Source organism: Chaetodon auriga, chromosome 18, assembly GCF_051107435.1.
Source record: "Chaetodon auriga isolate fChaAug3 chromosome 18, fChaAug3.hap1, whole genome shotgun sequence".
Classification (NCBI taxonomy): Eukaryota; Metazoa; Chordata; class Actinopteri; order Chaetodontiformes; family Chaetodontidae; genus Chaetodon; species Chaetodon auriga.
In genome coordinates this window covers 10,958,848-11,019,795 of record NC_135091.1, presented here as the reverse complement: position 1 = coordinate 11,019,795, position 60,948 = coordinate 10,958,848, and the positions used below count along the sequence as shown (strand labels likewise).

Here is a 60,948-nt window from a genome sequence, read left to right as displayed (position 1 = left end):
AAAAGGAAGATTTCAGGTCACCTTGCCGGTACTGTGTTTCTTTTTAATTGTCTAATTTAATGATGTTGAGGCTTTATGAACCTCTCGCAGACCTCCCTCGTCAGGCCCCTCAGACCTCTCTATTCAGGCCCTTCAGACCTCCCTCCTCAGAACCCTCAGACCTCCCTCTTCAGGCCCCTCAGACCTCTCTATTCAGGACCCTCAGACCTCCCTCTTCAGGCCCCTCAGACCTCTCTCCTCAGGCCCCTAAGACCTCCCTCTTCAGGCCCCTCAGACTTCCGTCCTCTCATGCAGGTATTATCACCCCCACTGGTCAGAGGATGACTGTGTTAACTGGTAACTTTTGGCTGAATGGTTGCTTGAAGTTATAGCAGCTTGTTGAAAGCCTTTAGTTTTACTGTAATTGGTTTTAAATACATACTCATATGGGTTTGATATCCTGACAAAACATTGCCAAAAGTTAAATTGTGCTCAGCAAGACTCCTTCACCTCATGTAATGTTCTTATAATGTAGGAAAACAAACTGTGGCCAAAGTTTTTTTACACCCTTATCCTCAATCAGAATTTGGCCCATATTCAAAGGATCCGCCTGTATGAAAGTGTTGAATTCTGCAGACTGCTCTGCTTCGCAGCATTTAGCACGTAGACATGAGCGCATGATCAGTCTTCTCATCTTCATCGCTGCAAATACACAGAACAACAAATGAGAGTGCAAAAAGAAGTGAAAAACATTGTTGGATAGTCAAAAAACTTTAACATCAAGGTTAAATATAAACTTACATGCAGCATGTAGAGATATGAAGAGAGAGACTGTACACACACACACACACTGGGGGATGAATAGCTATGATGCCCACCTTGCTCTACGTGCACCCCCCCTCCCACTCCCCTGCTCTCCATCACTATGGTTACAATGATGCAGGTTACCGTGGCAGCCAAGTCAACCCCGCACTCACACAAAGGCGCACGTGCATGTGCCGTACCTCACACACAGGCATACGCAAGCTGTGACGCTGAGGAGTTGAGTTTCTTTAGCTATTTCTGGAGGGAGACGGGGATGTTGCGCTGGCGTCATTTCTGCATTCAACCTCCTGCCTCCATTCTCTCTTATCCGTCTCGTCATGAGCAGATGCTCCCGCTTTCCATTGAATTTGAATTTAAAATAAAACATGGAGCGAAATGATTAATGGCACCGTTATCAGAGATCTGTACATATGAATGGTGCACCAGGAAGCATCTTATCTGCTGCTGCCAGTCCTGTGCATGTGGCTCAGGCTCTAATCATCTCTTGTTCTTGTGTTGACTCTTCATCGGTTGGTGGATGAAGATGTTCCTGAGCGTGTGAGACTCTGCTGCCACCTAATGTTCACATTAAGAACTGCCGGTGGAATCACGTTTTGATGTTTGGTTGCAGATTTCTCAGAATATGTGTATTTTTCTTCAAAATGCACATAATGATCATGTTTAATTGTGTGATGAATGATGAATTGTTTTGCCTGTTAAATACTGGAGAACAGTGAACAATGCAGATTACAATTCCAGAGAGCCCAAGATGACATATTAAAAAAAGAAGAAAGGATGGTAGAAAGAACGGAAGCAACAAAGGAAAGAGGAAAAGGAACAATGAGTAGAAGGAAGGCAAGAAGGGAGTAAAACAAAGAGAAAGGGAAGAGAGAGAGTAAAATAAAAGAAGTGATACAATATGGCTCTACTGTGCTCAAATATAAATTTGTGTCTGGAGGGCTTCCTGAACTACTTGGTCTCAAAACCCACTTCCTTCTTCTGGGTTTATGTGTATGTGTGAACACCTACACCAGAGTATGTTCACCTTTATCCCTTTTAGGATTTCCTTAGACTTCTTAGTAATAATCCCATTTCTTCTAATCCGACCCCACCCGTCCTCCTCCTCCACCCCTGACATGCTCTCTCTCACACAAGTATCCACACATGTAGCCTAGATTCTCTCATTTAGACCTGCAGCCATTCATGTTGTTGGACTACTGCTGTCGTTGTTGTGGATTCACACTCATAAAACGCCATGGACCCTTCTCCCTCAAGACTACGCCCAGTGACACCTGGGTAAGGACACCGTGATGTGTGCTAGAGTAGAGAGTTATGAGGCAGCAGAGCCTCGGTGCACAGGGAGGTGTTAATCAGTGAGTGTGATGGAGCTAATTGGTGCAAGTGTTTTCATGAATTAGACTTCTATTCCATGTGTTAGGAAGTGATTACTTTTATTGTGATTTTAGTACATCAGAAAACTTATTCCATTTGTGCCAAATTGACTCTTGTTTTAATCATGCCATCCTCATTACAGTCATAATTAACATTTAACTGAAGATTTATGAGGTTTTCACAACCAAATCTCAGCAGGCTTGAGTGTTGAATTTAAAGCTGGTTTCTAGAACAGTTTAGTTCAGTCTGGCCCTGAGGCGACAAACAAACCAGGAGCTAGCCAAGGTGTTTAGCTGTCTCTGAGAGTATTAGCATAAGCTCAGCCACGCCCACACCCTCATGGCAGTGTGACCAGGGCTGGACTAGACTGCACGTGGTTTAGGTGGGCTGCAGCGAAACGAAACGGGGGTCTTGATTGAATTAGTTTTGAAAATGCACAGTGTCTATTTACGACCTCATGATTCAGCTGCAGTTAAGTTAAAATGATTCATCAAGACCTCGCTAGCAGCTCAGTGATGCTTTGAGCTAAAAGCTAACGTCAACGTGCTAACATTCCTGCAGTGGATATGTTAACATGTAGGTGTGTTCGTCATATAAATGTAGCATGTTTACTGTGCTAACCTCTGCTAATTAGCACCGAAATTAAATTAAATTTTGGGCTTTCTTTAGTTTTTCATTTATTCAGAGGTGTTTTTCATCCTCTGGGCGCCGTGAATGTCTGTCCAAAAACGTATGATAATCCATTCAATAGTTCAGTTTCGACCAACGTGAGCTGATCAACAAACTGACAAAGCAACATTTCCATCCACTTTCTCTGCTTTACTCTGATGGGCATATTTTTGATCATTTTTACGCTTTACAGACTGAAGAATTCATCAGTTATTTAAAAATAGACATTCGTTGTTAAAGACACCCTTATAGTCACTATATATATATATGACAATCAACACATAACTGTTTTACTCCAGTCCAACCATCTGTGGCTTTGAACAGATGGTGTAGTGAAAGTTGTTACTCATCTTATCTGTGGTCTGTATCAGAGCAGACGCTTGACTTGTAACAGCAGGGAAAGCACAGGAATAAGTAATGAGGTTAACAATGGCTCGATTCCATTAAGGTGTGTGAGGAAGTCAGCGAGCTAACATGCAGGGCCCTGGCACCGGCACACCTGACTGGAATGTGGCCCATTATTAATGTAATTAGTTACCCCTCTGTTTGACAAGCTGAAATGTCAGCTGAGAGAAGAGGTCTTTTATGTCTCCTCCGAGGGTGTCGTGTAACCCATTTCCTGTACGGGCTGCAGTTAATCACCTATGAAAAGAGACGTTAGCGAGCAAGCAACGGCCGTCTGCTGCTCGCTGCTGTCAGGAGTTTTCTGGGTCATGAAGCAAAGGGGGAAATGGAGGAGAGGAACAGGGGGTTTCTGTTAGCTGCTGGATGCACACAAGGCATCAAATAATGATGAGGTCTTGCCGGTAAATATCTCCACATGTAGTTTTCCAGTCAGATTAGAATCACTGACATAAAGGTTTATGTTTCTCTCGGTATTTATAGTCTTGTTTTCGCAGTTATGGCCTTGTTTACTCGAAGCAAACATCCGCAAATGGTCGATGGGAGACGTTTCCAAAGCTAAAAGGCTCAGAATTCCATCCACTCATTGATTAATGACTCATGTATGTAATTGATTTTGGTGTTTAGCCTCATCCAGGGTTGTAATTTCAGCTTTTCTCTGTAGTCAAATGAAGGAAAAAGGAAATAACTATGTAAACACTTTGGCAGGAAGATATATTATACACAGCAGCAGGATGTAGGTCAAGCATAATTCAGTATCAGCAAAATTACAGGATGGACACTGTCTGCTCGGAAAGAAACCCTCACACCCGCTGAGCATCATTCCTCAGCAGGTGACTGTTTGGTCCTCTCCACAGGTCGTCTTGCAGAATCTGTTGATGTGCATGGTGTGCTTCTACTCTCTCTACTACATCGCGGTCAGTCTCTGCATCGGGCTGCTCAGGTACACACACAGACACTGAGACCTACTGCAGGAACACAGAGAGAAGGAGGACAAGTCTATTGTTTATCATCCTCTGGTGTTTCTCTAGGGTTCACGAGATCAACAGCTTGTTGACTCCGTTTGACTACACGACACAACCGTCATGGCAGAACCCCAAATACCTGGGTGAGTAGTACTGATGGAACATAAACAAGCACATTTACTCAAGTGCTGTACGTGTTTTACATGTTCTTTACGTGAATTTTTAAGCTTTATGCTGAAGTTTTTCTTCACCACATTAATTTGACAGTTTATGTATTAGTTCCTTTGCAGATTTGGGTTTTACATAAAATGTAACACGTGATCAGCTGATGAACTATGAAGCACTCTTGTAGATTAAACTGAAGTAATAGTAGCTTCAAGTGCAGCAGCAACAACAACAGGAAAAAGCTGCTTACACATTAATCCATAGGTAATATATCCAATTATGTCACGTGGATTATCATATATTATTACTGAGGGCCATTCTGCTGCATCATGACTACTTCTACATTTGATCACTTCAGTCCATTCTTCTAATGTGGACGTCCTTTTACTTAAGTGCACTTTTTAATGCACTATTTTCTGTCTTTGTCTTCTATAGGCCCATAGCACGAGGTGTAAATAATAAATGAATTTGATTCAGCTGCTTCAGTTTCAGGGTGCTGACTCAATTTCACACTGTCTGGGACCCTTAAATCGAAAGAAGCCATCATTGATAATAATATAGTGAAAAACTAGTTTCACAAACACATAAACACAGCAATGAAATACACAGCAGTGTATGGATAAACAGGCTGCCATAAGGGATAAAGGAGGAATGAAACTTAAACAATGGATGATTAAAACCATAAGTAAAACACCAAGGGTAAAATGTCACTTTTAGAAAAAGATGAGGCGGAGTATCACGTGCGGTTTTCTCTCTTCCTCCCTCCAGTTGGCGTCATTTCCACAGAAGTGACCTATGTTTTGGGCGGGCTGGTGTTCGCCTGGATCGTGGAGGAGTGGGTTTGGGATTATGCCATAACTGTCACGCTGCTGCATGTCGCGATGACTGTAGCAGGTAAACACACACACACACACACACACACACACACACACACACACAAAGCGGATCAATAGAGCGGAACAGCTGATAGGATTGGAGGCCTGGTTATGTAACTGGAAACAGTGGCTGTAGTTCAAAGATGGATAGGCACACACACACACACACACACACCACACACACACCACACATCTCTCCATCCTTCACTTGTGGGTGAATATGTGCAGTATGTTTTCTGTGCAGGTAGTTCTCACATTTCACACACAGTCTCCATGTTTCTGCAGTGATGTCAGACTTCCCCTCAGCTGAGCACTGGTGGATAGCTCTGGGTAAGACTTCCACTTCCTCTCTCTGTGTATTCTTACCTGTCTCCAATCCCATTTGCAGAGCATAAAAACTCTCCTTAGATACACTTTTTCCTGTTCCCACACTCACTCTAACTCTCTTCCTACAGTGCATCCCTTCAGACTCAGCTGCTGGCCTTCAAACCTCCCTCTGATTGAACTCCTTTTCTCATTTATTGAATTTCTCTCCCTGCAGGTTCAGGCCTGGTAATGATGATATTCGGAGGACAGCTCCTGGCCTATAAACTCTTCAGAAGCAACTTTGTCTATCCAGCTGAACTACAGAACTTCTAATGAACACAGCGAGGAAAGCTTTTAACTGGCTTACTGGTTAATCTCAGGTCCGGATACATCCTCAGCGGGTTCACTTTTCAGAGACATACTGCTAGGTTCAAGGTAACACTGGTATGAGGAACTACAGTATATCTATGAAGAATATACTGTAGCTTTGTTGATTAGCTAATAGTCAGATCCCTCCTTGTACAAATGGCCCAATTTTGTGTATTTAACAGCAGTTTTTTTTAAACACATTCTGTACAGTATAAATATTGTTTTGTATTGTTTCTTTACAAACTCCTCACTATAAGATAAAGGTACCAGAAAACTCGTAGCTGCTAAAAGTTAAAAGAAATCTACTGACTGATATTTCTGCACTGCTGGGTTAAGTCAATAACATTTCAGTTGTAATGTTAGCATTGTATTTGTGTCATATTAGAGTGTGCAGTGTAGTAGCCCGATAGAGAGAATGATGACCTGTTCAGACAGCAAGGAGGAATCAAATCATCTGTCAGCATGTGCAGACAAAGCTTCATGATGAGATGGACACCGCAAATACATAATGATTTTAGTGGTTGTATATACTGGTTTAAACTGGATTTACATTAAATTCTTGCAGCAAAATGATTTTTTGTGTCTGCATGCACGTGTTTGTCAGTGTGTTGACTTCCTGATTGAAACAAAGTGTCCTCTGTAACCCCAAGTCAGTGACACCTGTTAAGCCCTCACTAGAACAAATAAATAATAACATAATGAAAAAAAAATAAACAAATAAACAAAATCTCAGGGCTGACACTGCTGTTAAGGCCCTCCAGTAGAGCTCCCTCTGCTGTTTGGGCCTGGACTGACAGCCCACTGGCCTCTCTCCAGGGAAGCCTCATGTCATACTGCATACCTATATCATAAGGTAAGCTGACGGTGATCATAGTAATAATGGTAATTTACTGTCACAACTCGTGTTTCTCTTCTTATATTTGTCTCATTTAAATAAAATCAAATAAAGAAAAACCACACATAATAGATCAAACCAACCATTTAGATATTTCTCAAAGTCACAGATGTGTGAGAATTTAGGGCCAGAACAGCTGCCGTGCATCCTTGTTATTGTTTTGAGGCATGTTATACTTTATTTAAATTGGTTAATTTGTGTGCTGCTGGACAAAGAATAGAAGAATTTGGGTTGAATCCTGCATCCTTGTGACTGATGATGATGATGATGATGATGATTGCAGGAACAGCAGGACCTCTGGGCTGACCGCAGTTCAGCCTCAGCTGGTCAAGGTCACGTGACTGTCAATCGCGCGACTCGAACCTGAGCGCTAAAACAAAGCTAAAAGCGTTTATTGCACATTAAGCTAGTTAACTAGTACGAGTTTAACCACGGTAAATATAAGTTAAGATAAACAGCCCACCAGCTAAATGTCAGGAAACGGGTTAGTTCCCGGTCTCTGGAGGTTAATGAGCGGTGAGGAGCGGCAGAGGACTCCGGTAAGTTTACAAGTTGAAGGGGCTTATTTTGGCTAACGTTAACTAACTGGCTAAGTGCTAATTAGCTAAGCGCTAATTTGCTCAGGTGACATTTCATGCTAAAAAGGTGGTGACCCTTGCACTGGGTGGGATAGAGAGTTGTGACAGGGACGTTTAAAACTCACATCACCTCAGTTGAGTTGATTAGTGTTAAGTTAAACAAGCATCAGTCTTGTCTAAAGCTCATAAATGAGCCTTATCGTCAACCGCAAATTCAGCTTTTCACCATTTATTTAACTAAAAGTTAACAAAATGCCTTAAACATACAGAAGCATAATAATAACAGTAAGCATATAAGCGCAGTCTGCTCCAGTGTACAATATCACATGTGTACCAAATAAACATTGGAAAGTGAAAATTCTGTTGTAAACTAAATAACCCAAGTTGCACAGGGGCGTCAAGCCGAGATACAAAGAAAACCAGAATCTATAAAAGGAGCTGACAAAAGAATTAATAGCTCCAGTTTCCCCTTTGTAATGCTCATGAGCAATTTTTAGGATTGCATTCTTGCAGTTTTTTCATCAGCACTTGATTCATCTTTGTGTCAGAGCCTTTCAGTAGAATGAAAGTACGCTGTTTTGAATGTGAAACTAACTTTCCTCTGCACATATAGTTGGATAGATATGCTTCGATAGTAACAAAAGGTAACACCAGAAATACTCTAATAACTAATGTGCTGACTAATGTTTCAGATTGAATCGAAAATAGTGTGGAGTTATTGCAAACCTTTTCTCGTCATTGTAGAGTCCGTTTGAACATCTGCGCCGGCAGATGAACGATGTCTTGGGAGATGGAGGGATCCTGAAAGAGGTGGTCCAACCTGGAGAGGGCCCTCCTGTACCCAAGAACGCTACAGTACTGAGTATTTACAAATGCAGTTTTGTTGTAAAACCTCCTGACACAGCTGTTATTTGCCAGATGATTTGTTCTGCCATCACCTCTCTTGGTTTTTATGTTATGGTATTTATAGATCTGGCTGTGATACTGCAGGTTAACTGTAGTTTGATTGTGCGTGTGTCCTGCTGCTGTGTCTCCAATCCCTAAGATGAATTTCTCCTAAGGGAGGTAATAAAGGCTAATCAAATCTAATCTACTCTGTTTCCTCCACAGTCCATTACGCTGGTTTTCTGGAATACTCTGACAAGCCTTTTGAAACTACAACAAAATTCAAATACCCCAAGATGATGAAGTTAGGGAGAGGTCAGTCGTCAGCAGTGATTTACTTGTTAACCCTCTGAATCCCACAGCCTCTCAGCGGGTTTGACAGCCATGTTTTCTTCAAAGAAAATGTCAAAATGACACCATTTACCAGAGCCAGAAACTGTCAAAACAGATATTAATGCTGGATTTTCACATTTCTGACTATTCAAATTTCTGAGGGTTAAGCTGAAAAAATTGTGGCCTGCAGCAGAACTCCCTGATGGAAATATCCCATTTTTGAAATTGTTGTTCAAACAGATTTGACACTGGCCGGACTGGAGCTGGGTGTTTTGACCATGAAGAAAGGAGAGTTCTCTCGTTTCCTCTTCCAGCCCAAGTATGCTTACGGGGACATGGGTTGTCCTCCCTTTATTCCTGCTGCTGCTGTGGTTCTGTATGAGGTTGAGATGCTCGACTTCCTTGACACAGAACAAGTGGACAACTTTATGGCACTGTGTCCGGTAGGGAGGCTTTGGGCGCACTGTCGTCATTCTGACAAAAAAAATGATGTTGGGCATTGTTCTTGACATCAAATGCATGTCAGTGTTATACGACTAACAGGACATTTATTTATGTTTTCATCCATGTACGCATGCATGTGCATTTGTGCAGTTATGGAGAACTAAGTAATTGTGCTATTTTTGCTTATTTAAGCCAATAATACATGATTGTGCACGTAAAATTATAACCTATTGCCCTTTTTATAATACTACATCCCTGTCAGGATTAGTAACAGGCAATTGCAAGAAAATTTGTACAGTTTGCAAAAATCCCGTTATTACATCCTCTGACATTCTATATCATCATACTCAGAGTAATTCACACAGAGCATCTGGTGTTTGTGTGAATCATCTCATCCCCATAGATGGATGGAAAATTCATAGACAGACTATAACAGCGAATGTATTACAAATACCCGATTGCCAAAATAAGGCAGAAGGAAGTAGAAAAATTGCCTTTGGGGGATTTCTGTTTGTGTTGTTGGCTAATGAGCATTTCTTTTTACCTCCTCTGTCTTCAGGAAGAGCAGATGTCATCTCCTCTGTCCACACTCCTCGAAGTTGTCAACACATTACGCACCTCTGGCAACCGTTCCTTCAAACTGAGCCGTTATGAAAAGGCCAGAGGTCACTATAAGCAGGTAAATCTTAAAGAGTGTTGAATATAGAGAAACCGTGCTCTTTTTTTTAGATACTTATTGTGTTTGTTGTTGTAAACTTGTAAAGGTGAAATTGACTAGTATTTTGTGATGGGGTCTATTTTTGGCCAACAGGCAGTGATGCTGCTGAAGAACAGGGAGATGAAGTGCAATGCAGGGAACGAGAGGATCAAGGCAGCACAGCTTCCTCTCTACCTGAACCTTTCTCTCACTGAGCTCCGTCTGAACAGCCCGCGCAATGCCCTGAAATACGGCAAGAAAGCCTTAGAGATGGACTCCGCCAACACTAAGGCTCTTTTCCGCTGCGCACAGGTTTGGCTGCAGACAGGTTATAAAGTTTTCAATGTTGAATGAAGACTGTTTAATGTTTTGTGCCTGTGATAGACCGATCCAGTCATTTCAATTGATTGGTTAGCCTACCTGCCTGTCTGCCTGCCTGTTTGCATGCACTCATTGCACATGGCTGCAGAGTTCCACAAGGCAAGGCAGGTGTGCTGCTAAAGCCGGAGCGAGTTAGTTGCACAAAAATGCCAGAGAATGTGCAGCCAGATTTTCTGAATGCTAACATGCTAGCTCGACAGCTGTAAGTGCTAACAGTGGCCATGTTCATTGTTTACATTAATTATGATAATGTTGGGTGTTTCCTTACGTCTGAATGAGACATGAGGTAGTTCCACTCGTAGCTGAGCTCACACCCTATATTGCTACTTGCTTACACACTGATGACACTTAGTCTAACATTTTGACTGATGTCATTCCTGTCAGGCGTATCTGGAGCTACATGAGTACGAGAGCGCTCACGGTTGCCTCATAACTGCTCAGTCAAAGAAGCCCTTTGACAGCGACATCAACAACCTTCTGAGCAGAGTGGCAACGTAAGATGAACCTTTGTTTAAAGTGTGTGTCGTTGTTTTGTGGCATATTTGTTTAAGTTAAAAATGAGAGAGCTGCCAAAGGCCACGAATCACTCTGAAGACGTTCATGAAGTTGTTTTCATGTTTCAGATGCTACAAAGAAAGCTTGGACAAACAGAAAGACATGTACTCCAAAATGTTCAGAGATGTGAGGGGCAAGTAAAGATGTAAAAATGAGTAAAAAGGTAAGAAATGCTGCCCCCCATTTTAATGTTCTCATGTCCTGTGATTTGATCTCATTAATGTGTGTGTTGCAGAGTAAAGAGCACATTTTCTCACAAGTGTGAATTTTCTTCAGTGTCAGCTGACATCACGAGGGCCTTAAGGTTGCTCCTGGTTTATTACCTGATCTTAGGACCCTGTCTTGAGGATCCCTGTGATCAAGTTCCAAGTCCTTCATGTTTTTGTTTTGTTTTTTTCACAATTTGTGTGTATAAGTTGCATGCTCCTGTATAATTTCCTTTTGTCAACTATGATAAGTAGGTCGTTTAATGAGTGACCTGGAAATAAAGTTATTTTTTCCATTACTACTTTTCTCAGACATCTTGTGACAATGCTTCTTGAATCAGTTGAGGTAATTCTGTCAAATTTCATAAATATTTATAGCCAGCATCCATTAAATCCACAGATAAAGTGCAGGATGTTTAGCTCTGGGTAAAGTAGCTTGGATTTGGAGAGAGTGCAACTGACTATATAACAACGGGACTGAGATCTGATTTTCTAAGGGGGTCACAAAGCGAAATTATGGAGCACAAGTTTAGAGAAGCTTCATGAAGCTTTGGCAACCCATAGTGGGGACGAGACCCCCAAGTTGGCAACCAGTGGCTAACTACACACCTCATGCACCAGAACATGCTGCCATATTGTGTGAGGAGGCATTGTTTTAACAGCAAGCGGACAGATGGAAAGGATTGGCGGTGGGTGGTGGGAGGAAGGAAGGTGGGGAGGGGCAGATGGAGGAGTAGCAAAATCTGATTGACCTGCTAATCGTCTTGTCAGTGTGTGAGTGTTTCCTCTCCAGCGCATGGCAGGCAGATCATGCTCCGCTGAGGACTGTCTGACTGGACGCAGACAGACACAATGGTGTCCCGACTCGTTGACTACCTTCATCTCAGGTGAGGAACGAGAGAGCGAGACAGACCGTGTGTCTGCTGTCTACTCGTTTGATTGGATGTGTGTGTGTTTGAGTGTGTGTTCAGATTTGTACAAAAAAAGCATTTGTTTTACATTCAATACTTGAGCATTTTTATCAAGTTTACTCTGCAGAGCTTTGAAGAAGAGGTGCTTCTAAGGACAAAATATATGCAAGCATGTAGACAAGATTTTTGCAGTACTTGTACTCTGATTAGCTGCAGCTAATAGATACTAAGCAACATTGTAGCTGCAAGATACATGATTAACTCAAAATACTATGCATGCAACAGACGAAGGTTAGAGCAAACATCATCTGGAGCATCTATAAAGTATGACCTCCATGCATCTTTGTGCTATACTGAGCACTCAAGTAGTCCTTGAATAGCACTTGAGTAATACTGGAAATATTATGCTAAATTGGCACAACTTCTTACAAACTTTAAGTACTGAAGTCCACCAGTGTACATCAGATTCGTAAGCATTTTAAAACACACCTGCAGTACAGCTGTATTGTATCACCAGTGTGCTGGACATAAACTAAAGATGAAGTTAGATTAAAGCACACTTTGAATAATAAGTATGAAAATAGTGAGTTATACTTTTCATAAGTAGACTTTATTACTATTAGTATTTGGAATTTAGTAAACTTTAAAAGTACACATAAGTACAATTTATAATACACTTTATTAGTACTTTGAAATACCACTATGTATTGCAGAATTTGTTTTGAGAACATTTAAATAGAACTTAAAGATGTCTGTTAAGTACACTTTTTAAAAGTATATGTCAAACAAAAAACAGTAAAAGTGTATTTTTAATGACTTTTCTATAATTACATTATATTTCCAATACACTAAAGTATACTACTTTTTGGCCTGAGTCTCTTGCATGTTATAGTATTGCTACTTTGAAAGGCTGATATTTGGAGTCGAGTAGAAGAAAAAGGGGACAGGGGTCATCTCACATCGTGTGATATCATGTGAATTTATCCCATCGTGTTTGATGGCAAGCCGCCTTCACTTCCTGCTTGTTTTTGGAGGCTTCAGTCTGACCTTCAGCGAGTGAGATGCATGCTCGCTTGGACAGTCAGGGTCACGCTTTGTTTGGCCTTAAAAATCGGTTTGTTTTGGCTGCATGTTCACGATGACTGTCCAAAAAGTGAAGGATGTTTAAACAGATCTGTGAGTCCTTCACTGCTCACCTAATGAGCGTATGGGCAGCTTGTGTGTCTCTGTCCAAACACAGCACAGACCACAATGTGTGCAGCAGAAAGAGATGCAGCACGTTCAGGGTTACACTCCTGAGGCTCCTCTGGATCACGGCAGCAGGAGGTCAGTCAGTCAGTACACTCCAGGAGCAGCAGGGGGCGCCACCACATATGAAACTTTGCCCTGTGATTCCGGCCAATCCCCGCGCTGTGTTGTATCTGTAATCCAGCCCCTGTCCTGCAACGCCTGAACACACACACACACACGCACGCACGCACAAGTGGAGAAAGACGAGAAGAAGAGGGAGAGGAGGAGAGTTTGATGTCAGAATGAGTCGGCGACAGCACCGCGCTGCGATGGAAACATAGACGGATCGACACGGAGGTGGACAGACAGACCGCCTGTGTGTTAGAGAGTGGATGTCCGCTGAGTGTGTGTGTGTGAGAGTGTGTGTGAGGCAGGAGAAGAAAGAAGAACAGCAGAAACATGAGTCGGCAGCAGCAGCAGCCACAGGGAGTGGTTTTAACGGGTTACCACAGCAACGCGGAACTGTTGCCGAAAACTGGACCGTTGGCTCCGTCAGTCCAGGATCCAGAATCCACCGCGGCCAGGTGGGACATGTGAGTGTGTGTGGCTGCCATATGACACTTTAAGATGAGTCCTGGAGTGGCTGAAGGTGTGTGTGTGTGAGAGAGAGAGAGCGGGCAAAGGTCACAGTGGTGGTGTGACTGTCCTCGTTTTTCAGCTGCTGGACAGCTGAGACAGACTCCAGCCTGGTGAGCTGCACCCAGGCTCACTGCTGATTTAAAAGCTCCATCATGGAGCCAGCTCCACCTTCAGACTGTGTGTTTTTCCCTTCAGCACATTCCCCAATCAGCTGGTTAACCTTGACTGAGTTGCAGTGGCTCAGATTGCTGCAGGTCGCCTCTCTGACTCCTCTACACCACTGCAGGCCTAAGATGGACTTTTTTTTAACAGAATGTGCAGCATTAAAATCACTGCTCTCAATCAGTGTTTGCAGTGTAAAACAGCCATTTAGTTGCTGCTGTTGTCTGTGTTTGATGAGTCAATCAACAAAAAATGTATCAGCATCTATCAATCAAGTCATTCCTCGGACAGGGATGCCAAACATTTAAAGCCTAAACATGAGGATTTGCTGCATTTCTCTCCTCTGACTCATTGTGAGCCGGATGTTTGGGGGTTTCAGGCTGTTAGTCGGATAAAAGAAGACATGTTGCCTTTTTCCACCGCTGTCTGACGTTTTAATGACCAGTTATGAATTGAATGAGAAACTAATGAACAGCAGAATCAGAAAATGATCGTTGTTGCAGCCCTATACTTTCCTCTAACAACTCATCTTTATTTCCAGTTTGAATAGTCGGCCACTCTGTAAGCAGCAGCGTGCATCTATAAACCTGATAGTCATGTGTATTTCCTGGCATGATGGCCCTCCTTGTCAGCTTCTTACATTAAGGAAAAGTCTCATTTTGAGGTGCTGTCACAGAGGAAACACTGAACGGGAGCTGAGCTCAGGTGGAAACACCTGCACAGCTAACGGTCCTTTATTTATAACAGAGCGCCCTTGTTTATTCGTCCACGCCAAGCCGGCTGTGTGTGTCCAGTACATGTTTAGATCAGCAAACAACTGCTGTCAACAGCCGTGGTGTGTGAGAGTAAACAACTCACAGTCCAGCTGCCTCTGTGTGTACGTGTGTTTGTGTTTGTGTGTGTGTGTGTGTGTGTACAGTATATGTGTGTGTTCCAGATGGCTTGTCCAGCTAGCTAGAAAAAAACAGCATCACATTACAGCCTGCCTTTGTCTCACCTCCCACAGCAGTGTGTGTGTGAGTGAGTGAGTGTGTGTGTGTGTCATGTCTTGGTTGACGTGAAGGCTTAGTTTAGTAGTCATTGTTTCCCCTGGTCAGGAAATGAGAGACACAGACAGACAGACAGACAGACAGACAGACAGAAAGCTTCTGGCTCTTTACCAGCAGTGGACATCCGACCTAAGGAGCCTTAAGTTACGTGTCCTCTGGGAGTCCTCCACATGGATGTCTTTTTTGTCTTTCAAATTAAAAGAGAAGGACAAGTTCGGCTCTTAGCTAAAGAGCAGCAGGCTTCTGTTGTGTTTTCCGTTTGTCGTGCAGGAACCAGAGCTTCCTCTAAGCATCTGTGTGTAAAAAAGCAGTCAGTGGACACACATGGTTTCGATTAATCCGCTGTGTGATGCAACAGGCAGCTTAACCCCACAGCAGAAATACAACGCTGCAGGGGAAATGACATCTGCAGGAAGGGAAGACGAGCTGTGAAAGGCTACAAGAAGTCAGGCGAGCCTGGGCCCTGCAGTGAGTGCCACTCACATTCAATACGGCTCATTTCCAGATGAGCAGGACTCACAGCGCTGCCATAGCAAAACAGAGGAGTACCCAGACACGCTCGGAAAAAGGACACAATCCAGAGAAACGGCGAGAATGGCGAGAGACACAGGCAGCCCCGAAAATAGCAGGAATATGGTGCCACGCAGGGATGGAGACAGAAAGACAGACAAAGACGGACAGATTCAGACCTCCGTCAGCAACGGAGGAGCTGATGATGTCGTGTAGATTCATCAGAAGCAAAGGCAGATGATTTATTCAGCCAGCGTGTCATCGCTGAGAGAGAGGGGGGGAACAGAGGCAGCCTCTGTTTTCCACTGAGGGCAGCTGGCACCTGTTGGTCTGAATGGGAATACCACACACACACACACACACACACACACACACACACACTCAGTCCCCTTCACATGTTGGCTGCAGAACATCCTCAGCAGTCCATTGTTCACTTTTTGAAGCCGGCGAGTCATAAAAATACATCTGATCTTCTACACGTCCGCCTCCAGCGGTGAACGAAGAGCTCAGATCCTTTTTAGAGATTATTTTTAACATTTTGAGAAATTCGCTGTAATGCCGAGAGTTAGCTGAGAAGATTGATGCCACTAAGCTAACTGGCTGCTGGATGTAGCTTCATATCTACCACACAGGAGTGAGAGAAGTGTCAATCTCCTCGTCTAACTCTCACCGAGAAAGCATATAAGTGCATCTCGTAAAGTGCTGAAGCTTGAATTTGAGTAGAAGTAGGAGTACCACACTACAAAAACACTCACTACTTATTAACTCACTACTCACTACAATTAATGCATTCATAATGCGACTAAAATGAATAAGTATTATCAGTAAAATACACCTGTAGTCAGGCCTCCAGCAGAGAGTGAAGTTATGAAATAGTGTGTTATTACATATGTTATATTGCATCATTAGAGCATTATTAATTCATTAACATACAGTAAAAGCAGCATTTTGATGTTGTAGCTGGTCAAAATGCAACTAATGCTTTGCATGTAATATGTCAGCATCTGAGCTGTCTTGCTAATATAATGCAGTAAAAAGTACAATGTCTTCCTCAACCACATGAAATGGAAATGGAGAACTGCCTCTGTTAAGCTGGGACTTTGTCACCGAGTGGTTCTCTATAAACACCTTCAGGTCATGTGGGCTCAAATAGGGTTCAGTGTCTGAGGTTCACTTCCTCAGACCTTGACTCACATTCAGCTCGTCAGTGCTGAGCTTGCTCTTCGCTGGCTGATACCGCTTCCTTCCATTCCTACTGTTACAGGCCGTGTTCTCTCCACACACGACCGCACACGCTCCGCCTTTGTCGGCAGCTCTGAGCAGGTGATAAAAGGTGTGTGGATAAAAGTACAAAGAGGAGAACAATTGCACATGCTGCTGCAGCTCTGTTTTCCCTCACAGGTCATTATGAAAGTGTGCGAGAATGTGTTTGTTTCGCTCACAAGGGCAGCCCGCCTGACCTCTGCGAGTGTGTGCGTGAGAGAGAGCGAAGTCATGTGTTCTGTTGTTTGTAAGGCTTTGAATAATTTGTTTGCACTACTGTGGGTGTTTTCCTGCGCTCGTACCGCTCATGAACTGGGATAGGCTCGCTCCGAAGACGCGCAAAAAAAACCCCTCTGTTGACTGATTCTGATTCGATGAGCGCTCAGCGACAGTTACATGGAAGCTGCAAAGCTTAATTTTTAACATGGTTGTAAATATGTTTTCTCAAGCCGCAGGATCAGAGTTAAATGGAAAACTAGGCATGTGTGTCTTAGCCAACATCACGGTCTGCTATGTCCAATCAGTAGCTTCACTTTTTTCTTGTCAGTTTTTGATCTTTGTGATGTTTCAGATTTGGAAACATGCCAATATATTTACAAAAATACCTGCAAACTGCTACTAAACTACAGTATGTAGACACAGTGCTGCTTTGAGCTAAACGCTAACACTAGCATGGCGACATGCTCACAGTGATATTGCAAACATGCTGACATTTAGGTTAATCTTTACCGTGATCGCTGTATTAGTTTACCTCATTGGCGTGCTGACGACTGCTAGCTAATTAGCACTAAACACAACATGCAGCTGAGGCTGATGGGAATGTTCTTAGTTTAGCAAAACAAAGCCTGATGATGGCGCTAGAGGAAAAGTTAGGCTGATCATTATGATTCATCCTCTGGGGACCCTGAGCGTCTGTACCAAACTTCATGACTATCCAGCCAATAGTTGAGATATCTCAGCCTGGACCAATCAACAGACTGACACTGCCGTACCTATAGAGCCTCGCCACGAGCATGGCTAAAAATAGTACATCTGTGAGATCAGTGTGAACACAATCACACCAAAGTATCACACTTTGCACCTAAGCTGCCACACACATGTAGATATATTACAGCCGAATGAATGAATCACTGTCTAATATCTCCAATAATCTGAACTCCCAGCGCTGTCAAGCCAACATGTGTGTTACTATATTTGTGTGTTTCTATGTTTGTGTGTGTGTGTGTGTTTGCTAATCTCTGATTTATGGTTCAGTCAAGCGTTCTTCACACTGCAGCTCAGGATGAAGGTGAATGATTAACTCGTCCTGTGAGTTCATGCGCTTGTCTGCCTGTTTTGAATCTGCCTCCGAGGTAAACACGTCTTCTCAGATACATCAGAAAACAAGCACATTCCTCACAAATGAAGACATTTCAGCCGGTGAGGCTTTAGTAAGGCGGTGAGCATACGTCTCAGGGAATGACCCGCGAAGTCCGCTTTTTATCAAGACAAAGAGGGACAGACGGCATGTTGCTGCATGTGTTATCACTTAGACTCAAGCTGAGAGGAGGGCAGACAGGAGAGGAGAGGAGAGGAGAGGAGAGGAGAGGAGATGGCACCACGAGGAGATAAATACAGTGTACAGAATAACAGGGAAGAAAGCAGGGGTGGAATATAAAGCACCAAGTAGACAGGAAGAGGACACAAGTCCCAGGCGAGGTGTAGGAGGAGAGGTAGCAGAAGACAGGAGGAGGAGGAGGAGTGAAGAAGAGTGGGAAAGAAAAGAGCTCACGGGAAGGAAGGAGTGGAGGAGGCCAACTGCTGAAACACTTGATGTTCTTTGTTCAAACCAGATCAAAGTGTGTGTGTCTATATTTACCTGTGTGTGTGTGTGTGTGTGTGTGTGTGTGTGTGTGGCAGGAAGTCTGCTGCGGTATGTGGCCTTGGCTCAGCATGAGCCCTCACAGCAATAATCCCAAATTAATTAAAATAAAACATAAACTCGATGCTGTTCGCTCTCTCGGGGTCATTTATGTCCTTTACTTCCTTCAGTTCCCAAATTTAGAGGCTGAATATTTGAAGTGACTGGACAGTCTACAGCTATTAAGTACATTCACTCCAGTGCTGTACTTAAGTACAATTATGATGTACTTTCTGCAGTATATCCATTTTATGTTACGTTTCAGAGAGAAATATTGTACTTTTACTTCACTGACAGTTATTTTGATTTTAGATCTTATCGAACACGATGCTGTTTTTCAGTTCAGATTAAAGGCCTCACACATCCTCACAGGCGTTTTCAGTCGCGTTGTTGACTCAGGTTGGAGTTGTGTGAAGCCGTGCTGGGGTTTCCGTGAGCTTCTGAAATCCCGAAAACATTTCCAAAAAAAAAAAATGTTATCTGGCTGCACACAATGATAACTTGTGTGCACAAGATAAAAGAATTTATCCTCTTTCTGGACCTTGAAGGCTCTGGAATGTGACGCTCTGGAAGGGGACGTTTTGCATTCATTGTTTGTGCCGCTTTTTTGCAGCTGATATCTGTTTACGTACTTAGTTTGTCTTAATCTCTGCAGCACTTTAGTCTCTTCAGTGTGCTGGATGAATAAACTTGAGTTTCAGTGTGATATGATCAAATCAGCTTGCAGAGACTTGCTGTGCTCTCACGTAACAGCTGACATCCAGTTTCAGTTATTTCTTTGGTGGAGCTCAAATTTTTAACAGCCTGACAAAACGTACGTATGGACGGCGACAGTGTTGACAGCTGCCTTCCAGCATGATCGACACTGGACACAGAAACCACATCGACACCATCAGTCGGTGTACGAGAACTGCAGCTGCTCCCTCCATGACAACTCCAGAGCTCGAAGTGGGACACACAGAGAGGGAATGTGCTGCGTTAGATAGTGTAACTTCCTGTTGCAACAAAGGGGACATTCAGCCAGAAATCAGCCAAGCCACAAAAAATAGACCCCTATTAAAACACACAGATACAGATACTGAGAATTAATGTGCCAGTTTCCGTCGTGCCATATCAGCTTTTTTTGTTTTTGGGTTCCCATTATTTCCACTGTAAACGGCACATTACATCATTACAATTTGTACTGATTGTGGCTGCCTCACATCTGTGTGTGTGTGTGTGTGTGTGTGTGTGTGTGTGTGTGTGTGTGTGTAATGAAAATGACCATACACAATTACAATGATTGCAGTGAGATAACCTGTATGAGGTCAGCCTGACTGTAATTAGCTCTCTCTCTTAGCGAGGCTACGCTCAGCTGCACAGACAGCGCTGGTATACTGTACGCTGAGGAGAGCTGCTATTCTTAGTCCCTGCCGATGTCCTCGTTGGATGACTGGCTGGGAATTCAACACACTGCTGGTTTGTCTTTAGTTAGAACTTCCGTCTGTGTGACTCACTGACTGCCTCGTGTCAGAAGCCATCTCTGTCTTGTCATGCCGTTAAAGGCGCACCGGCGTCTCCTGCAAGATGAAGGAAAATCAAAGCAAAGACAAAACCTGCCTTTTGAAACATGGCCGCATTCACACCTGTCTGCAGAGCAGGACAGACACGATCAGCTGTCAGACAATGCAGCATTTATAACCCAGGGATGTTTTTATGGGAGCTGCTGGTATGAGGCATCTGTCATAACGTCACTGGTATGCAAGGTGCAAAGTGCACAGCTGTAAGTGAGAGCGTCTCGCTTTGGCCCTTGTGAGCAGCACAGTCTTGTACGTGAAGATAAATGTCTCTTTTGGGGCAAGTCTGGACGTGTGTTAGCAAAGGTTTACACCACCTCCATATTTTATATCTTCCTCCCAGTCTGCATACCTGTCTGTGTCTGTCTCTCTTGTAGCCGCAGAACAGGCCACTACACTGTCCAGCAGAACCAGAACATGCATCATGGAGACCGATACGGGCCTTCTGCTACCACCAGCAGCACAAAACCCACCAGCACTGACCCATCGTCACTACCCAACCCAGGCATTGCCGCTTGCCCCACGACTCAGCCCTCTTCCAGCCCCAAGCTAGGCTCCAGCCCCAGAAACAGTCCCAACTCCAGAGCCAGACCGCGGCCCGCGTGCCAGCGCTGCAACTCTCAGGTAGGCGTCAACCATGTGATACAGTGTGGGATTCCCATCACACATGCAGGCATGCAAGGCACTTTGCTCAGCGGAGGCAGCACCTTGTTAAATCACAAGATAATAAATTGTGGTGAGATGTCCCAGCAAGACATAAACAGCAGCTAATGGAGCTAGTTAATGGAAACTATGAAAAAAAAAGTCCCCCCAAAAAGTGTGATTCTCAGGCAACAAGCTTCTCTCCTGTGGTATTTACTCTGGATGAGAACGTCTGCTATAAACGTCTGAATTATAACAGTTAAAAGTTTACAGGGGGTTTGGTTGGCAGGTACACAAGTGTTGTCCCACATGTGTTTTAAGTAAGCTCTCAGCGAGGGAGTATTTCTGCTTTGCGCTGGCTCAACACCAGTCTGGAGGCTCAGTAATAAACCGACAAATTAATCCAAGTTAAATGCCTTTTTTGGAAAAGCAGAGAGAACTGAAGAAACGTGCTCTGAGGTCTGTTTAAATTTGGGTTGTTTTATGAGAAATGTGTGTGTTTTTGGTGTGTGTGTGTGTGTATCTGAGAGAAGCTGAAACTTGCGCTGTGCTGTTTGTATTTTTTCCTCGTAACTGCATGTAGGAGGGACTTTTTTTAAGTTGCTCAGCAAAAAAAAATGCCGTTCAGGACGGAAACAAGATATGAAACACGAATGGGAACTTGAAACTTAATAATGAAATCCTCGTGTGTGCATACTCTGTGTGTCTGTGTGCCTTCACCTCCACAGGACTCTCTGGACGAGCTGGAGATGGACGACTATTGGAAGGAGGTGGAGAATATCACCCGCTCAGGAGGAGGAGCAGCGAGGGGAGAAGGTGGAGGAGAAGGGGACGTGCAAGAGGAGGAGCAGCAGAAGGTTCCTGAGGGTATGACCCGCTGACCTGGAGGAGTTCTCCTTTCCTTCCATCTGCTGCTGTCCTCTGACACTAATTTCACAGTGTGTGTCTTTAGTCTTGATTCGGAGCGTTCTACTTAGAGAAGAGATCATGTGGAGTTTGATCATAGGCTTGTTTGGACATGTCTGAAAAGGCTGAAAAAAGGAGCTGAAATAGGAAGATTTGACAAACAGCATAATCTGTTTCTACATAACTTACATTGTAAAGTGCTTTGGCGTCACATGTTTGAGGCAGAATGATGAGGAGAGGCTGTGCAGACCAGCTCTGCTTGGCTTCACGTAAGAGCTCTGCAACTCTTGAGTGTTTTCCTGTGAGTTTTATTTAGCCTGTTTATGAAGACTATTGTTTTGTGGAGCAAACACACACTTCCTGTATTGTATGCGTGTCCAGCTCTGTCTGTGGTCACACCTTCCCCTTTCCTGCACCTGTAGAACCATTGAGTGTCTCTCACGTGGTGATAAACATACCAGTCTCCCTCATTTTGAGTCACGAGGTTATGGCAGTGGTGCACCCTCTCATCAAGCAAATGAAAAAATAAAAAGACCTTTATCTTCCTTTTTTTAATTTCTGCTGCTCATTTTCTCTTTCAGAAGGGGAGCAGGAGGAGGCATGGCTGACAGAGGCGGGACTGGCACGGCTGTTTGACAATTCTCTGGCAGCAGACCAGGATCAGGTGCCAATAGTCAAACCTTTAAATAGACCTGAGTTTAGTTTGAGTCGTAGTTTATCAGTTTCATATTTGCAGTTCACGTCTTTCAGTGAGCATACGTTGCACTGTTTACTCAAGCCATGCTTACATTCATAAAAATGTGTTTGACAAGAAAGACTGAAGACGGCATTAGATCGATGGACAGATGTCCTGTGTTGACATTGTGTTACTCACTCACTCACTGACTGACTGACAGGAAGAAGACAGCGAGGTGTTCCTGTCCACGCTGACCAGAACTCAGGCGGCAGCAGTAGAACGTCGAGTGGCATCGCTACATCAGACTTTACTACGGCGACGCAACCGGCAACACGTTCCTGATGTTAGGGACATATTCAGACCTCCTGCAAAGGTTAGAAGATGCACACACACACACACACACACACACACACACACAAGTAGTAATTATATTCTGTCAGCATGAAGGAGTGTGTGAGAGTGTAAACTTGACATGTCAGAGAAATTACACGCACAGGTGTTCAGCTGTTTTGCCTGCATAGAGTTTATTTGTCAAAATCTGTTTAAGCAAACATTTGACTCGGCGTAACTCAAGATTTAAGACGAGGAAGAGGTTTATATTTATGTGAAATTTCCTTTTGCTGAGAGTTAGTCGAGGAGATTGAGACTCTGCATGCATACACAAATATAGTGTAAAGCAGTGATGTGGGTTCTGTGGCTAACAATTACTTGGCTTGTTTTCACCGTTAGCGACCAACTTTGGAGACTCCAAACGGCTAACTCAGCTAGCCTAGCCACTTCTCTCTGCTTATCTTATTCTTTTCAGAGTTCTTTAAATTGTAGTCTTTCACACTATAACTGACAATGAGGCACATGAATTCACGTTGGATGAGCGTCATGATTCATTGTGTCCTTCCTCTCTGTCAGCATGAATTGAACGTCTCACCACAACACACAGATTAGACATTTCCTTTTTTCTGACCACATCAGAATCAGTCACAACTTTGCTAGTTTTGCGTTTGTTGTTACTTCCAACTGCTCAGTGTTCGAAGCGTAACTGGTAACCAGTCTGTATTTCACCACTGAATCCCACCGCACTGCAAAATCGCAGCCCTTCAGTACACCTTACTGACTGGATTCACATTCAGTATATGGAAAATATGACATTGATTTGAGTGGAATTAAAGTATTACGACTAGACTGGGACACTACTTAGACACACAGTTTGTCAATTAATTAACAGACGAGATAATATGTAACAGGAAAAGAGTAACAGTTGTGGGGGGGGACTTGTTGAACATGGTGTGCTGTGGAGTTATGTGTCTGTGTCGTACTGTCTGCTGCAGGGTGAGGAGCTGGATAAACCAAAAGGGGGAAGTGAGAATGGACAAAAAGATGTCACTTCAGGGGGTATGTGCATCATACTGCTGCAGACACACACACACACACACACACACACACACACACACACACACACACACACACACACTCACACACTGAGTCAGCGTGGAGAACGGCAACCTGAGGCCCAAATAAACTTCTGCATAGCAACTCACACTCACATCTTGGAAAAAATGGAACAGAGAAGATTGAAACAGGATATAATGTAACACAATAGAAAACTTTACAACACCGCAGCACTTTCTGATTTATTCTGAACTTTTTTATATTGTATATCACTGTAAAATGGGTTGAAAAGTCAGATAAAGCCAAAAAAATGTGGGTTCATTCACCAGTCAAGGAGTTTTAGGTACATAAAAGGCAGCAGCCCTCTCTTTCTGCAGCAGTGAGGCATTAACTCCAGAAAGAACCCATTTAATTGTCTGTCTGTGTATATAAAGCTGCACTTTACCTACATAAACACATTTGCGCTTCAGTACTTGTGCGGTCCTACCTTTTATTCTCTCTTTTATGTGTGTCTCGGCAGAAACAGAGACAGAGTTGAATGTCGAAGTGGCGTTTTCAGAGCAGGCGCTCACTTACAGGGACAATAATCAAAGGTTAAAGGTCACCAACAGCCCTAACTCACCTGACGACAAACTACCGGTGAGTCACATACCTGCACACGCAGGTGCATGCAGCACAAAAAGGCTCTATGCACCTTCACATCCTCGGCTGTGTGTTGATTTACTGATACGCCGAGCGCATGTATGCTTGTGATGTAATGAATAACCTGCGTGTGTCATGATTTAATAAAACACATGCAAAGCAAACTTTGAATTGCGCCCTTGTTGTCAGCAATATTGAGTGCAGGGTCACTTCATCTTTGATGCACCGGGATGTGAAATGATCACATTAATTATGAATGAAGTACTTTATGACCACAAGTTTTACATTGTGCTCTATAGTGGATATCACCATCGCTACAGCTTCTGTTGGAAAATGTATTTAGAGTGTCATATCGTGTTGTTTCAACAGTCTGCCCTTGTAACGTAATAGAAACACGATATAGAGTGTCACATATTGTATGTGTAATTAGTTATAGTTTAACAGTACAGTTAGACTTTGGTTGAGTGTGTGTTACAGATTATGTTGCATATCAGCAGAAAGGTGTGTGTGTGTGAGGGAGCAGTTTGAGTGCCGGTCTGTAGCGCTCTCTGGTGGCTGAAGGTGGTACAACAGATACTTTCCACTGTTTCACACTGTCCACATTCAGCAGACAGTGTTAAAGTAAATACAAATGAATTCGCCGCATCGCTTGCTTTGAATGTTTTCATGGACGCCCCTCTGTCTCCCTCTCTCTCTTATTGTTTTTTTTCTCCAGAACTTCAAGCTGCTCCGAGATAAAACAGGCCAGACGAGAATAGGAGATCTGTCTCCTCTGGATATGAAAAAGGTAAGGTGCTCTCTGATATGTGGAGGCTCCACGTCTCTGTTTGTGCATGCCGTGTTCGTTTAATGGTAAGCCTTTGTCAAACAAATTACCCCAGAAGGGTCAAGTTAGTTGAGTTGTTTCTAAATAGAGCTGCTATTTACAACCTTTGTCTTCTGTATGTGTTTATCAGGTGTGTAGACTGGTGCTTGTGGAGTCGACTGCTCTGTTTGACACTGCTGGGATAGACCTCAAGGCTCATAAAGCTGTCAAAGTCAAGACTAAAGGTACACACACACACACACACACACACACACACACACACACACACACACACGCACAGCTGGGAAAGCCCTGGTGGCTAAACAAGACTGGACGCAAACACTCAGACATGCACAGAGACACAAACTAAGATGGAGATATTTCTGTTTTACTAAATATTTGCATGTGTGTGTGTGCGTGCGCAGAAAGTGGTCTGTTTGGTGTTCCCCTCACCACTTTACTGGATCAGGACCAGAAGCGGGTTCCAGGGACCAAAGTGCCATTGATACTGCAGAGGGTGAGCCACATTTCAACATCACAGCACTGCCAAGAAAACAACTGAACGGTTACCTTTGGAGCCATAGACTGAACCCAAAGCCTTTGGAGCTGTGACGTGATTATTATTCCCAGTTTGTCCAACTTAAACTGCAGCTTTGTCACTCTCTGCTGGTGATGTTTTACCTTGATCTCTCTCTCTTATTCCCAGCTTATTTGTCATACTGAGGAGGAGGGATTAGACACAGAGGGGCTGCTACGGATCCCTGGAGCGGCCACTCGAGTCAAGGTTGGTCGAAGCCTTTGACAGCTGCCACCACAGGAAGAAAACCTTCTACCAACATCATCCCACCGCCTGCCTGTCATGGCGGTTTTTAGCATAAAAAGTAGTGAAACAAGCATGCCTGTGTGTCTGTCCCAAATCCAGTCACTGTGCCAGGAGCTCGAGTCCTCTTTCTATGACGGGATGTTTCAATGGCGACAGCTTAAACAGCACGACGCCGCAAGCCTTTTGAAGCTGTTCATCAGGGAGCTGCCCCATCCATTACTGACTGTGGAGTACCTCAATGCATTCATTGCTGTTAACAGTATGTTTATCTGTTCATGAAGGATTCTGCACACTTAAAAGAGCTTTATCACCACATTACAGCCGCTGTCACACATGCAGTCTATCCCTGAAAAGTTCGTGAACATTTCCTGAAAACATCTCTCATTATGTTAAAACACAATAACAGACGTCTCCTGCTGCGTACGCCTACATCCAGCCTTGCCGTCTCTTCTTCTTCTGCCAAATTTTATGGCAGTTGGCATCCATTAAGTGTTGCGTTAGCGCCTTCTGCTGGACTGGCCTTTGCCCCGTCTTTTCAATTACAATTACAATTTGTCATTTGTCATTTCAAAGAGCTTGGTCCTTAGTCTTTTTCTAAAGATCGAGAGGGACTCTGCAGAACAAATGGAGTTTAGTAACTTGAGCCGCTGGGAGCCCTGCCAGTAAAGAATTATAATAGTCAATACAATAGTTTTCCTGACTGTGGCCTGCATGTGTGAACAGGGAAGATCATGAGCGTTCACCAGGAGCTATGTGTGAAAGAGGCGTATGAGACAAATGTACCTGGAAAACTTGCATTAAGTTCTGCATGTGTGTGTCCACAGAGCTCCCCACAAAGAAGCAACAGCTGCAGGCTTTGAACCTGCTGGTCCTTTTGTTACCTGAGGCCAATCGGGACACTCTGAAGGTAGACGCACCCTCGCTTCAACACGAATGAGAAAATCTCGACCGTTTCCATCATTAACTTGGTTTCCTCTTGATTTGCTTCCCCAGGCGCTAGTGGAGTTTTTCCAACGTGTGATCGACCATCAGGCCAAGAATAAAATGACCCTCAACAATGTCTCTGTTGTCATGGCGCCCAACATCTTCATGTTCAAGGGCTTTCGCTCCAAGGTTACAGAACAGCAGGAGTTCTCCATGGCAACCAGCACAGCCAACATCGTCCGGCTGCTGATCAGATACCAGAATCTTCTGTGGACCGTAAGGATCGAAAAGAGCCCTTGAGTCTGATATATTCTGCCTGCCATTCAAACTGCCACTATAAACAAACTGTAATCAGCATCCAAGTCAACACTTATAATTGAAATCAATGGAGAGCACTGTTATTCACTGCATCCTGGAGTACGGTGGATGGTACAGTGTGTGCTGACGGTATCGAATCTCCCTTTTGTGTGTGTCTCTACTCCAGATCCCAAAGTTCATTTTGACCCAGGTCAGACAGCAAAACATGGAAAGTCAGCGGAAACAAAACAAAGAGAGAGCTGTAAGAAAGCTGCTGAAGAAGATTACCACCGACAAACCCGCCGATAAAGCTGTCCCAGAGGTAGGAGTGCTCATTTCATGCTTACGTAGCAGTGCACATGTATGAGACATCAGTGTTAAGAATGCTTTATTTCACAGTAGGTTTTAATCATTTGATGCCAGTCGATCACCCTGTGGTGGTCATAATGTGATAATAGTGACATCTAGTGGAGATGTGTTGGAATGTTTCTATGTGGGTATCATTTTCCTAAGGCAAACAACAATCAAGGTCTTTAACAAACAGGCTGCACTATGATACAGCGAGCACAGTTCAGCAGCATCTTGCAGAGTGCTGTTGCTCTTGACAGTATAGTGGAGCCACACTTTACCCTGCGCGCTCAGCTACGTGCTGTGAGTCCAGACTGTTTGGTTTTGTTAAACAGAAGAGCACATTGATCCACATTCTTGTTGTCTGGAGTCTCCGTCTCCTGTGAGTGCTTTGACCTCGTTATTGTGAAGTGTTTACGGTTGTATGATTGACAGTATGGTTCCTCCCTCTCTGTTTGTGTTCGCAACCAGGAGAGTTCGCAGGGATTCATTCGAGTCCAAGCACCACAGTTCAATAAAGTGTCAATGGCAGTCCAGCTGACTGAGGAGCTGCAGGCTGCTGATGTGTTAACACGCTTCCTCAGCCAGGACAGGTAACGTGTATAACATGCAGCAGTGCATACAAGTACACAAACAGTGTTTGTTTTGGCTATAAAGACCCATCCTCATCTTTCTCTCTCACCCTCTGTCTCTCTGCCTTTCTCTGTTTATCCTCCAGTTCACTGGCAGTGAAACGAGAAGAGCTGTGTCTCTATGAGATTGGTGGAAACATCAGTAAGTCCTGCTCCTACTAAAAGAAAGAAAAATCAATGTTTAAGAGTTTGTGTTCTCTGCTGATAACACAGTTTGCAATCCAACAGCTTAAAAGGTGTAAACTGCATCTCATGTCTCTCTTAATGTTTTCCCTCCCTCTCATCTTCATCTGTCGTCTATCAGAGGAGAGATGTCTGGACGAGGAAACGTATATGAAAGACCTCATCCAGCTGAACCCTGCAGCAGAATGGGTCATTAAAGCTGCACAGAGATAAACCTGCTGCATGCTGGACCGTCTCCAAATTATCACCACTGTGTCTTACTGAGAGGAGACGTCGCCCGGGTCTCTGTGGTTTCTGCTGCTCCTGGACCGACTTCAGTTCACTTTGTAGCAAAGACATTTCTGGACAAGGGTGGTTGCGTGGGTTCACATGATTTGTTGGCCCTGAAAATTGCCAAAAAATACAAGTAGTCCAATGGCAGTTTTAAAACATATGGAATTCCTTTTGGTGAAATCTGTGTGGAAATACTTGCATTTTTTTCTCCATTTAACTGAAGAGCCAGATTATGAGACTTTTCCATTTTCCCCCACCCTGCCTTATGCTTCATATTGGGATTTTGGGCCTCAGGGACCACTAATCTAAAGTATCAGTTTGTGCGGGTGAAAGAAAACCACTTTTTTTATCAGACTTTGTCATCTCTGGTGTCCTGGCAGACCACTGCTGCACTGTGGTGGAAACGCACCACTTCTCCCAGTTTGTCACAGCACTTGAGCCACACTGTTGTGATTCTTAATATTATGCAATACTTTTAAGTATTACAGTTGTATACTGTGATTTCTTGCCACTAATCACTTTGTTGCGTCATGAGTAATAAGCTGAAATGATAAAGGTCAATACGATGTCAAAATTCAATTAAGTAATGAATCAGTTACATAAGGTCTATTTTCAGTGTAACATTTTTTGAGAATATTGGCTTTTATTTATTTGTATTTTTATTAAAAGCCCTAAAAAGTGAATAAATGATCACAATTTTGAATGTTTATATATCGAAGCACTTCACTGTAACTAGGAGGGAATGAACATCAGAGTGAATGGGCACAGCAAAGGGGGTCCAAAGCGGGATGGGGTTACATTATATGTGAGGGAGGGGCCCCTCATGTGCCACATCTCAACAGTGACTCCAAAACTTTTCACAGTAATGTCACTGACCAGGGCACACAGTGACGACATCACTGTTTTTATGGCACATTGCTGTTTAAAATGTTGAGGTTTGAGTGTGTTCAGGTGTGAATCATCGAGGATTCATCGAATCAATTGTCGTACAGGTTCTGTACCAAAGATGTGATCATTTTAAAGAAATGTTGGACTCTTTTGTGATGATTTTCAATAAATAAACTGCTGACTGATGGGTTACAAAAGTATCTGGACATGAATGCTTCTGTTGTTTTGATTTCAGTTGATATGGTACATTGGTAACAGTGATGCAAAAAGTTGTACTCATGCAGGAATAGAACATCTCTGTTATATCTTTTTGGCACATATCTGCACTTCTCTTGGCTTTCAACAAAAGTCTAATCTCGTTCTGTGCGGTTGTTCAGCTTCGACAGCCTGCAGAGGACCAGATCTGCATCACAAACGTCAAACAGTGCCGATGTTTCTCTTGTGGAAAGCTGCGGAGTGTTGACGGCAAATAATGTGTCACTGTTCAGAAACTTTGTGAGCTCAGTCTCCCTGCCTTGCATTATGTTGTTTACTGTGAATGTCTTGTTTTTATTTCCAAATAATGGTGTTTTTGTCTTATTACTGCCCCTGAAATGACCACTAAAACAGCCTGTAAATAAACATGCAGTTATTAATTACCACATCTGCTGGTATGAGTGCTTATGTATGCAAAGGCGTGAATAGTCTCACAGTTTGGTGACTTCTGAAAAGTGTGACTACATTTGTGTGCGTATTGTAGTCCTGTTACTCTCCTGTCTGCCAGTGTGTGTATTGTCATTTCATATGAACTCATAATCTCCACTGTTTAAAGTGCAGACTTCCTTATAGTCATCAAGCGGCTGACAGCTCTGACCAGGTACTGTGTCATTTAAATAATTTCCTGTGAAAATTAATGGCTCCAGTTAGTCAAATGGTCTGAGTGCTAATGCCTTTAGTGGCTTATAGAGTCTGAGACGGTGAACTAGTTCACTATGGATCAGAGACACCAAATGAAGCAGAGCATAGTCTCCTCCCTTTGTGGTCAGAGAAGTCAACCCTGACTGCAATAATAGGGGCTGTACAGCGCTTTGGACTGAAATTAGGAACTGATATTTTGAAGCTGCTGAAACTATAACAGCGCTATTATTGCCCATTTAGAAGTATACACTCACAAAGTCTTTTAGCCTTCAAATCTGTCCAAAACCTGAGGGAATTTTAGAGGTCTTGATTCCCTTGAAGCTCCTCACGCTCCTTTTACGTGTTTATGTTAGTTTTTATATTTCTAAATGTGCGGTTTAGAATGACTGCAGCGCTCCTCTTAATGTTTCCAAAGCAATCACCTCTACCTTCCACATGATTATAATCTGTACAATGTGTTTTGGTGTCGTGGACGAACCCCTCAACTAGAAACATAATTGTGTACGCACCTGATTCGCTGACACGTCTCTGCCCCCCGGTCATTGGCTACTGTCAAACTAAAAGCGCTGTGATTGGTCGAATTGCGAGAATAGGAAGTGTCGATCAGTAGTAGGGGCTTAACATGGGTAGCTAAGTAGTATCTGGTTAATGTAAACGAAAGGCAAAAGATTTTGCACCTTGCCGTTAAACGTGGATGTTTTGAAGTACCGAGAGCCGCCCTGCAAACAATTTTTAGATCGAGGAGTTGCTTCTCTTACAAATATTGCGCTGTTTGGTTGGTCTTTTGCGTGGCTACACAACACTAGCTTTTTAGCTAGCTAAACGTCATTCCAGCCAGTTACTACTCTGCTAGCGTAGCTTTGTATTGGAATTTGTTTGGTGGTTTGGCAGCTACAGACGCTAAGATTAACCAAGTTGTTGCACAGACACAAGTTTCGTGGTAGTGAGCGTGTGTTTGAGGTTATTTATGCTGCGTTTCTTGGTGTGACTCAACTGTAACTGAATGCTTGGTGATAGAAATAGCAGCAGCTACAGCTAGCAGATTGTTAGCTTGTCGACAATGGGCTATAAGAGGTATTTAAAGACAGCAAGAACGTTTTACTTTTTGGCCATTGTGCTGGTAGTCTTCGTCAAAGAAGTAACAGCTGGTAAGTATCCCTTCGTGTCGTGTAATTGGTTCATACCTACACAGACACCGTGGTTGTACCTTCTGAAACTGTTGCAAGCAGCTGTTTGACGTTATATCAGCGGACAGCTTTGTCCGTCTCAGGTGCTTGTCTTTAACAGTGACTTATGCCATATTTACACTTTTCAGATGAAGAGCAACACGGGAATGATGGACAAGAGCTAAAGGTACGACATGAACTGTTTGAGATTAGTCTCCAAGTTAGCATGTCAGACCCCGAGGATGGCAGATGTGGTGGGAAATAGACCACTGTGCAGTTATGCTTTTGCCGGTATCGTTGCTTGGGGTGTGACCAAGTATTTTTTCTGTGTTGAATTTGGCATATTTTACTGCCTCGTGTGCTATTTCAGGGTTTTATTTATCTAAATGAGTTGTTGACACTGCAACAGAGACTGATCTATTTAAGCCTCTGCAAGCTGTTTGGTGAAATTCATTTTAAATATATTTCAGCTTGGTGTTAACCAGATGCTTTGGTGCATTTCGGATGTCTTCACAATTTTGCAATGTTGAGTTTCAGGAAGAAAGAGATAGATCAGGAAGAAAGACTGATCTATTTTGTGCAAAAACCTATAGCTGATTCCTGTTACCTGCTGCCATTGTAGACATTGTTTTTGGCCTTAATTGGCTGTTTATCAGGGACAGGTGAATTGAAAAGTTTAACAGTATTCAGGACATTTGGATGATAGAAATGATTAAGTGTATAAATAATTTATATTTGAAATGTTACGTACGATAGCCCTCCATGCCTTTTGCCTATTTTAATACATAGTGTGATTCCCCCTTTAATCTGTTCCTCGTTCATCTCTGCAGTCTTACCATGATCCAGAGTCTGAAGAGGAAGACGTCCATCTGGTGTCAGGAATTGTGGCTGGAGCTTCTGTGACCTCTCGTCATGAGGTCTCCCAGCCAGAAGAGGAGAATCAGACACCGGGAGATGGACTGGAGGGAGAGGAGAAGGAGGACCTGCCTGAGCAGCCTCCTCCAGTTGAAGAGAAACCAAAAGAGGGTAAGGACTGTGATTTTATCTTCTCTGTTTTAACTAGCGAACACAGGCTAAGCTTTCTCTGGTTTGTTTTCTTGGCTTATGCATGTGTCTCCTAACGTCTGTGTGAGACAGAGATCACGAGCTGGCATCCTGTCTGTCACTGGCAGCAGACTGACGGATGAGAAGAGTTGTTTTGGCCTGTCCAGTTAAAGCCAGAAATGGTTAGAATGGTGGAGTAGCTATGAGACTTTACACTTGTAAATGCAATGAGGATTTAAGGTTTTCATATCACTTTAACATAAGCAGCACGGGGACTCCCACTGAGACACCGTGAAAACATTCTGATTGTGACAGCTGATTACTTTGTTTATCCTGTAAGGCTTCACATAGCTGTGTTAACAAGGGTTGGTGAACCACTGGGCAGCTGGTTAGAAACTTGTAGTGGCGGGAGTTTTAAATTTCAGGATTTGACAGCTGAACTAATTTAAATGCTTTTACAATCAAAGAACAAGTTCAGCTCTATATGAGTTAGTGATAACTTGATTCTCATCAATGTGTGACGTGGTTGGACATTTTAGTGGTGTTTATTTCACAGACCTCTACTCTGAACCTGAAAAAACACTGTAGCTCTTGTGTAAGCATGTCTGGCAGATGTGGTTAGTGATGATAGTCTGTCAGTAGCTTTACTGAATTCTCTGTGCCCTCAGGGTTTCACCTTGTCTTAAATCACATCTGTTTTTGGGAGTGAAGACTGCCTTGTCTTCCTTTGTAAGCTTCTCTGAGTGTGAGCATGTTAACCTGTTTTCTGCTTGCTGACTCTGAGCAGACGCCTGTGGTTTCATGGCGGCAGCAGATTGGATAAACGGTTAAACCCCATGAGAAATTAACTGCGCTTTGCACCTGTGGCTCCTCTTGCAGAGAGTTACATCATTTTACTCGGGGATTGTCAGTCATTTTCCTTCAGTCGTTTAAAGTGTAATATTGAACTTGTCAGAAGATTTACTGACAGTTATTAAAATGAGCTGACTTCCTGTGTTTAATATGTTAATCCAGAACTGTTGTTGCATAGAAAAAAGAGATCACAGTGGACATGGTCACACATTTTCTAGATGTTATCATAATTTATCCAGTAAATATAATTTATTATTTGCTTCTGTTATCTAACATAACAATATGTTTGTTTTATCTGACTCAGTTCCTGTGGTGAATGGGGGTACAGCCCATGGAGAGCCCTGCATCTTCCCCTTCCTCTTCCAGGGGAAGGAGTACTTGGACTGTACCACTGATGGACGGGGGGATGGGCGGCTGTGGTGTGCCACAATCTACGACTATGACCAGGAGAAGAAATGGGGCTTCTGCGAGAGTAAGTCTTCAACTTAATGTAAAAACTTCCCCAAAGCAAGTGTGACAAACTTTGAACTACCCTGAGTATCTTACTTTGAAGCCAAAGCCCAGCCATTTATCAGCCTCTAATGGTGGTTTATTTGCTTAAATGGATGGATGAACATTTTCCATTGTGGTTGGCTCATTTCCCACACAGAGCCAATGCACAAAGATAATTTGTTATATGGTACATATATTTTCTTATCAAAATAAAAGCCTTTGAAAAGCTCACCAGCTAATGAAACTGATGATGGAAACCAGCCTGAGAGCGCTTCATAGTTTCAATTTCCCAAATTACTATTGCCCCCTCTGCTGCCAAAGTTTTATACATTTTTTTTTCTGCCTGATCTTATTGGCTTCTCCTCTCTCTCCCTCAGCGGAGGAGCAGGCACAGCTGAGACTCCAGGCAGAGGAGGCTGAGGAGCAGTATCAGACCGTCCTGCGCATGCTCAATGCCACCACCAGGAAGACCCAGAAGAAAGAGTGAGTTTCTTCCCTATGATGTATTTCACTGGTTTCACATCTTTATTTGCTTTAGTTGTCTGTTGTGTATTTGTTATTTTACCTATGCCCGTCTCAATCCATATTCACCCGTGCCACCTCTGCTTATCCAACCCCTGTCTCAGATTATACGAAAAGCTGCTGAAAGTAGCAGAGAAAGGCCACCAGAAAGCCCTGGAGAAGGTGGCGTATGCCATGCTGTTTGGGGACTACATGAACCAGAACATCACCAAGGCCAAGGAAATGTTTGAGAAGCTTGCCATGGAGGGCTCACCTAAAGCTCAGACGGTAAAGAGCTCACTCGAGCTGTTAATATGTGACTTGGGAAAAGTGCTGCAACAATTTTGACTTCACGTCTCATTAAGTAAGCTGTGTAACACTGAGCTTCCTTTACTTCTTCATAGGCTCTCGGCTTTCTGTACGCAGCAGGACTTGGTGTTAACTCGAGTCAGGCGAAGGTACTTTTTTGTTCTGTATGACTGAAGTCAAGTCTTACTGTGAATGCGAAATACTGTTACGCAACGTCTGTCAGTTGTTTACAAATTACCTCCACTGTCTGTTTTTCAGGCCTTGGTTTACTACACCTTTGGTGCACTGGGTGGAAACTTGATAGCTCATATGATTCTGGTGAGTTGATTTGTTTGTCAGTGGAGCGATGACACAGTTACATTATTTCTGAGGTATAAAAGAATGACACTTCCCCTTATTGTTTCATTAGGGATACAGATACTGGGGAGGTGTGGGTGTTCCTCAGAGCTGTGAGTCAGCACTAACGCATTACAGGCTTGTGGCAAATCAGGGTGAGCATCCACTGCAGGTTTTGTAATATTTGTGTGCGATGTTGTGGTTCTTCTTGGGCAAATAACCCAATCTCTACTCTCTGTCATCACCTCCAGTGGCGAGTGATGTGTCCCTGACAGGGGGCTCGGCCGTGCAGAGGATCAGGCTGCTGGATGAGGTGGAGAACCCAGGATCTACCAGTGGGATGCTGGAGGAGGACTTGATCCAATACTATCAGTTTCTAGCTGAGAAAGGAGACGTACAAGCGCAGGTGAGATAGTGTCATCATCAGTCACTTTCCATGTCTGTGCTGATCTGAATGTCTTTGAGTTGTGGACATTTTAGGATGTCATGGATCAATGTTTTTCACCATTTTCTGACATTTTATAGACCAAACTACTAATCGATCAAACAAAAGAGTGTGTCATTGAAGTTTAACAAGGTTCGTGCTTCCCCCTGATAGGTGGGATTAGGTCAGTTACACCTGCATGGAGGACGCGGAGTAGAACAGAATCATCAGGTGACAGTTATATTTATTTTCAAAGGTTCTTTTGAAGCGTTGTGTTTCTGTGATTGTAATTTGCACTGGAAATGTATTTCTGATGCTTCCTGTCCAACAGAGGGCGTATGACTACTTCACTCAGGCTGCAAACGCGGGGAACACGCACGCCATGGCTTTCCTCGGCAAGGTGAGACGTTTCTGTTAACCTGTGTGAAAGGTGGTGGAAACTCAGGTGTTTATAATGAGACCGTGTTTTTTACAAGTCTTTACACTGACATTGTCCCTTATCTGTAAAAGCAAACACTTCAGTATGTTCATGTGGGATCTTTTTGCCCATCTGTTTCACTTCTGTGTTTGTAAACATTATGAATATGCAGCACGGACTGTGTGAAAACTCGGGACAAGCAGTCAGTGAGTTGGAGAGCAGTGAGACGGTCTAAATGGAATCCAGAATAAATACGCCAGTGATTTGGCATTGATGTTGCCGAGGCACTGCATCAAGTTTTTGATTTCTAAGAGATGACAGTGACTCCTTCCGTCTTTCAGATGTACTCGGAAGGCAGCGAGTTTCTCCCTCAGAACAACGAGACGGCTCTGCAGTACTTTAAGAAGGCCTCTGACTTGGTAAGGACGGAGCTGTAGACTGATGTCTGTAGTGTCTCTATCAGCGTTCACCATCAGTTATTCTTTAAGAGAAAGAAAGCAGCACTCTTACCTCTGGGAGAGAACAGGTGTCTGCTGCTGTGCAGGCTTTTACCTCTGAGGTGATGTGTGTTATTCAGTTTTCATGATTTGCTTTGATGCAGTCTTTCATTTCCTTGTTGCTTTTTTTTTTTCCGTCCAGGGGAATCCAGTGGGACAGAGTGGCCTGGGCATGGCCTACCTATATGGAAGAGGTGTCCCAGTGGTAAGAACGTAGTACAGTCCTTTTTTGAATCAGGTCTGAGTTGAGTTATACCCCCCAGACCCATTTGAATTAGCAGCTTACTGTGTGTTGCTAACCCGGCAGCTGCAGTTGTTAGTATCAAGAATAAGAATAAAGTAAGGAGGAATTTAAATCTCAGTCGTCAAGTCGTTTCTCTGTGCGACGTTTTCATTTTGATAGGGAGCCGCCAGATTGTCACTCATGCTGACATCAGAGCAGCCATTTGAAAGTTGTGTGTTTGTGTCTTCAGAACTACGAGCTGGCACTGAAATACTTCCAGAAGGCAGCAGAGCAGGGCTGGGTGGACGGGCAGCTGCAGCTGGGCACCATGTATTACAGTGAGTGTTGAGGGCTCTGTCTGTCTGTCTGTCTGTCTGTGTGTGTGTGTGTGTGTGTGTGTGTGTGTGTGTGTGTGTGTGTGTGTACACGTCTGATAAATCTAATATTCTGTTTCTTTTACTAGCTTTCAGTCTCTCTTTACAGTCTTCACATGTTTTTTATTCCTCTTCACTGGAACTCTTTTCTCCGCTGAGTTCACTGTTTTTCTCTCTCTTCTTCCTGATCTTCCTCAGATGGCATCGGTGTGAAGCGTGATTACAAGCAGGCTCTTAAATTCTTCAACCTGGCCTCACAGGCAGGCCACATCCTGGCCTTCTACAACTTGGCTCAGATGCATGCTACTGGTACTGGGGTGATGCGCTCCTGCCACACTGCTGTGGAGGTGAGTCACCCTTCATCCTCTGTATTATGTTGAAATAAGACTTAAGAGATGAACTTAATCCTCTTGTGGGATTCAGCAGTTACTCATCCATTAAAACCCATATGCTGCCGATGTAGCTCCTGGTTTAAGAGAATCCATTATCATCCATTCTGGTTTTTCTTACGGGCTTTCTTTACACTAAAGTAACATGTTGCAAGTTACAAATTATGGTGTGTTCGTGTCCTCGTTGCAGCTTTTCAAGAACGTCTGTGAGCGCGGCCGCTGGTCAGAGCGTCTCATGACGGCCTACAGCAGCTTTAAGGAGGGCGAGACGGATGCTGCGCTGGTCCAGTATCTGCTGCTGGCTGAGCAGGGCTACGAGGTGGCCCAGAGCAACGTGGCTTTCATTCTGGACCAGAGTAAGAAAAACCATGGTATTAGTATCGAAAGAGGAAGGAAGGAAGGATTGATAACCCATGATCTTTGTGACAAGTAACATCCTGACCTTTGGATGTTTGTTTTGGTTTTTGTCTTGATTGTAACACCCAGAAGGAGCAAAGATCTTCAGTGAGAACGAGACCTACCCTCGAGCTTTGCTCCACTGGACGAGAGCTGCAGCACAAGGCGAGTCCACGCTCACTCCGTCTCTCATCGATTTTCAGTCTGCGCAATGAAGGAATGAAAGTTGACGCGTGAAATTGTCATTCCCAGGTTACACTGTGGCGAGGATAAAACTAGGAGACTACCACTTCTACGGCTATGGGACAGATGTGGACTACGAGACAGCTGTCATCCACTACAGGCTGGCGTCAGAGCAGCAGCACAGCGCCCAGGCCATGTTTAACCTGGGCTACATGCACGAGAAAGGCCTGGGCATCAAACAGGTGGGCAGAGACTGGTGAATAGAATGAAGTCATGATGTAATTAACGTAGTCACTGGTCTCCAATGCAGAGACGCACAGACTGGTTTGTGATGCAGCACTGTTTGATGTGGCCCTGCAGGACATCCATTTAGCCAAGCGTTTCTACGACATGGCCGCTGAAGCCAGTCCTGATGCGCAGGTCCCAGTTTTCTTGGCCCTGTGCAAGCTGGGTCTGATTTACACTCTGCAGTACCTGCAGGATCTTAATGTGAGTACTGTCTCTTAAATTCTCCAGTTGGAACTCTGACAATTTGGCTTTGGAATAGAAACTTAATATTGTATGCCAACCAAGTTAAAAGCATCATTAGAGGGAGCTGATATTAATCACATGCGTCTTTGCCCTCCATCCTCTCCCCATCTGGCTCTGGCTGCCGTCAGTTGAAGGAGCTGATTTCTCAGGTGGACCTGGACCAGCTCCTGGGCCCGGAGTGGGACCTCTACCTCATGACCGTCATCGCCCTGCTGTTAGGCACAGTCATCGCCTACAGACAGCGGCAACACCAAATCATAGTGCCCCCTCGCCCGCCCGCCCCTGCCCCAGCCCCAGCGCCCCCTCCCAGACCAGCTCAGGAACAGACGCAAGCCCAGGCCGAGCCCCAGGGTCAGGGAGAAACACAAGCCCAGGGCGTGGCCCAGGAGGAAGAGGAGCAGCAGCAGCAGCAGCAGCAGTAGTGAGAGGACGCCAGATGGAGTGAGGGCAGTTAAAGACAGACGAGAGGCTCTGCCAGCCCGCCCCGTGGAGCAGCTGGTGCTCACTCGCTCAATACCTGCTAGTTTGAGCACCTCTCCCACTCTGCCTGCTCCCTCCACATGCTTAAAGAGCTGCTGTCCTGTGCAGTCTCGCAACTCCCTCTCACCATTTCAAATGTACTGGTCCTGTGCTGAGGAAAGGCAGTGTGGGTGTTTATGGACAGTGTTACAGAGCAGAGCGCCGAGAGGATAACACAGACTTGGGACTTGCTAGTCTGTGACTCAGGATACTGCCACAAACACCCGTCTCCTCACAGTGGAAATAGTCTTACGGTTGCCGCACCAAAGGCATTTTGGACTGGACTAATCAATAGTTGGAATCTGATATGTGCGCTAGTTTCTTCTCGCTCTCCCTTTTTTAAGAACATGACGGACTGCTTCAATCCTAATTTTGAGCAGTGTTTAGAAACAAATTCAGGCAGGAAAACGTGAACTAGAATAATTTTATTTGCTAGCCCCGGTCTAGATGCTAAAGAAAGTCATGTTTTTGCATGTAATCTCATCATTTTGCAGACTTTAATTTTAGGCACTTTATTTTCAGAGATTTAACGAGCGGACAGATTCATTCATCTTTGCATTCACTAGTCATTTGTTGAGTTGACATTCAACATTAGTAACTGTGCTAAAGTGTGCTAATGCCATGTTATCACGTTAATATAAGAAGAAAAAAAAACAATGAAGTGATTTGCTTTAATTGACAGAAGGGCTGGACTGCGTAGATTTCATTTTAAGCACAGGGGTTCAAGTCTTTCATTTCAACACGGCAGACATGAAGAATGAGGAGCTGCTGAAATCAGTCAAATCTGAGCTGTCACTGAAATCCTTCATGCTGATCCTGTTTGAGAATTCATCCACACACAGACGGCGCAGGCTTTTAAAACTTCAGTTTAGACAACAAATCCCTGAAAAGCTGACGTATAGATCCAGCGGCAGGAAGCGGAGAGCAGATTTTGAAGGTGTTGCTGTACGCCGGTGTGATTTTTGCCAGCAGCAGGCTTTGATTTCATTCTAGTGGTTGATTTTTGGGTGGGAGCTCAATAGTTCATCTCATCCCACAAGCCCGATCTTTTTTTTTTTTTTTTTTTTTTTTTTGTTTATTAAGCCTTGTGTTAGCCGAGGCAGAAACTGGAGCAGCCTTAAATATAGCAGCGCCTCAAACTCTGGATCTTTCTACAGTAGAGGAAGTGGATTAGTTTTTTTTTTTTTTGTGTGTGTGTGTGTGTGTTTGGTTACACAACTTCAGCTGTTGTGAGAATTTCCACCCCCTCACCAAAAGTCCAAGTTGGAGCTTTGTACTCAGCCTACACTTTTCAGCTCAGATGGACCTCAAACGCAGAAATGAAGCCACAGTTTGGCCAGACAGTATTTATCTGAACAAGATTAGAAACTTCAGAGTTGGCCACACGCGGCCCGGCCGCTCAGCTCCACAGTACGTGCTTGTTGTTAGAATTGTCGAGAGCTTGTCTGCCAATACATCTGCATGACGTGTAAGTCAAAAAAAGGTCAGTAAAATGTTATTCGTAGGACGATAAGAAACCGTTTCACTGAAGCATCGATACCCACACATCTCACAATTTGTCTAAAATGAAACCCTGGTCAGGACTGTCGAGAAGACTACATTTTTACCATCGCAAATACCAGTTTATAAAGAAGTTAATAAATGATATATGGATATTTAAGGCTGTTTGACCTGCTGTCTTTATTGCCTAAATGCTGTCAAAGGTTATTGTCATGAGGCCTTGTGCTGCTGACGCGGATCGGACGGTCACACCGGCTCTCACTGGGCCTGCAGGCTGTCACTCGGCTTTAGAGGGTGGGCCGAACAAAGTGACAGCGCTGTAAAACTCTGCATCGCACTGTGCAGTCTGTAGGGGTATCCTATTGACGGGCGCATACGCACTACTATGGGGTGGCTTTGGATCGCCGTGGCAACATGTGTGCTCACGTCCTGCTCTGTCAAAGGTAAGTGCTAGAACAAGCAGGAGGGCAGAGCACATGTGAGGCTGTGCCTGTATTTATTGTTACACCAGCCTCTGAAACGGGGCCTTTTTTCTTTATTAGACAGGTTGTTTGTGGTGTATATAATGAGATGTAGTAACAAAAAAAAATCTAAAGAAGTACATGTACACCTAGGAGTAAAGACTGATTTTAAAATAGATTTTTTTGTGCTGTAAGTGCCGTTGTGAAAGGAAAACTACCTGTTTGTTAAAAAGTGACTGATTGGGCCTTTTGAACAGTTTCGAATGGCCGTTTTTGGAAATAATCCTTCTCTTAAAGGCAACGACTGGTGGTGGGAGTATGAAGAGGGGATACGACACTACAGCAAGGAGGCCCTCAACAAGGTACTGTGTACACCTGGTTTAATCACCGACCGTCAAAATGTTACTGTTGGATACTGGATGATATGAAAAAGATCTAAAGAATCGTGTTTTGTTAGCTGATTTAGAGACTACAGACTATCTTGATTGACAGATTTATTAAAAAAAAGATGTGCACAATTGCACAAAATGAAGCAGAAACAATACGAGTAGATAACAATGTGCATCCTACTTTTAACATAAGAGGCAGGTTACTATGGGGGAACAACTGACCGTACCACATGGACCAGCAGGCATCCTGAGTATGTGCACGACAAGCATAGCTGTTTCAGAATAAAGAAAAGATAATGTAGTTTGGGAGAGATAAGGAAGAAATAAAAGAGGTGATGTGTCTGTAGGGCTGTCCCACATCGGACACGTGCCTGAAAATCAGCGATTTAAAGGCTCAGAGCTGCTCTCTCTCTCCTGCTTCTCAGGAGTTTCCAGAGAAAACTCGGCCGGTGAGCTTCAAACATCCTGTGTTCCAGTGCCCAGACATGAGTCCCTCTCCCTCCGTCCCCTCCTCAGGTCTGTCAGGATCACTCCCCCCACTCCAAATCAGTATGTTACTCGAGAGCTGAGACTTTACATTCATTTCTCCTCTTTCATCTCCCTCTTTGCTCTCACCCTTTGCTCCAGTTGAATTTGTGAAGGCGGCAGATATCAAAGTCATCGCTGCCTTGGGGGATTCACTCACAGTAGGTGTTGTTTCTTCTTCAGCTGCAGTGGTGATACACTATAAGTAATATATGTTGCAGTGACAGCGGCGTAGCCAGATTACTTATTTATGTTGTGTCTCTTCTTTTCAGACGGCCATAGGTGCCAATGCCACCACTGTCCTCGGGATTCCCATCGAGTTTCGTCATGTGTCGTGGAGGTGACAGAAATCATGTGTGAACCCTGTGACGGGTCTCTCGCCCAGATAATAGTTCTGCTGTAGAGACATGTAGACAGCATGTAATATCAATAATGTTCACGTGTCTTAACATTGTCAACAAGGCAAAGTCTGAAAATGGCAGAAAAATGGCCCCTGTGACTGTTATACTATTCTATACAGTGTTATATCATTCTTTTATTATTACACATGCATTATTGTAACAGCATGATTTTACATTGGCGCTCTAGGATATTTTAACTATGGGTTAATCTGTTGATCACTTTTGTCATCAATAGACTGATCTTTGGTTGGTAAAAATTCTGAAATTAGTGAGAAATGATGTCACACCGAGATCTCAATGTGACACATGTACTGAAGTCCAGTACTTGATGTACTTAGTTGCCTTCCTCTACTGGTTTTGGTAGTAACGCTATTTTTCTGACATGTCTTCACGCTGCAGCATCGGAGGTCACGGCTCATTTCAGGATGTCATTACTTTGGCAAGTAAGATGACGATACCTCAGCTGACTGCTAACGCTTTTATCCTGCACGTGTTCCATGTAAAGCGCAGACACAATGCATCGTCTTCACACGTTTTTCTCCTCCAAATGTGCTCCTCAGACATCATCAAGCTGTTCAATCCCAGTCTGCTGGGTGCCGCTCCAGGCAAGACCGTTCATGGGATGCAGGCTCATATCAGCGAAACAGGCTTCAACCTGGCCGTGACTGGACACAACACCTTGTACGGACTCATCAGTGTCATATCAGCAGGTTTTTCGGGTTACTGAGCAACCAGTGATATCATAATCTTATTGGCTGATGTTAGTCTGTTTGGTCTTCAGGCTTCCTCTGCTAAGAAATTGTATTTTCATACAACAAAGTATGCTGTGTGACCCTCTGATTTATTTCTAAATGAGGCTTAGAAAGATGTTATTTTCTCTTCGCAGCAATCTTCCCGGCCAGACGAGACATTTGATTGACACGCTGAGAGGTTATGAGGTACAGTAATGCCCCGTTTTCTCTGAAATGTCACAACAGAAGGAGATACAATGCACAATAGCTGGAGTCTGAGGTATCCTTCAGCAAGATGCTGTCCCTGAATCTGTTTTTCATGCATCATATTTACACTCTGAGCCCTCTGCTGTCTCCTCCTGTAGGGTCTGAACTTTGAGGAGGACTGGAAGCTTTTGACCATTCTCATGGGCATGAATGACATCTGTGATTACTGCAAAGACAAGGTCTTTCTCTTTAAGAAATGAGTTTAGCTTAAGAAAAATGCGCCTCTTATCGAATGACCAATATGTCATTAATCTCTGCAGAGTCTCCGTGTTCTCTTTAGGCTCTGTTTTCAGTGGATAACTTCATTCACTATATGACAGTCTCCTTGGAAATGCTTATGAATGAGGTAAAGTGGCAGAAAAGGAGACTTGGATCTGGTCTTAGTGAGGTTTCGGTACACTGCTGGAATTCACTGCAGCGTGGCTGTCTTTTACCGTGGTGTGCTTCAGGTTCCTCGTATGATCGTTAATGTCGTGCAAATCCTGCCCATGCAGACTCTGAGGGAGGTGCAGAAGCCCACCCCAGGGTGCCTGCTCCAAAGGTGAGCCACTCCTTATTAATACGAACGTTCACCTGAGCCTTAAAGGACCAGTGTGCGGGATTTAGTGGCATCTAGTGGTGAGATTGCAGAGTGTAACCAGCTGAATACGTTTTTTTTTTTAATCTCTCCCCTGTTCCTCTTGTTTTTACCCATCTTTAGGTCATTCTGCTCGTGCCTGATAGAGCCAGTAGCCAAGTCTCCTGAACTGCAGGAGCTGGTAGAAGTCAACCTGGAGTTCCAGGTCCAGTTTATAGCTCTGTTTGTTGAATGCAAGCTTTATCCATAATAACCTCCTCTAATTAAACACTGTAATGGCCGAACTGGTGCATGGACACACAGAACATGGTATCTTGATTTCATGTGTGATTGCTGTAAGATAAACAGGTTTTCATGTGACCTCTGTCCACAGAAGAGACTTGAGGAGCTGCTGTACAGCGACCGTTTCTTCAGGGATAACTTCGCTGTTGTTCTTCAGCCCTTCCTGAAACACGCTGACCCTCCCCGCCTCCCGGTAATCTATCCCCACTCCAGAGACCACAACAATATGAACGTGTCAGGCGACCAACCAGCGTGAAACAGTAACCAGTGTATCAAGAGAGTCCCTTGTGTGGCAGCTGCAGCTTTTGACTTTAACGCGAGGCTGAAACGTGTGTGTGCGCTTTGTCTCAGCAGAATGGGAAGATCGATATGACCTTCTTCACTCACGACTGCTTCCACTTCACCATCAAGGGGCATGAGGAGCTGGCCAAGGGGCTGTGGAACAACATGGTGAAGAGTCACACTGCTTGTCTGCTTGTGTTTAATGGCACAGGAGGTTAAAGGTCAACCATCAGCCCACTGACACTCAGAGGGATTTGTTATGTGAAGTAACATCTGTGCTGACAAAAGGATGAATTGTGATGCATAAAGTGTGGGAAAATGAAGGACACAGAATTTTTCTGAGACCCCGATCAACATATTTCAAGATACTTGACGCAGTTTTTCCCCATAAATGAATTCCTCCACGCCTCTCTGTCTTCTGCTCACAGTTTCAGCCTGAGGAAGGGAAGATGATTGTGAGCAGCTTCTCCGACCCCATCGGTCTCATCTGTCCACCCATGGTAGGACAGCGTTGTTACTACAGCAGAGCAGCACATGTTAAACTGTGTCTTCAACCTGAAAGCTTTCAGGCATTTCGTTTAGTTCATTTGATAATGTGCTGTGTCGAGGAAAAAACGGACTCGAGCTCGCTGCTTTTTTTTCAAAGGATGTTGGTTGTTATAGTAATTTGGCATCTTTCAGGGGACAAATTGATGCTACTCATTTTAGCACAGACTGAAAATAATGTTGCAGGCAGAAAATCAGTCCCAGGTTAGATTTTATGGCCATGTTTGGGTAAAATCTCATATTAAGATAAACATAGTCATATTCTTCTTAAACGAGTTGCTTATTAGCATTCATATTAATAGTGTATTGGCTCTTTAATAGTCCTAATAAAGTCGTTATTAATGCCTGTTCTGCATGACCGTATTCTACAACTACGAGGCCATTAACTTAGGTTATTAATAGGTGTCTGTATATGAATATGAATAAGACAAAAATGAAAATAATTTCATTCATAGAAGTAAATGACATTCATCGTAATGAGGTCTGCATGTTGATTTATCTACAGTTGTGAAATGAATGGAAACCAGAACCGCCAGCACAGGATGACGTTTTATATGCTTCAAGATGCACAAACTGATGTTTTCTCTGTCTCATCTGTAGGACCATCCGTATATCTTCACCCGACCGACTGCGGTCAAGTCAGGCCAGCCTCACCTGCAGTCTGACGCTCTGTCACCGGCAGCCATCTTCCAGCTGCTCTCGCTCCTCGTGGGTTTGAGATGTCTCGGACTTGTGTAGCTTTCACTTTGCTGGACTGTTTTCTAAGCATGTCACCGCTACAGTGGTTACTGTTGAGGAGGCAACACAGTGGATCACCTGCAGAGGAGAGGTTGTGAGCCACTCTTTGCATGTCTGTGGCCCCAAGTAGCAGCATAGAGGAAATTACTGCGGTTTTAAGATCTGGAACCCCAAAGGTAATGTGACAGCGAATCCTACAACCTAAATACTTCATCTTTATGCACTTGACGGTGATGAGCAGCCTTGTGTGCATGAGACACTTGCTGCTCTTTGCAGAAAGTTTTCTACTTTGCTTTAAAGTTTTAATTCACCATCCCTGCACCAAGATGATTGACCTGCTCTGACCACACACGAGCAGTGGGGACTGGACGATCGTCTATGTTTCTGCCACATTTGTATTTAAAACAATCTTCTGTAGGTGTATTTTTAAAGAAAAGTCTGGCCAAGTGCTGCTTTAACCGAACTACAGTTTTTATAACCAGCGAAGAATGAAGTAACAACCTCTGAACTGTTAATGTGACATTTATACATTCATACAAGAGACAATAAACTAAATAGACTTTGCCCCCAAAAAACCTCGAAGATTTGTTAAATCCGTGTTTCATTAAACTATTTCTGACAATGTTCACTTTTGTTGCACTGACACGCAACTCTTACATGACAAAGGTTGGACTTCTGCAGCCAAATATCACAGATTACATCAATCACCACATTAAAATTAATTTACCTGGGAGGTCGCCCGGGCTTCAAACCTCATTTCCAGCGACATGCAGTGTGCGTGTGCAGTCACGCAGAGACACCCTGCCACTGTAGAGGGACCTGATCAGCTGACTGGAATAATTTAAAGATGGAAAACAGTTTGTCATCCTTATTACCCACTGTGACTTTTCAGACCAGAGGCAGTTTAGTCACACGTCTGTTCCTCACATCTCCAGGCCCACTTTAACTTCTCTGTCCTCCAGTACCTGCAGTGTTGTGCACTGAGCATAAAAGAGCCCGAGAAACCCACCACACGCTACCGCTAAGCAGAGGAGTCATTGTTGTTTATCTGCACACAAACGAGATGGTATATCGGCATAAGATCATACAGTATGTATTGACTCTGTTTAATTAGTGTGACTACAAGAGCAGGTGGAAGCTATATTAAGTGCAGCTCGGGTTACTTGCTAAGCTGTGCAGAATGTGCTCAGCATGGTTGAGTTGTAAAGAGCAGAATGGGATCGTTTCATAGAACTTGTTTCAAGATAAACATGTCTTACAGCACATAATGAAAGGCCCAGCCTTTTGGGCATTAAATGGGCGCGTTCCATTTTAATGTGTTTACTTAGTGCAACATTTTAAAGGATTTTTTTTATTTGTTATGACAAAATATATGATTCACTGTCATTCACCAAACACTTTAGGATCTAAAATATATATTTCCATGCCCCCACATCTTCTACCATTTCTCTTAGATGTTGCAGTGGGCTGAATTTCAATCAGCCCTTATAGCTGTTGGATTTCATAATGACCTTATTTTTGCATTTAAAGAAAAGCCCTCTTCATGTTTAAACAAAGCTGTGCCTGCTTTATGCACGACAAATATGGGTGACGTAAATTGGCCTTTATTGTCTCTCTGAAAGCATAATGAGATCTTTGGGATCTCAGTGGATGGTGCAGTAGGAAATTTCAAACAGCAAACAGTCCAACCTGCTTCTCCGAAACCTCTTTGTCTGCTGATTTTTTTTATGTGACTGCGTCAGTAACAAAAAAGAAAATGATGCCTCGGCTCCATGTGAGTCTCAGTGCCTGTAAGGAAAAAGCAATTTTAGGATGTTCCATGGGTTGATTGCATTGTACGTGTGCTTAACTAATACAGGCTGTAATGATAAATAATGCAGAGTGATCTGGTAATGTTTGCTTGCAGATACTCCGTACATTTATTTATATTCTAACAACAGGATGGAGTCTGCCTCTGGAACCCAGTTATACAGAAAACACCATTCAGATGCAAACATCTACATGTTGCTCTTTGACCCAACAGTCAAAAGAATCAAATAATATTGACAAGTCACAGTCAGACACCTGACACCACATATGTGCCCAGTCCATCTTCCTCACTTCATCCCAGTAATGTATGCTTAAACATGTCTGTCCATTCTCCCCTGACTTGTCAGCCAGCATCAGCTGCATGTTTTTAGTTTAATTCCCTTCCCTCCTACAGTCCACCGCCTTCAAAGAAATAAATAACATCATATGTCATCCAGCATCACACATCATCTGCAACATGGCCACCAGTTTGATTCAGTCTACAGCCATATGGGTACTTTGTTCTTTGAGCTAAATGCTAACAAAGTCGGAGCGACTCATCGTCCGGTAGCCATGAATGTCTGCGCAAATCAAAGTGTATGTCGAGATGTTTCATAGAATAAATGAAAACTCTGACCTGCTGTTGGTATAAGAGGAAAAATCAGTGGATCACCAAGGACAGTATGTTTTCTCCTCTGGGCCCATGAAGAGAAATTAATGAAAATTTCATAGCAATGCATCTCATAGTTGTTGAAATGCCCATATGTATATATAAAATTCATAATACAGGACATCTTACATTAATTCATGCGTTATGTTTTGCACCATATAAACATTCTGCTCTGTAAATCTAAAATGATGTTAAGAATCGAATATAATATGATCAGGACTCCACCGATAACCACCTCCAAAACAGTCATGTCATGTATTTACAATGGATTTCTTAATGGACATCCATAGTCTGTACATACCTGTCTATAGTCATCCATTCACATGTATTGTCTATCATGTGAGCCCATTTGTGTCGGTGGTATTAAAGGTAAACGCTGCATTGTCTGGGCTTAGACAATGTGAAAAAGAGCCACCTGTTCACAAAGTATGCACAGTAACAGCCATTTTAAATAAACTGTCGCCTAGCAACACATCCAGGTAGTCAAGAGACATGATGAGCAAATACAGTGTGATGATGGAGCTTTGTTCTGGATGGGAACACAACATAAAGGAGACAAAGACGGGGGAAATGTGGGCCTCTGGTTTCTAATTGAAATACCTGCTTGATCAGATTAAAGTATTTTCCGTGGATACAGATAAAGCATTTCTTCCTCCTCCCGCCAGCAGCCCTGTGAGGTCCTCCAAACCTGTGCACGCCCTGACAACCAGAAGGTACGGTCAGGTACAATTAGTCCCAGGATGATGTCACTTCCTGCCTCCGCATCGTCCTATAAAAGCCGGCGCTGTTGCGGCGAGATGCTGGTGGAGAGGACGGAGGCTGCAGGGGTACCGATGCTGCAGGAGGCTTAGCTCTCCAGAAATACCGAAAGGCGGCTAAGTTTTGGTCAGAATGCGTCCGTGATCCGGCGAAGGTCCGCAAAGAGGTGAAACCAAACCCTCTGATAAAAGCTCCGCTATTTTTTCTATTCCTGGAGAGCTCAACGCGCCCCGTCTCCAAAAAAAAGAAAAAAAAAAAAAAAATGATCGGGAGAGGACTGTTCGTTTTGACATTACTGACCAACTGCGGTAAGAAAAGGCTGAAGCTCATTAAAGTGATCATGTGATGGTTTGGTCTGAGGGAAAGCTGCATTAAGAGATGCTGTGACTGCCGGGTCCAGCACCAAGGACAGCGACTCACACATCTCTAACTGCGGCGAGGGACGGAGTGAATTCACCTGCACCTTTGGCACGTTTGGTCCCCTGTTACTAACGCAGGCGATGTGTTTTAACGCTGCTGAGAGTCACATTTTTCTCTTGTTTTCTTCCTTTTCTTGCAGTTCTGTCATTGCCACTGACTCCAAGTCAGCTGGAGAATGAAGACGTACAGGTAAAGCAGCATTTGCACATCACAGTGAGTGTTATTGTAGTTGTAGAAACAGCAGTAGGATGACAGTAACCTGCCACTGCTGTGTGCACGCGTGTCTGAAATGATGAATTTGGCACATTACGCTGTACGCACTGACAAATAAATCCCAGTGACAGTGCGTCTATTCCTGCCAAGCTCAAAAGGCCAGCAGTGATTAGAAATACTTAATCCAAGCGATTTAACTCACTTAAGTGCCTTCTCCGCTGGGGACAATCTCAGTGTGACCTTGTTCAAATCAATAGATATCATTCTGAGAGCCACTGAGAGCCTTGACCTCCATGATTTGGTGCTGCTGGATCCATTTCACATCTTGGTGGAGGGAGAGAGAGGGAGGCTGCTCTAGAATGGGGTTTGGAGAGACGACAATATGAAGGGGAGATGGGCACGATGTGTGAAAGAGGGATGGGAGCTGTGAAATGGGACCGAGTTTACAAAGATCTGGCAGCCAGGAGGAAAAGAACGAGTGAAAAATCATCTGGCATGTGGAATTGGCTCGACATTGAACGCACAATGGGAGCCGAAATGATTCTGATCTCTCATCTAAGAGTTTCACATCTTTGAATTAGTGGGTGAGTTGGCAACAGAGCTGCATTCAAAGAGAAGCAGATGAATTTTAATCTATAAAGCTGTGTAGATGTATTCCTATATAGCTCTCACCAAGAGGAGACCTTTTTTTAATCATAAGAGCCTGAATTGCTACAGAAATTTCACTGATCCCCAAAGGCGAAACAATTACATACTTTGATGTTCAGATCGTATTGGCTGCAGCTACATGTGAGGCTGTTTTTGAGTAGCTTTGTGCCCTGTCTGTGCCTGCAGGTGATGAAATGCATTGTGGAGGTGTTGGCAGATATGCTATCAAGGCCCCACCCCTTGCCTGTCACTCAGGAGTGTTTGGTCAGACTGAAGACAGGTAAGCCCCGCCCAGAGGAGAACACCTGGGTAATAACTCTCAGTGTGTTTGCCCAAATACTTTAATTTTAAGATCCTGTTAGCAAGATTATGGGCATGACTGTTAATGCCCTCATATAAAGGAATATTTTATTTATGATTTTTATAGGAACAAGTATATAGCATGGCCCAAAGTCTCAAACCACAGCATTCGCAGCCTAAGATAGTTGATAATAGCTGTTCCTCAGTACCGCTTCTGTCTTAACAGGCTTGATCGTTGCACACAGTGTCTGAAATGTGGAATATCATGTAATAAATAAAACCATTTGCAGCATAAATTCGTGAAATGATGAAATATGAAGCTTTATTTTGCCACCTTCAATACCATTTTAGCACTTTGTAAGAGAAAGATATTTGCTTCATAAACCTCATCAATATATTTTCCATTAAGCTTTAATTTTATCTTATTCTCTTCTGACGAGGGGCGAGTCCTGGGGGGAAGCAAAATTGCAATGTTGAGGGTTTTTTGGGCCATTTTTGGTCACATGACACCCCTAAAGCAATTGAATAGAAAATTGTAGCACCGTTGATAATTAATTGCACTTAATTGCAGCACTGATAATTAATTGATTTGACCACCTTGAGTTCTTACGTTAAAAAAAGGTTAAATGCGCCGTTTTAGATGATGTCATCCTCTTTGATTTATTTTCCTTCGTGTGCTTGCATCTTAAATAAACTCCTGAAATGCAGTGAGTCACGTTAAAAACAGGTTTTAATAATGCTCTCTAAGCCTTTGTTAATCTGAGGACATAATCGGATATGTTTGTTTTTTCACATCTCCTCCCAGGCTGTCATGTGTAAGGACTCAGCAAGGCATATAAAGATTCATTAAAATAATCCTTTTTTACGTAACATGGATTCTGCAGCTTCATCTTAATTTTGAGCACATTCATCATTGTTATCGTCACCATCATCCACTGGAGTAACACTGCCTGTCTAAGAGAACCAATACCTGTTCTCCTTTCTTTTTATCTGGAGCACGGTGCCCACATCATAAGGTTAATGGATTGATGCAGTGGCTGCTGGGTAAAAATCCTGATGTGTGAGCGGGGTCACTAGCACTCAGCGAAGACTATTCAGTTACAGAGCCAGTGTTTTACCTTGATGGTGCCCTTGTTGGGAAAAATCAATCACAGCATTACTCACCCAGCGTTTGTTACTGAGTGGCTGCTGTGAGAGGGGGAACTGTACACCACCAGAGGGATGAGAGGGGGAGAAAAGGGGGAGAGAGAGAGAGAGAGAGAGAGAGGGAGAAAGCAAGAAAAAGAGAGATGACAGACTGATGTTACAGTAGCACTGTACAGCAGCTGTCGTCTTTGTGCTTGCTGCGTAGAGCATGCAGTGGGTTTGTGGGTCAGCAGAAAGTCCGGCGCTCACTGCTGCTGTATTTCACTGGGGGAGTCTCTGTGGGCCAAATGATTAATTGTGCTCTTGCTTTGAAAGCAGTAAATTTCAGGGCAATTAACTCAGAGGAACCACTGAAACAAATTGCTGAACCCTGTGAAAAAGTGAAGGGGAAAGACATATACCTGTGTTCTGCCTCCTGCGGGATCCCATCACTGCCTTTTGTCTCCTCTTTTCTGTGTTTTTTGAGGTGTCTTGTTCCCATGCATTTTGATGTGTTTGTGTGTTATGCAGATGACAGGCTTGTTTCTATCCTTCGCCATCATAACTTTCTGAAGGAGCTTCAGGAGATTGCTGTTCAAGGTGAGCCACAGATCACATGATGCTTATGTCTTTTTCTGGGTGCTGAAATTTCTAAGAAGGATGGTGTGGAAAGAAGTCTTGAATAACTTTAATTTCAGGTGGTCTAGAGAGAGCTGAGCTGCAGAGAGACGCTGCTACAGCTGACCCAACGACACAAGCTCCTCAGACTGCGGGTGATGTCGCGGGTGAGTTCTGCATTGTTGTGCTGTTCATTTTCTCCCCACAGTTCAACCACATTCCAGTAGGCTCCATTTTGAGGAAAATCTGATCAACATTTATTAATGCACCAGCTGTCAAAATGATGAATCGCCTCCATTATTTCTCATTTCATGTTGTCAGCAAAGCAGGGCCGACAAACAGAGGAGATGTGCTGAGGTGAATTTAAACTCTGCTGATGCTTTCCGTGCTCCTTCCACCTGACAGCACACCTGGCGTTTTAAAGTCAGCGCCAGACTCCCTGCAAAGCGCACAGTGGGCGATGCAGGCGCGAATACAGTAGTGACAAAAATCCATTAAATAAAGTGCATCCACCAACCCTGACGCGCTGCATGCTCTCTGACTGAAGGGTGTCTGAGCTCTGTGAGAAACGCAAAACTGAAACTAAGATGGTATGAAAAGGGTTAAAATATACAACTGACAACAGCATGTGAGGTTAAAGCGTATGAAAATGATCGACCTTTTTGATTAATTTTAAGTGGCAACGGCAGAAAAATATGCATCCTCATGAGGTTTTCTGAGGAAATTGCTAAAGTGGACACATGTAAGCATCACCTGATGCACAATTTTATGATTGTGATATAAAATCTGACATACTGAACCACTCCATCAAGCAAAAACACATTAATATGACACAACATGGTAATAAACTGTCCTGCTTTGATGTAAGCACCTTCTTTTGACCTCATGGGAAAATCAATGACTTCTAGTAAATTAAATTCCTCCCGGTTTTCAGATCGATCCATGTTGGAGGCTTTAGGAGGCCCCGGTGAAAGGTCCATCCTGTCCCAGAAGAGGAGGACAGGAAATGGAGACGGAGAGGAAGAAAAGGACGAGAGCCTGGGAGATGAAGAGGCACAGCAGGACAGTGACATCGAGGAAGAGGGGGAGGTGAAGAGGGAAAGTGACGAGAGGCCAGGAAGTCACATCTCTGAGTCTGTGGATGAGTGGAGAGAGGGCAAGGCTGAAAAGAGGGAGAAAGAAGAAGAAGACAAGAGAGCAAATTCAGAGGAAGATTTAGAAGAAAACATGACCAAGGATAAGAAAGGTAAGTCGACATTTTATTTCTTTATGTGTGTTTGTCGATGGTTTGCAGTCTCAGTTACAGTCTCAGTCAGATGGCAGTAAACATTCAGCTTCAGAGCTAAAGGGCATCCATCTAATTAAAATATGGAGTGACGTTAACTAAAGGCAGAGAGCAGAATCTTGACATATGGAGACTTAAAAAAAACAAACCCGGCCTTGTAGATGAAACCGCTTGCCACCACAGGACTGAGTGTGATTGATGGAAGTGCTTCCATCTACATGATGAATTTCAGCCCCCCCCCCCCCTCCACAGGGAGCAGGTCCAACATGGTTGGCACGCTGACAGCACACCAAAAGAAATGATTAAATGTCTCCATGTCCCAGAATTCAAATGAGCTGGTGTGCATGGTTACAGCTGCAATCATTCGCCATAATCTCCATCCTTAGATCAAGACTGCAGTCGAGATGTAGCTTTTTCTATCCGGACATTTTAAGAGATTAGCAGAGAAATGATTGTTTTCTGGGATGAAATGGCAGAGTACAGTGAAATATGAATTCATACTCTACAACAGGGAGCTTCAGCCAAGTCATCTGATTGCTCCAGTCATGCTGTTAATTCCCATAAAGCACAGCTCGCTGTACGGGGGGCAAAGCTGCCAGATGGCACGAAATATTTCATTACAAGGAGTGGAATCTTGCTGATGGTGGAGAGTATTCAGTCGATGGTCTAGCAGAGGTGTTTCAGTGCAGGACAGAGAATAAAAACACCTTTATTTTCCATCTCCTCAGGTGCCGTATCTGGTGAAAAGAGAGCTGTGCCCAGAAACAAATCAAAAGAGAGGAAGTTTGATGAAGAAGATGAAGAGGAGAAAGACAAGAGATCTGCACTTTTCTCACATAAACAAGAAGAGAAACAGGAGGAAAGGGAGGATGAAGGGGAGACAAAGAGAGGCAGCAGGGAGAGCCTAAAGCGATGGACCAGGAGGGGCAAGACGCTGCCACTGAAGAGGAAGGCAGTTGGACAGGAGGCGCAGCAGGAAGTGCCACATCATTCGAAAGAGGTCTCAGAGGAAGAGGAGGAGGAGGAGATGAAGAAGAAAAGAGCCATGCAGAGGAGTCCAGAGGAGAAGGAGCTGCAGATGATCGCTAGAAGGGGACCTGAGGAGAGGAGGGGGATGGAGGAGGAGGGGAGCGCCAGCCGGAAGTCAGAGGTGTGTCATTTTTAGCGTACAGGTGTCAGTCTTCTCATGTAACTCTTGACGACGTCTCCCGTGACGTTAAATGATTCCTTTAAATAATGACTTTGAGATGTGATTTTCTACTCAACAAAGATCATTGTGGCTGTCGTGCTGCGCTCTCTGGTTTTGTATCGCTCAAGGCCAAAACCTGAGTTAGGCCTCTGTCTTCTACTGTTAAAAACTGCAGCTGGAATCCCATGAAGACAGAAAATGGTGCAGCTGCTTCCTGTCAGCATGTTCACAAGAAGCTATTCAGACTGCGATCACCTTAAAGGTCCAGTGTGAAGGATTTAGTGGCACCTAGTGGTGACAGTGGCTGTAACAGTGAGTCTTAAAGAGGTGATTCTGGCTGTAATGTGTCCTCGCTAACAGCCCAAACAGCAATGCGTGGAAGCAAATTGTGCTGGGATATTGTGCTGTGCATGAAAAGTTTGCACATACATATGATTGTTTGCATTCTAATTATCTTGCTCTTCTTATTATATCTGCAGGAGCCAGAGATTGAAAGCCTGGCAGCCATCGAGTCGGAGCTGGAAAACGTTGCCCAGAAACTCCACGAGCTGCGACGAGGCTGAGAGAGAGATTGGTAAAAAGTTGACACCGCAACCTCCTCTGCCTCCTCGTACTCCTCCGCTTTACCAGCTGCCTGGTTTCCACAGATAGAGCGTGTGAATATGTGACAAGATCTTATCTTTTGCTATTTTTCCAGAGGATGCCCCCCTTGCACCACACTGCTGCAGACTCCCTTGTGACATTCTGTCCTTCACATAGATTAGCATACAGTAGATGCACATTGCAGCTAGACATGCATACTAAAAACACACAGACACACAAATTCTGTGCATTCAAACACACAGCAAGGCTCCTGAAGGAAAGCTCTTTCTGTCAGTGAGGGTCGGCAGCTTGTTTTCTCTGACAATCATCTCTCTCTTTCTGCAAATGTATCTCGCCTGCTTTTCTAATTATTTTAACACTGAACATTGATTTATGTGAGGCAGATCCAGGTACACTCACACACCAACGAGGTGAGGTTGTACAGTAACGGCATGTATACATGTACAAAGCTCTTTCTGGGATGCTTACTTACTTTAGAGGAAGCAGAAGAAGACATACAGTAGATGCTTAGTTATTATAGAAACAGTCAAGCCAAGGCAATAATTGAACATTTTTAAGATTAACGGCGGGATTGTAATCTTAAACTGTACTCAATTTATGTTAGAAAACCAATAAATTGAATGAAGTTTATCTAGGAATCTCTGTTTTGGTAAATTCTTTAAATGCCTCTAAAATCAAATCAATATTTGCATAAGAGAAATAATGCAATAAACTTGGCATACTAACAAATTTACAGCTGTATAGGTGTCTTCGTGGACTCTTTATCTGGTTCAGTTGATGATTTTTGCATCATTTTCATCACATAGCACCTAAGTGAAACTGGAAATGGAAATTACCAGCGAGGGTTGATTCAGTACTGTATAATACAGTATATCCACATACAGTATTTTTACTCACATAGCGAGCCTAGACTCTCACTGTGAAGATTTAACTGTAGATGCAGTCTGCACTCGGCTGTGTTTGTGGGCGAGGAGAACATGAATCATCACTCTGACACACAAGCTGTTTATACAGTACATTCAATTCTGAGAAAACAACATTTTAACCCTTCGTTTTGGCATCGGCGCTACATTTTCTTTTTAGCTGCTACTATCAAGAGGAAAGAGCGAGTGCAGATTCGATTCATGCAGTGTGGTATTGAAAAGAGACTACAACAGAACGTGGGCAGAGGAGAAAATGAAAATGCTGAAAGTTCTTCTGTAGACGAGGCAGACCAAGCTGGTGAGAGAGGTCTGTGAATCAACTACCAATGCAGAGAATCTGAAAAAGCCTGAATGTCAAGAGAAAGTGTTTAACTAATGAAGCCTTTTCCTGCATGATAAGTTAAACACTGCTAAAAGTCACAACTATTGAAGATGAGGATGAAGATGAATATACTACAGCCAGGTTTTTTTTTACTTGTTACACATTTGGATCTTTTTGCAGCAATTCATGATGCTGTTTCACCAGCTATTACAACTACAGCCGTAGAGCTAACTGTCTACAACTAGACAGATTCATTTAAGGCTGTGATGGTCTCCTCCGCTAAAGATTTATGTGTATGGATGCCAAAACAATCTGGGAATATTATAAAAAATTCATGAGAGCCAAATGAAAAGGGCACCAGATGGCGACATTAGACTGTCTCAGTTTCCAAAGGTGAGCGCTGTCAGCAGGGGAGATTTCAAAGAGCACTGTAGTCACGTTGAGACGTTTTTTTGTTCTTTGGAGCCTTGACTGATCTATTTCCATCTGGTAATATGAAGAAATTGATTTAAAAAAAAAAACAGCCAGAATGCCCTGCAACAATGCATAATTTATCAAATTTAAATATCCTCTTTCAGGTCAGCTCACAAATCAGTAGGGAGCAAGAGTTGCTCAGTAAACAGCCACTGCCTCTGTGCATTATCCTGGTTGTTTTGCTGTAAATGAAGTCATAAAGTAAACTTTGTTCACTGAAGAAGGCCCTACAGTAAGTGATGTTACATAAACCTGAGATGAAAGTGGGAGAACAAACCAACATGTAAACGGCCATCACACGAAAACTGAAGAGTTCATATGTTACTCCCGTGGTTCATTCATATCCACGCCGCAGTGCTTCCAGTCAGTCACAGAATATCACAAAAGTTCAGTTTGTTTGAATTTATTTTATCATAAAGACATTTTTTTCTTCTCCAGCTGCAGAGCTAACATGACTGTGCCAGGCTGATTTTTTTTTTTTTTTTTTGTTCAAAATTAAAGGTCCAGTGTGCAGCATGTAGTGACATCTAGTGGTGAGGTTGCAGATTGCAACCAGCTCTCGCCTCAACTCTCCCTTTCCTCACATGTAGGAGAATCTACGGTGGCCAAAAAATAAAAGAAAAATGCTAAAGGCGCCCTCTAGAGTGTTTGTTTTGTCCAGTCTGGGCTACTGTAGAAACATGACCACTCCTTCTGTAGATATAAAGAGTTCAATCTAAGGGAAGAAAAACACAGTGATTCTTATTTTTAGGTGATTATATATTGATGAAAACACAATTGTGAATATTATTTAACAGTTCTGCTCATGTATCCCCCTAAATCCTTCACGCTGGTCCTTTCATTAACATCTACACTGTCCAAGATGTCAAAACATGAATGAGTTTTGCAGATGCTAACATGTAAGACCTATGCTTATTAAATATGCTTAGTTTGAGGTTTAAGTTAATCTTATTGTGCATGAACCAAACAGTTTTGAATGTTACTAGATTTCAGATTAAAATCAGTCCACATTTTTGTCAAGATTGAAGACAGAAAACTTGGAAGGCTCGTGTTTGTATAAAAAAATATAACATTTTATTTCCAGCTACAAAGTGAAACATGTAACATTTTTGTCACACTTCTCAATAAAATAGTAAAAAATACTGTCGACAAAAAATACACTATCGATACATTTCGAAGCACAGAACAAATTTGGCTTTAAATTAACTTAAAATATACAAATATATACATAATTTACACATCAACAATAAAAAAAGGAATGAAATTACAATTCTTCCAGTCTTCTATTTTTATACAAAATAGACACTTTGTTCCTATAGACACTTGGTTTCTTCCTTCCTGACCTGAATCAGCAATAGTCAACTTTTTTTTTTTTCTCAGTGCCGTGGCAAAGCCCACTGTGTTCCACATCTAACCCTAAACTCAGCAGGCTGCTCGCTTTCTCATCCACATGCTGGGCGGAAACTCTGACCTTTCCTCTACTCTGTGAGCAGCATAGACACAGAGACAAGGCCGACATTCAGGCCTGCGCGAACAGACACAAACACGCACACTCTCACACACACACACACAAGGACACATTCAGACCTGTTTGGACAGGGAACACTGGCCCGCTGTGGTCTGCGTGCTCCATCTACAGCTGCTTAGAGTTTGCAGGTCTGGTCTAGGCTCAGAGGGTGGGGGGAGTTATTAGACACCTCATTTAGAGAGGAGGTCATGGTTTAGATAAGGTATAGAAATGCATACAGTAAAATGGACGGGTCTTTAAAAGGGATTTCAAGGGGAATGGGCAGAAACCTGACAGTAGGTTTGTCAAAAATAGAAGTTATAGTGCAGGAGTCTCTTGGAGCTGCCATGCAACTCTCTGTCTGAGTCTATGTGGCTGATGTGCACCAGCCATACAAAACACACAGACACTTAGACAAGTGTCTGGACTACTTTAACAATGAGAAAATGACAAAATAAAACATAAACATATATACTGAGCTGCAAAATGAGATGGAGTTCTGTTTGTTTTCAAGTCATAAGCTGCGATCGTCCATCAGTGGCTCACGCCATGTCTCCCATCATCTTCTTGTAATACATGGACTCGAAGATGTCGTTCTCTCCGGGGCAGTTGTGGTGGCAGGCGCAGGACTTGATGAACATCATGTGCTTCTTCATGACCTGTCCGTCGGGGCATTTGAACTCCATGGGCAGGGTGGTGGTTCTGTGGGGGGTGCAGCAGCGACCATCCAGGCACACGCCACAGAACTTTGGCCTGTAGGACTTGGTGGTGGTGCAGCCAGAGATCTCAAACTTCATGGGCTTGGAGAGTCTGGGAGTGCGGATGCACTTCTTTCCTTTCTGTGGGAAGAAAAGGAAGAGGAAAACAACTTCATTATGCATCCTTTGGCTGTTCATTCATGCTGATTTTGTACCTGTAGAGGTTACGAGAGCAGTGCAGTTGAACAGAAACTCACCCTAATGCTCTGCTCCAGCTGTGACTCGCATGGCCGCACCATACACAACCGGGTCTGTTTCTCCAGGCGGCATTCGCGGTTATCATTGGTGACTCTGGTGGAGATCCCAAGGCCGCAAGTCTTAGAGCATGCACTCCACTCAGTAGTCTGAACCAGGCAGTTCTCCCTCATCAGGGAGGGATCTGGGCCATAGGTCTCCTCCTCTCTGTAGGCTGTAAACACAGGAGTGAACACCAATTAGAAAAACATCCTGATTATGACTCATTGTATAAAGACCAACAAAGAAACCACAGTCTCATGTTAAAAACAACTTCATGGTACAGAGAAGGAGATGAGCTTACCAGCCAAAGCAGAGCCCACAAAGCTGTGTCTGTAGGGAGAATCGCACTCCCACTCCTCGCAGCACTTCCCTGGCACCTTGACCCGTCTCGGCATGGGGCAGTCGGGGCTGGGCAGCCGGACATCCATGGAACAAAGAGGGACGCAGCCCACTGCTCCGTCCAGACATGTGCACTGGTACTTGCAGCTGCTCTGGAAAGTCTCTCCACTCTTGTACACCATGCCTCCGAACACACAGGTGGCTCCATCTCGAGCTGTGAGGGAAACGACAGGGAAGAGGTTACAATTCGGTTCGTACGTTGAGCACGTTTGAGGCAGACTTCTGTCACAGAGAAAGTCATTGTTTCAGTTGTCGGCGGCTCACCTGTGCACACTCCTATGCGTCTGTTGATGGGGGCTCCGAAGTCACAGTAGAGGCCTTTGTGTGGATCACAGAGGTCTTTCTCAGTGCACAGCTCCCCCATCTGTTTGGCGCACACCCTGCAGCAGCCGCAGCCGTCCAGCACCAGGCTCACTCCTGGGGGGCACTGAGGGGGAGTGGAGGGGCACGAACACTGGTTGCTGCACTCCTGAGCTGCAGCCTGAGAACAAGACACAGACACACGCTTAGTTGAATATCATCACTAACTGCATTATACTTAAACATCCAGCACATGGCGAACACCGTTTGAGCTTATGTCATGTTTAAAGACTCAAACTAAAGCCCGACTGAAAACAGCAGCAGTATTTCTGGCTTACCATGTATGAGAGCATGATGCACAGGAAAGGCAGCAAAATCATCTTCTTCATTCCAGCAGACATCTTTTCTCCCTCGTAGAAATAGATTCTAGTTTTTCCTTAAGTCTCGTTGAGAAAGTCTTCCTTAAGTCTCAGAGTTTGAGCTTGAGAAACCTTTTCTGATCAAGTTGATCTCTTGTCTCGTTCGTCTCGTAGCGTTTCTCTGCTGCTCCGGTCACAGTCTTTCTGTCTGTCTTTCTTTCTGTCTTGGTGAAAGCTAGAGTTTAGCTTCGGTAGA

At 43.7% G+C, this 60,948-nt stretch overlaps 8 protein-coding genes across 9 annotated transcripts in view; 7 read left to right on the top strand and 1 right to left on the bottom strand.

The window, feature by feature from the left end:
• Window positions 1-1,927: 1,927 nt before the first annotated feature.
• On the top strand, window positions 1,928-6,493 carry tmem244 (transmembrane protein 244). The gene is made up of 6 exons (XM_076756422.1): window positions 1,928-2,079; window positions 4,104-4,189; window positions 4,278-4,354; window positions 5,145-5,270; window positions 5,537-5,581; window positions 5,793-6,493. The coding sequence occupies exons 1-6, from the start codon at window positions 1,987-1,989 to the stop codon at window positions 5,888-5,890; spliced, it is 525 nt and encodes a 174-aa protein (XP_076612537.1). The 5' UTR covers window positions 1,928-1,986; the 3' UTR covers window positions 5,891-6,493.
• A 798-nt stretch (window positions 6,494-7,291) lies between these two features.
• On the top strand, window positions 7,292-10,835 carry fkbp6 (FKBP prolyl isomerase 6). The gene is made up of 8 exons (XM_076757022.1): window positions 7,292-7,360; window positions 8,144-8,261; window positions 8,510-8,599; window positions 8,858-9,060; window positions 9,621-9,740; window positions 9,873-10,070; window positions 10,524-10,633; window positions 10,763-10,835. The coding sequence occupies exons 1-8, from the start codon at window positions 7,292-7,294 to the stop codon at window positions 10,833-10,835; spliced, it is 981 nt and encodes a 326-aa protein (XP_076613137.1).
• Window positions 10,836-13,288: 2,453 nt separating this feature from the next.
• Window positions 13,289-30,188, top strand: arhgap18 (Rho GTPase activating protein 18). 2 transcript variants are annotated; one of them, XM_076756799.1, is made up of 18 exons: window positions 13,289-13,634; window positions 20,498-20,744; window positions 21,491-21,629; window positions 22,250-22,332; window positions 22,565-22,717; window positions 23,670-23,733; window positions 24,251-24,369; window positions 25,088-25,159; window positions 25,329-25,422; window positions 25,603-25,694; window positions 25,884-25,961; window positions 26,100-26,259; window positions 26,825-26,907; window positions 26,994-27,200; window positions 27,409-27,543; window positions 28,041-28,162; window positions 28,288-28,343; window positions 28,506-30,188. In XM_076756799.1, exons 1-18 carry the CDS (start codon window positions 13,501-13,503, stop codon window positions 28,595-28,597), a joined length of 2,130 nt encoding a protein of 709 aa, XP_076612914.1. In that variant the 5' UTR covers window positions 13,289-13,500; the 3' UTR covers window positions 28,598-30,188. The 2 variants fall into 2 exon arrangements, with proteins under 2 accessions (XP_076612914.1, XP_076612915.1); XM_076756800.1 differs by having other exon boundaries at window positions 13,291-13,625.
• Window positions 30,189-31,029: 841 nt separating this feature from the next.
• On the top strand, window positions 31,030-40,756 carry sel1l (SEL1L adaptor subunit of SYVN1 ubiquitin ligase). The gene is made up of 21 exons (XM_076756544.1): window positions 31,030-31,590; window positions 31,758-31,795; window positions 32,439-32,634; window positions 33,809-33,976; window positions 34,374-34,479; window positions 34,623-34,785; window positions 34,902-34,955; window positions 35,065-35,124; window positions 35,216-35,297; window positions 35,394-35,548; window positions 35,741-35,797; window positions 35,898-35,966; window positions 36,326-36,403; window positions 36,624-36,686; window positions 36,955-37,042; window positions 37,277-37,425; window positions 37,658-37,823; window positions 37,954-38,028; window positions 38,116-38,288; window positions 38,407-38,535; window positions 38,706-40,756. Exons 1-21 carry the CDS (start codon window positions 31,503-31,505, stop codon window positions 38,997-38,999), a joined length of 2,451 nt encoding a protein of 816 aa, XP_076612659.1. The 5' UTR covers window positions 31,030-31,502; the 3' UTR covers window positions 39,000-40,756.
• Window positions 40,757-41,320: 564 nt separating this feature from the next.
• Window positions 41,321-43,585, top strand: LOC143336660 (phospholipase B1, membrane-associated-like). The gene is made up of 8 exons (XM_076756924.1): window positions 41,321-41,419; window positions 41,872-41,962; window positions 42,074-42,132; window positions 42,244-42,311; window positions 42,772-42,815; window positions 42,933-43,053; window positions 43,259-43,310; window positions 43,469-43,585. Exons 1-8 carry the CDS (start codon window positions 41,321-41,323, stop codon window positions 43,568-43,570), a joined length of 636 nt encoding a protein of 211 aa, XP_076613039.1. The 3' UTR covers window positions 43,571-43,585.
• Window positions 43,586-43,701: 116 nt separating this feature from the next.
• On the top strand, window positions 43,702-46,288 carry LOC143336658 (phospholipase B1, membrane-associated-like). The gene is made up of 7 exons (XM_076756923.1): window positions 43,702-43,716; window positions 43,820-43,911; window positions 44,071-44,152; window positions 44,321-44,422; window positions 44,584-44,679; window positions 44,940-45,011; window positions 45,658-46,288. The coding sequence occupies exons 1-7, from the start codon at window positions 43,702-43,704 to the stop codon at window positions 45,793-45,795; spliced, it is 597 nt and encodes a 198-aa protein (XP_076613038.1). The 3' UTR covers window positions 45,796-46,288.
• Window positions 46,289-49,053: 2,765 nt separating this feature from the next.
• LOC143335971 (uncharacterized) lies at window positions 49,054-56,146 on the top strand. The gene is made up of 8 exons (XM_076755706.1): window positions 49,054-49,320; window positions 49,572-49,621; window positions 50,480-50,573; window positions 52,250-52,318; window positions 52,417-52,503; window positions 53,271-53,582; window positions 54,350-54,771; window positions 55,290-56,146. The coding sequence occupies exons 1-8, from the start codon at window positions 49,275-49,277 to the stop codon at window positions 55,371-55,373; spliced, it is 1,164 nt and encodes a 387-aa protein (XP_076611821.1). The 5' UTR covers window positions 49,054-49,274; the 3' UTR covers window positions 55,374-56,146.
• A 2,037-nt stretch (window positions 56,147-58,183) lies between these two features.
• The window catches only part of ccn2a (cellular communication network factor 2a), a 2,776-nt gene continuing 11 nt past the window's right edge, over window positions 58,184-60,948 (bottom strand). Inside the window, exons 1-5 of the mRNA XM_076755707.1 lie at window positions 60,672-60,948; window positions 60,298-60,514; window positions 59,936-60,187; window positions 59,595-59,806; window positions 58,184-59,478 (exon numbers count right to left, since the gene is read on the bottom strand). The exon at window positions 60,672-60,948 is cut by the window's right edge and continues 11 nt beyond it. Of these exons, the coding sequence (XP_076611822.1) occupies window positions 59,182-59,478; window positions 59,595-59,806; window positions 59,936-60,187; window positions 60,298-60,514; window positions 60,672-60,734 (1,041 nt within the window). The 5' untranslated portion in view covers window positions 60,735-60,948 and the 3' untranslated portion in view covers window positions 58,184-59,181. The remainder of the gene's footprint in view (window positions 59,479-59,594; window positions 59,807-59,935; window positions 60,188-60,297; window positions 60,515-60,671) is intronic.

What these genes read in the sequence shown, in the direction of transcription:
- tmem244 (XM_076756422.1), top strand. Translation starts at nt 1,987, where the DNA reads ATGTTGTTGGACTACTGCTGTCGTTGTTGTGGATTCACACTCATAAAA. An exon ending in CTACGCCCAGTGACACCTGG is followed by an intron (nt 2,080 to 4,103) that starts GTAAGGACACCG and finishes TCCTCTCCACAG; the next exon opens with GTCGTCTTGCAGAATCTGTT. An exon ending in GCACTGGTGGATAGCTCTGG is followed by an intron (nt 5,582 to 5,792) that starts GTAAGACTTCCA and finishes CTCTCCCTGCAG; the next exon opens with GTTCAGGCCTGGTAATGATG.
- fkbp6 (XM_076757022.1), top strand. Translation starts at nt 7,292, where the DNA reads ATGTCAGGAAACGGGTTAGTTCCCGGTCTCTGGAGGTTAATGAGCGGT. An exon ending in AGGAGCGGCAGAGGACTCCG is followed by an intron (nt 7,361 to 8,143) that starts GTAAGTTTACAA and finishes TCGTCATTGTAG; the next exon opens with AGTCCGTTTGAACATCTGCG. An exon ending in GATGATGAAGTTAGGGAGAG is followed by an intron (nt 8,600 to 8,857) that starts GTCAGTCGTCAG and finishes TTGTTCAAACAG; the next exon opens with ATTTGACACTGGCCGGACTG.
- arhgap18 (XM_076756799.1), top strand. Translation starts at nt 13,501, where the DNA reads ATGAGTCGGCAGCAGCAGCAGCCACAGGGAGTGGTTTTAACGGGTTAC. An exon ending in TATTCAGACCTCCTGCAAAG is followed by an intron (nt 22,718 to 23,669) that starts GTTAGAAGATGC and finishes TGTCTGCTGCAG; the next exon opens with GGTGAGGAGCTGGATAAACC. An exon ending in CTCCTCTGGATATGAAAAAG is followed by an intron (nt 25,160 to 25,328) that starts GTAAGGTGCTCT and finishes TGTGTTTATCAG; the next exon opens with GTGTGTAGACTGGTGCTTGT.
- sel1l (XM_076756544.1), top strand. Translation starts at nt 31,503, where the DNA reads ATGGGCTATAAGAGGTATTTAAAGACAGCAAGAACGTTTTACTTTTTG. An exon ending in AAGGAGACGTACAAGCGCAG is followed by an intron (nt 35,549 to 35,740) that starts GTGAGATAGTGT and finishes TCCCCCTGATAG; the next exon opens with GTGGGATTAGGTCAGTTACA. An exon ending in AAGGCCTGGGCATCAAACAG is followed by an intron (nt 38,289 to 38,406) that starts GTGGGCAGAGAC and finishes GTGGCCCTGCAG; the next exon opens with GACATCCATTTAGCCAAGCG.
- LOC143336660 (XM_076756924.1), top strand. Translation starts at nt 41,321, where the DNA reads ATGGCCGTTTTTGGAAATAATCCTTCTCTTAAAGGCAACGACTGGTGG. An exon ending in GGATGTCATTACTTTGGCAA is followed by an intron (nt 42,816 to 42,932) that starts GTAAGATGACGA and finishes TGTGCTCCTCAG; the next exon opens with ACATCATCAAGCTGTTCAAT. An exon ending in GTGACTGGACACAACACCTT is followed by an intron (nt 43,054 to 43,258) that starts GTACGGACTCAT and finishes TTCTCTTCGCAG; the next exon opens with CAATCTTCCCGGCCAGACGA.
- LOC143336658 (XM_076756923.1), top strand. An exon ending in AAGTCAACCTGGAGTTCCAG is followed by an intron (nt 44,153 to 44,320) that starts GTCCAGTTTATA and finishes CTCTGTCCACAG; the next exon opens with AAGAGACTTGAGGAGCTGCT. An exon ending in AGGGGCTGTGGAACAACATG is followed by an intron (nt 44,680 to 44,939) that starts GTGAAGAGTCAC and finishes TTCTGCTCACAG; the next exon opens with TTTCAGCCTGAGGAAGGGAA.
- LOC143335971 (XM_076755706.1), top strand. Translation starts at nt 49,275, where the DNA reads ATGATCGGGAGAGGACTGTTCGTTTTGACATTACTGACCAACTGCG. An exon ending in GACATTACTGACCAACTGCG is followed by an intron (nt 49,321 to 49,571) that starts GTAAGAAAAGGC and finishes CTTTTCTTGCAG; the next exon opens with TTCTGTCATTGCCACTGACT. An exon ending in TGGAGAATGAAGACGTACAG is followed by an intron (nt 49,622 to 50,479) that starts GTAAAGCAGCAT and finishes CTGTGCCTGCAG; the next exon opens with GTGATGAAATGCATTGTGGA.